Genomic DNA, 70,969 nt, shown 5'->3' on the forward strand with positions numbered 1-70,969 from the left:
TGAAATTTAAATGTTCTTACGTCTCGTCTTACCTTCAAGTAATGTCTGTCTGTCGTCCATTTTCTGGCAGGGTTGTGTGAAGGCTTTAAGGGTGTTAGGTTCATTGTTTCAAAATGAGAGATTTAGAGAGTGTGGCCCCACACTAAGATACTTTTAAGATACAATAAAACAGAGAAAAAAACACTGCGGATGTCCTGCACACAGCAGTGAAGAATGTTTTAGAAGCAGTTCCATAAATCAATTTTTAAATGGTTTTTAAATGCCTAGATTTCACTTCATGAACTGTGAGGCGTCTTGCACTGTCCATCATATGTTGTAGGTTTTCTCTTTTAAGTGAAAAGACAGACAAATACATCAAAAGCAGTAGCTAAAAATAATCACTGTATGACATGCAGGCATATGAGTAATTCTTTTTCACTGCCAGTATAATACAAAGCATCCATTGTCATCACAAATCCAACTTTGCCTCACAAACCACAACACGCCCCCCCATTACAACACGACACAACAGCTGTAAAGCACTCACTGTATCCACCCATCTACCAACAAACAAGTCCAGTTTGCACGCATTCTGCATTTTGTCACTGTCGAGCTGTTAGCATTCTTTAAGGTCTATCAGTCAATCCAAGCACTATTCCAGGCCTCTGTAACCCTGTTCTGTCAATCAGACACTTCATGACCAATCACACTCAGCAGGAGCCATTCTCTCAATGCGGGAGTGACGAGGGGGCTGAGACTCATGCTGGGAAGATTTTGTTGACTCGCTTGGGGCAAGGTCAAAGGTCAAGGCTTGGGGGGAGAAAGGGGAGTTGTGGGCCAGCAATGGGCCGTAACAAAGGGGGCTAATTAGCGTGTGTGCAAGGGAGAGAGTGAGAGTGGCCAAGTGTTTCCCTGTTAATTCAGCCATTGTGTGTGAAGTCATGTTGTGGACTGCTACGACCTGAACCAGAATCCTGAATAACTCTGTGATTTCGGATTTCCACATCTTCCTCATCTCTCATTCACTCTCATCATCACTGGAGTGAGTTTAAGCTGTAGAAGTAAATAAGGCTGGTTTCATAATTTGTCAAAGTAGAGTCAAGGTAGAGCCAAAGTGACCCACTGTTCCTATATGGAGAAAAAAACACATGTACAGTATATTTATCAAAAAAAAAAAAAATGTAAATGTATAAAAATAGCCAAAAATGTATTTTTGTTGGTATTACATTACAAAAAGACTGCCCTTATAAAATGGTTTAAAGTTACTTTATCAGTTGTTGTTAGTTCAGCTATAAACACAAATTATTTATCAATAAATTATTAATAAGCAGTTATAAATAAAAAAAAAACAGTAAAGTAACCTGTTGCTTATCAGATAGTAAATATCTATAATGTTAAACCTCAGATCTTGCTGGTCACTTACTTTGTCTTTACCATCAGTCAACATTATACCTGTCATCTCCATCAGATATTGCTATTCATCAGACATAACAACTCACTGTTGTCCTTTTTATTTCTGCTGTAACGGCTTATTAATGATTTTTAAGGTATTTATGATCTAATGAATGAATGAAATGTATTTATTTATAAAACATATTTGATGAAATAAAATGTGTATGACTTGCCTGTGTATTTTTTCACTGTGGATTTTTGCTCACTTTTCAGATGCTGTGTCCAGACTAGTACAGTAAACGTCAGGTCAACTTTAAATGGACAGCAGCCCATTCTGTCTTAGTTTTTTCATTTGTTGTATTTTATGTTTGCTTTATTTTTTTTGTTTATTATTGTTTGGGGGGAGGGGGTTCACATACTCATTTTAAGGTCTTCCACGAAACCCAGAATCATTCATTCTTGCAATCATTTCCCCACCATTAAACAGAGGTATGCAGTAACTAGTTACATTTACTCAGTTACATGTACTTGAGAACATTTTGATGGATTTGCACCTTCCTAAGTATTTTCAAATGACATTACTTTTACTTTACTCAAGTATATTGGTAAGAAAAGGAATCAGCTTTTTAAGTGGTTAAATTCTAGTCATTAACATGTAATTAATAATTCCTTATTTATGTTTCATTTTATTTTTACGTTGATGACAACACCTGTACTACTCTGTGATTAACACATCTGACTGATTTATTTACAACAAACTTCAGTTCCTATAAGCAGTTCCACTCAGAAGTTGCTTGGTACTTAAGCAGTTTTTACAGCTGCTACTTTCCTTTTACTTGAGTCATTATTTCACCTGTATGTGCTTAGGCTGCTCTACTGACCTCTGCCATTAAACTACTGTTTTTGAGCATAGGTTGCTTTCTACTTCTGATTCAGCATCTCAACATATTTTATTTCTGTTCATTTGCTAAAACGAGGCCAACAATATCTGTGCTGATTTCTCTTGATACTCCTCATCATGAGAACTGATCTGATTCTGTGAGAACAAGCATTTGTCTGCCCTCCACTGGACAAAGGGGACCATTACAACCTGCACACATCGCCATTTAAGGCCTAGTTCACTCATGTTTATATATGCTCCTCTAGCTGCTCCTCTGAGATCAGTTATACATTTTCTCTTGTTTTTGTGCTGGAGATGCATGCTGGTCAATGATGCTGTTTTTACTTAGCAACAATCTATAGTTACTATGGAAGATAGACTGTTATTATTTATCCTTGAGGCAAAATTAATCTGTAATAATCTGTAATTATTATTGCATTAAATATTTTTTATCCATCAGACTAAACCTGAATTGCTTAGATATGGAAATACATACATACATACATACATACATCATCTAAACCGCTTATCCTTCTGGGTCGCGGTGGGGTGCTGGAGCCTATCCCAGCTGTCATTGGGCGGAAGGCAGGATACACCCTGGACAGGTCGCCAGTCCATCGCAGGGCAGACAGACAGACATACACAATCACACACTCACTCACACCTAGGGGCAATTTTAGCACGTCCAATCAGCCTGACTGCATGTTTTTGGACTGTGGGAGGAAACCGGAGTACCCGGAGGAAACCCACGCAGACACGGGGAGAACAGGCAAACTCCTAGATATGGAAATATAATTTTTAATTCAAGTACAATAGGTTGTAGAACAGATTTTACTAATACAAAGCAATGATCTATAGAAACTATTTTATTTAGAGAGATTATTTATGAAGGTATGTTTTTTATGGTTCAGTTTAGTGGGGGAAAAGATTACTTTGTGCTTGACTTAGACAGTGTGCGTAAAAGGGTAGTCTGAGCATGTTGTTTCAGGAGAGTCATGTGGTTAATCCATTGGGAGGGTATAACCTGCAAACTGTTTTTGCTGCACTGATGATAGTCTTGTGACCGAAACATTTTCTGCTACCTAACATTTATGTGCGGGGACATTTTTTTTTTGCGTGTAGTTCCCTTTATGTGCATTTGTTTATAAAAAGCATGCAAATAGGAGACCTCCGAAGGGCAGAGTTCTTAATACTAAACTCAGAATATGTTTGTTGTAGTTAAATGTCATGTATGTGGTATGTGGTTTTATGTTGTTGTTATTATTATTATGATTATACCTTTTTGGCCTTTTATGCGTTAAAAACTACTTTTAAAGACAGGTTTACTGTATTCTGGGTTTCTTAACACCTTTGCTACTTTTTGTAAGCTAGGCTACTTGTTTACATCTGTGCTTGTGTGTGTGTGTGTGTGTGTGTGTGTGTGCGTGTGTGTGAATGTGTGTAAGTGTGTGTATATGAGTCAGACCTCCATAATTGGTTCTCGTTACTGAGTGTCATGTGAGTTTGAAGTGTCCTGTGTTTAGCCTGAACATTCAAAACTTTCTGCTTGCTTTGGCCTTTCCACTGTGAGACAGAAGGCGCCCTTTCATATTCTTTCCTCAAACTTTTATCCTCCCACCTCTGCTGCTCTTATAGCACAAACTATTTTTCCTTCATGACCAAGAAGTCTTTGTCACTTCATTTTCAGCTGTGTGCTTTAACACCTCAGTGTTGCACTATGAGCAATAAACCAATTTTGTATGAATAAACCAATTTTCAGGTTCCTCTTTTACTTTCATTTTCACTTTTGTCAACTTCCCTGCAAATCAAATCAGCACTTTTGGCCTCTGATCAAACCACATTATTAAATTTTCTATTACACTTTTAGTGATAATGAGACCAACTTCACATGTAGTATTGGGCAACAATCAGAGACCACGCTTCATTTAATTAATTTGCAGTAATCATTTTTCAAGGGATATTTGTGAGGAGATTAGACTTAAGACAATCCACTTGCAATAAAGAAGGATAAAATCAAAGGAAAATTTATGGAAAAACAGGACTTTCCAAAACTGTAGTTTTACAAACGGTATAGAGAAAATGGGACTCCTAACAACTGAGGAAACCTGGTAGACCAGCAAAACTGTCACCATAGATAAACAGTACTTAAAGCTTTTATCTTTGAGAGACAGAAGAAAGTCAGGCTCCACTCTTGCTTCAGATCTGAAAAAATCCACAAGTATTTCTGTCCATCCTTCCACTGTGAGAAGACAACACTATGCTGCTATGTTTCTAGTCCAGACTTCAACATCACTGAATGTTTTTGGGTTTACTTTAATTGTGAGAAGCACAAAATGAAACTTCTAAAAGTGAACTTTGTAGGTATGGAAAAATATCCCTGCAGATTTTTTTTTTTACAAGACTAAAGTTTCCCGAAAAGAACAGAAGCTGTAATAAATGCAAAGGGTAGGCACACTAAATACTGAAAAAATACTAAAAAAAATATTAGTTGAGGAAGCTTCTTTTAAACATGCACTCACCAAGCACTTTATTAGAAGCACAATTCTTCATGGCATGGATTCCACATAATGTTGGAAACGTTCCCTTTAAGATTCTGCTCCATGTTGACATGATTTTTCAGGTGCACTTTCATGTGCTATGCCACATCCCAAAGGTGTTCTGTTGGATTCAGATCCGGTGATTAGAAAGGCCACTGAAGAACATTGAACTCATTGTCATTCAGGAAACCAGTTTGTGACACGGTGCATTATCATGCTGGAAGTAGTCATTAAAAGATGGGTAAATTGCAGCCATGAAGACGTGCACATGGTCAGCAACAGTACGTAAAAAGGCAGTGGCATTCAAGAAATGATTGATTTGTATTAACAGGGCCAAAGTGTGCCAAGAAAACATTCCCCACACCATTACACCACCTCCACCAACATGGACTGTTGACAAGACAGGTGGGCTCCATGGATTCTTGCTGTTGGTGCCAAACTCTGTGCCTCAGCAGAAATTGAGATTCATCAGGCCAGGCTACATTTTTCTAGTCTTCCACTGTCCAGTTTTGGTGAGCCTTTGCCCACTGCCACCTCAGCTTTCTGTTCCTAGCTGGCAGAAGTTGAACCCAACATAATCCTCTGCTGTTGTCGCCTGTCCACCTCAAGGTTTAATGTGTTATGCATGCTGAGATGCTTTTCTGCTCACCACAATTGTACAGAGGGGTTATTTGTGTAACCATAGCATTTCTGTCAGCTCAGACCAGTCTGGCCATTCTCTGATGTCTTGATGTCTCTCATCAACAAGGCATTTCTGTCCGCAGAACTGCTGCTTACTGGATGTTTTTTTTTTTTTTTACTGCATCATTCTGAGTAAACTCTAGAGGCTCTTGGAGATCAGCAGTTATAGAAATACTCAAACCAGCCCATCTGGCACCACAATCATGTGACAATCAAAATCACTGGAATCACATTATGTCCCCATTTTGTTGGTTGATGTGACCATTACCAAAAGCTGCTGGTTTGTATCTGCATTATTTTATGCACTGTGCTGCTGCCACACCATTGGCTGGTTAGATAATTGCATGAATGAGAAGGTGTATAAGTGTTCCTAATGGCGCTCTGTGAGTGCATGTGTCCTATATATTTTCCTGAAGCTAATAAATGACTGAATTGTATATAATGTCTGTTCTGACTGGAAATAAAATAAATGCAATGTGTCTCTGACTTTCGCACAGTACATGAAGTATGTGTGTGACATGAAGTAAAATAAAACACTTTTGCGAAATGTATTTTTAAAATGTTGCAAGCTGAATATTCATACCCTGCAATCACTTTACAATTTGCAATTGCATATATGTCATTATTCATGTAGTTCTCACCTCCACTGGGTGTTGAAGGATTGTGACCAAAATAAGGCAGGCGAAGGCAGCAATGTATGCTTATGCCAGGGCGTGGTGCATACACACAGATCTCTTTCTATGGCTGTGTGTGTGCGTGTGTGCATCAGTTATGTAACCTTCCAATGCATGTAATAACCGCACACGGTATGCAGCTGAGATGTGACATATACACACTGATTATCGCCATCACGCGCTAGCACACAGTTATCTTGCCACAAACATTTTCCATCTCTTACATATACTATGTACGTACACGACACATATCCACCCCTCCCACACATACTCTAACATTCATTCAATTGCATGCTCAGTCAGCCTCGAATAAGCATGTAATGCACGATGGAAGAAAAATGGGCCAAAGTACTAAGTGAACTGCAGTGTAGGGGATGTATATGGGTCACACTCTGAGGTACTAAACTGTAATCCCTGCTTTAGACTAATTTACTCGCACTCTCAGCCCTTCCCGTTTGGTCTCGGTGATGGCAACAAGCATAATGAGCTCGTCGTAGTGGCCGCTCATTGGCCTGCTGACTCCCTGTCAGTGGACCAATCCCGGATCGTCTTGGTGACGTTAGCGCTCCTTCTCCACTCAGGTTGGACGGGGGGTGGGATTTACGGGGCGTAGACGTCAGACGACTCTCTGTGATTGGCTAGATTCGTTACGGTAGATGCAGTCATGGGAAGTTGAGTCAAAAAGAAAGCTAGCGTCTTCCTGCTAGCTACTATTTCATACACACGCCTGTGTAAGAAAGTTTGTAGCATATGTACAGCCTGAAAATGATAATGACTCATGATAATGTATACTTCATGTCCGGTGCCATATTAAAGAATATCGGAATAGCTTCCTTTAAGCAAAACATCTTTAACAGATAAAGTGGAGTTTCCCCAACAGGTGTTTGGACATAACGCCTTAAAAATACTGAGCCGCAAAACCATCTTTTTTCAACGGGCACCGTATTATAAGTATCTGCACGGCGTCAGCATTCGACGTGTGCAGCCGTAGATTGGTGAATAGTGTTATTTTTCTTCATTTCACCCTCCCACTCCCTCTCACTAGACGCTCCCTGCGTCCCCATTGGATGGTACAGTTTCAGGTCTGACCAGCTGTTTCTTGTTTTCCCACAACCTGATTGGCCCGAGCGCGCTGTCTATTAGCCGGTCTTTGACAGCTCGCTCCGCCTTCTCTAATATTACTCGCCTTCTCATTGGCTACTGTAAGCCACTTTGCGCGCTGATTGGCGGAGCTGAGTAGTTGTCAAGGCTTTGGGCTTCATTCACCATTTTGCGACTGTAGTGTAGCCCGAAACATAAGCGGCTATACTTTTCCTCATTCGGGCGGCTTTGCGGAAGAAAAACATTTGGTAAACCTGCCTGCTCGCAGCCGCGAAGGTTCTGTTCTTGTATCCATTAGTATTTTTGTTCAGTATCATTTGGTCGTCATTGTAAATATTCCGAGGGTGAGTTGAAAGCTTGCTACAAATCTTTCTTCTGCAGCACTGCAGTGATCTGCCCGTTTTGCCGTGTTGAGCTTTACGCCGATGGGTGTTTTTTGAAACAGTTGCTAGCGACTAAGCTTCAATATTATCTGTTTCGCAAATGATTATCTTTTTTTTAGGGCAGTGAGACGAGGGAGGGAGGGCAATAAGCATTTCAGCAGGCACACATAGAAAGGGAGGGGTGGGGGTGCACAGTCAGCCTAAAACTTTTTCCAGAAAATATTCGAACGACACAACAGCGACTATTTGGACAAACTTGGACGTAACTCTTTATGTGGCTTTCAGTACTCGCACATTGTAGGTCTGTGGTGATTCTGGCAAGTCCAGGACCATTTTCTCATCTTTTAAACTTCGATATTTCCATAATACGGCGTAACTGTGACACAGTTTCGCCCTCCCACTCGGTCCTCTTACTTGCGGCCCTCGTCTCTTTCTTTTGACGGACGAGAGCCATACATCGTTCAGTCACCACACATATCTGTTGATCAGTTTTTGCGCGCTGGATTACCCTTACGATTACTGCCGACCGCTGTCTCACGCAACGGTTCCGTGCAAAGCTTTCAGAAACGTATTTTAATTTAGGGGTTTATTCTGTTATTTTCCCGGCTAAAATATACGCAGGGTTTCGAGTGATACACCTCAGGTTTCCACGCAGTGGTGTTGTGGACCGTGTTGGCCGTTATTTATTCGCTTTTTGAAAGAGCTGAACTGCTCTGCGGCCTTGTGTTGTGGAGAGAGGCCTGCGTCACTCGACTTCACTCTTTGTGTAGTAGGTGGTTGTAAGCGCAGAGTAGGGCACTACGGCCAATAAAAGTGCTTGACACACATACAGGCGGTCCACTACTCAGCAAAACTTTCCTCGGCCTTGCCTTTGTTTGGTTGTTCAACAATGGTTTCTGTAATTTTTCAGTCGAAGCTAGGGTACTTTGCACTTGTTTATCTTTGTTCGTCTTGTTGCGTGGGAACGTTTCAAGTGATTCTTGCATGCGAAGGTGTATTTGGCTTTGTAAGATGTACGGACTCTTGTTTGTCGTACGTTATTGATTCGTAGTACAAGAAGGGGAGTTTGGGTGAATGGACGGTGCATTGCAGTGTACGGGAAATAACAAATTACATGTGTAAAACATTGCCTAAATATCTGTCTTGATTCTATGCATGACTAGTACTAGTGTATTTTATTTCCCAGGTTATTCAGTATATATAAACTCTCCTTTTCACTCCTTTTTTGTTTTGTAATCTCCAGTTCTTATTATATTACTTTATGGTAGGCTTTTATTAGTAGTGCCAGTTTACATCCTATCTTTTATTTGCATAAGCTCTGGCAACTGATGTTACAGTGCAAAGGGACATGAACAGGGTGGTTATTGTGGTTTTCTCAACAGAATAAGGCAGCTCTGTAGCACAGCCGTACACAGGAAAATAATGTTTAAACAGTTCGTTCAATAAGGTCAATGACATTCTGACATTATTACAATGTCTTACATCATTTGTAATATCATTGTTATATATACGTTCTTGCAATACAAAATACATTCTGTATGTCACTTATGTTAGTAAAACTTGTATTCAGCGCCATTCTTGTGCATTCTAGCTTTGAACTTAATTACATTCAGTTAATTTTGATTGGAATACTTTATTTTGTGGTTATTTATGGCTCTACAAGGTCAACAAAACAAGCTAGAGTAGTGGTGCTGACCATGTATGTGAGTACATATAATATTGATTTTATGCATCTGCTTTTCTAAGTTTAGAGAGCTGTTGTTAGCTTTCGGAAATGGCGTGTAGTAGCGTTCAAAGGCTTAAAGAGAGAAGTAGTAAGTAGTAAGAAGGGCCAAGAGGGAGAAATGATGTAGCCTGAGATATAGTAATGGTGTGACAGGAAGTGAGGATTGTAGGGGTGGAATGTCTCAGTAAGAAATGCATAAAGGTCACTTGGGTGAACAAGTGAGCTAGAGAAAGAGAGAGAGATGGGGAGAGAAGACTAAAATACCAGTGAACAAGGAATTCCCCCGCCTCCTCTGTTCCAGCCAAGAAACTAAAAAGAGTGTGTGACTTGTCTGGGCAAGCACTTTTCTTTGTGTTTAGTTGGTCTTTGTTATGGCATGTGATACTACATTTCATTAAGTTACGTTAGGTTCTACAGTATATCATAATGAATGTTATATTACATAGTAACATATTCTGAAAAACAGTTTGGGCTAATGAGGCATCATATGTATGCCACCTAGGCCTAAAATACGCAGTAGCGTATGTGTTCTTCTGTTATGTGTGTGTTTATGTATGTGTAGAATTGTTCTAGTGTTCAACCTAAAAGTAATTTGTCTTGCATTCTGTGTTTCACTGCAGGGTCTGAATTAAGAGCAAACAGACAGAGCAAACAGGAAGAGGCAGGGATAAGAAGAGAAAAGAGAGAAAGGGCGGGATGAAAGAGGGAAACAGAGTGGAAGATATTGATAGGCTGGGACACGTAGGGAATCTTGAGGACTAAAAACTCTCTTCAAGCTGTTTAAGATGAAACCCATTAAAAAACAAGGCAGACGGTCACCTCCTTCCACACGAGCAAAGGGGGGGAAGAGGAGGGGGCCACCCGATGCAAGCCCAGAGGAAGAGAAAAGAGACGCAGAGGAAAAGACCAAACTTTCGCCCTCCTCTCCCAAGAGACAGATCTCCTCAAATTCAGACTCTTCACAGGAGGAACCAGTGAGAAGCAGTAGGACTCCAGAGAGGGAGGGCCAAAGAGAGGGAATACTGGATGTTTCAGGGGACTGTGGGAAAACAGAAGAGCACTCTGGGAGCTCCAGGGCAGGTGGAGCACAGAGTGACAGCAACAGCAGCACAGCCAGCGCCAATAGCAGCCCCAATCCGTCATCCAGCCGCAAGACAGCCACCTTTAAGGCCCGCGTGCCCAAGAAGAAGTATACCTCTGAGCACTGTGCTGGAAACCATGGCAACGCCAGCACTCCCAGTACTCCCCCACAAAGCAACAGCAGCACAGCTCACAATGGCTCTGGTGCTAGTCAGGGCTCCACTACTGTTGCTGCACACACAGACACAAGCAGCCAAAGCAACCGGCTGGCTGAGGAGAGCACCACAGGGGTCATACAAAACAGTGTGGCAGTGCCTGTGGGCAGAACAGGAGACGAGGGGGGCGAGAGAGACAAGGCGAGCACATCTAGTCCTCAGCGCTGCTCTTCCACAGACACAGCCAGTGAACACTCAGCTGAGCTTGAGGTGACAGTACGGCGTTCGGAGTCCCGCTCAAACTCACAAGGAGCACAAGCACACGCTAGTCCTCCACCTCTACAAGAAAGCTTGCCAGCTGGGCTGTCCGAAGCACTGGCCAAGGGCTTAAAGAACCAGAGAGTCCTGGCCAGGGTAGGTGCTAGAATGGGGGAAGGATGGCCAACTGATAGAGGGAGAGAATCATCAGGAGTTTTCCGTGCTGGCGTCGTCCGGGAAGTTAGCAGGGAGCATGGGAGTGTGGAAGTGCAGCTGAATGGGGAAAAAACTTTATGCAAATACCCATTCCGAGGAGCTACTGAAACAGTGGACCTGATTCTAGATGCACCCCCTCCGGGGCAGGCACCTGTGGCCATAGGAACACATGTGTGTGTGCCTTTTGGAGGTAGCAGTGAGGGTAGCGAAGGTGCACAACAATGGTACAGAGAAGGCCTGGTCACCCAGGTGGACCCCCACCCTGCTGTTTCTTCTCCATATCGTGTCCAGCTACAGGAGGATCCAGCAGGTGAGAAGGAGAGAAGAAGAGTGGAGGAGGAAGGGAGGGCTACTGCTGCTCATGCAGTGTGGGTCTCACGGCAGAGCCTTCGCCTCCTGGTTCCACCTTGGGACTTGGAGCTGCCACTATCTGCTGAGCAAGAGAATGATGGTCGAAGAGTGAGGGGAAGAGAGAGAGATTGGGAGGACAGAGATGAGATGGAAGTGGAACGGGAGCTGTGTCGTCTCAGCATGGTGCATGGCGTAACTGGACCAGTGTTAGTTAGAGGGATGTTACACCCTGGATCTGCACCTTCTTCATTACCACCCTCTTCCTCTTCTGCTGTTAGCTCTGCTATCACTTCTGTTCTCAACATAGCTCCCAATCGGGACTGGGACTGTAGCCGAGAAAAGGAGCTGGAGAAGGAGCGAGAAATGCAGAGGCAATTAGAAAAAGAGAGAGAAAGGGAAAGGGTTGCTCTACAACCACCAGCCCCAGAAGAGGACATGGAGGTCAGCCATTTCAGCATGGCTCAACTCAGGGAGGGTGGCCTCCCCTCAGCCATGGGCAGCAAACCTCTGGGTATGCCCTCCCAGCATCGGCCCATTCTCTCGAAACCTACAGACTACCTCAGCTCTCATCTGTCAGTGGTGAGAGGCATTGGCACCACGTTACCACCCCACTTGTCTCTTGTCCCTCACCCCACCCCCTCCCCTGTGCTCCTGGGACTGGACCCAGCAGCAGGGGCAGCAGTCATCTCCTCCACCCCACAGTTACCTCCCTTGCCCCCCTCCTCTTCCCGCAGTTCCTTGGAGAAGACCTCTACTTCCAGCTCCCACGGTGCATCGGGGGGTGGCTCAGGCTCCTCATCTTCATCATCACGTTCCCGCACTCCACTCACAGCTGCCCAGCAGAAGTACAAGAAGGGTGACGTGGTGTGTACTCCCACAGGTATCCGCAAAAAGTTCAATGGAAAGCAGTGGCGTCGACTGTGCTCTCGAGAGGGCTGCTCCAAGGAGTCCCAGCGTCGTGGCTACTGCTCCCGCCACCTCTCCATGCGAACTAAGGAGATGGAGGCAGGAGGTGGAGTGGGCCGAGACCGGAGTGGTGCCAGCAGCACAGGCACCCTCACACCTGATCTCCGCTTAGGAGGTCGCACCAGCAGCGAGTTTGACTGGGATGAGACATCACGGGACAGTAGTGAAGCCAGCAGCCGTGGGGGAGACTCACGGCCTCGTTTAGTCCTACCTTCTCTCCTACCACAAGAGCTGCCACGTGACCTGTCACGCTTTGACTTTGACGAGTGTGAGGCTGCGAACATGCTGGTGTCTCTGGGCAGCTCACGTTCAGGCACGCCCTCATTCTCCCCAGTTTCCAATCAGTCTCCATTCTCTCCAGCCCCCTCTCCTTCACCATCTCCGCTATTTGGATTCCGCCCAGCTAATTTCAGCCCCATCACTGCTCCTTCAACTCTCACCCCTCGCCGCCCACGCCATCTGAGCGGCACCAAGCTGGGCACCCCTGGCTCAGAACGAGAACGCCACTTATCTGGCATTATTCCCACCTTCCAGACCAACCTGACCTTCACTGTGCCCATGAGTCCCAGCAAGCGCAAGTTAGATGCTCCACCTCCCCCACTTCCCAATGCTCCTGACTATGTTAAGTCTGATCCCCAGCTGAGTGACCTGGGACTGGGCTTAAACACTGCAGCCTTCAGGTCAGTATCTCCTCAAAGCCAGCCAACTACCCCCTCCTCTCTTTCTTTTCCTCGTCCAAGGAGTGCGACCAGCCGCCCCTCATCTTCTGCTGCATCCACCCCTCCACCTATGTTGGTTTCCCCCACACCCCCTTCACCCCTGCCTCAGGACCCCAGCCCACGTCGTATTGTTCCCCTACGTGATTCACCTGTCATCGTCCGCAACCCTGATGTGCCACTGGCTAAGTTCAGCGACGGACCCTTGAACCGGAGAGCGAGTTCTCGTTCCAGAGAGCACAGTCAGCCACCTCACCTTGCTGTGGGCCTCCAAGCTCCAGTGCCCATTAACAGAGCTGCCACAAATGGTGCAGTATTGCTGCGCAACCCCGCCCCCACCTTGGTGCTGGTGACCTCTGCCCAATCACTGACCACTGTGGCTGCCGGACGTCCAGCCCATTCAAGCCCCACCCCCAGCAGTGTGTCTGCCTCCAATGCAGCCACTGGTCCTGCTTCAGCCAGTTCAGGCTCTGGAGGGAGAGAGCGAGAGAGAAAGCCAGGTGATCATGCAGATGCATTAGGAGGCATGTTGCCACAGCCTGTGGCCTGTCATCCATCTCCCACTGCCCTTCTTCCCCTTATCCTACCAGCAGAGTCACCACATCCTGCCCCCCGCAAGGACATCATCATGGGACGACCTGGCACAGGTAAGACTTTTGGAATATCAAGTACTTCTGTGTATATGAATGAATACTTGACTTTGATGCAAAGTTATGCCTCTAAATGCAGTACTTGCTATAGTAGGTTAACTGATTACAGAGGCCAAAATTGCTATGTTAACAAATAGGTCTACATGAATAATCCTGCAAGTCAGGAAATGCGTGGGGGTAACCTGATTTACAAAAATGCAATTTCAGGGCACAAGAAGAGTTTCAAAAGTTAAAATGTTACTTATTTTATGTAGTTTCTATATAAAACATTACTATGTATACAAGGCTCTGTGTAAAGTGGTAATCTGTGATGAATTAGAGTTTTGATATTAATAGATGACTAGCACGCTTCACGTTGTGAAGATTAAGCGTCAATATAAATGTACTTTGCTGCACGTCGCAAACCTAATTGGCCAGCGCTCCTCTGTCACCACTTGCTTGCAGGGCCAAGGGAGATTTAATTTGATTTGATAAGGAAATCCTGGAAATGTATAGATTTATAGCTTTCTAATCATAGAAAATGACTGTAAAATAAGAAAATTATGGAGATTGCATATTTTAGCATATTTATAGCTGCAAATTCCCAGTTTGGGTGTCCATTCATACCTGCAGTAGTCTCTAACATCACATGTGGACAGATGCATGGAAGCCTGATGCAGTGAGGCTATATTAACAAATACCAGCTTCTTGCAGCATATAGTATTATAATGTTAAGTGGTGGACAAAATACTCCTGTGCTTTGATAAAAGTAGAAATCCCCTTTGTAGGATATTACTTAAGGAAAAGTAGAAGACCTCTATTTATATTTCAACGTGCGTTAAAGTACAACAGTATTTGCTTTGAAATGTGCTTAAATATAAAAAATGTTCTATGAGTAGTTCCTGCTATTACAGAACAACTGTATAATTGAATAATTTCTGTTAAGACTGCGTGGCTGCAGATGTGATAAACTAAAATGATAAAAATATGTAAATGTAACAAGTTACATGTTTAGTATCACAGAACGCCATGATGCTGCTTCTGTTTCTCTTGCATGCTGTTCAAGTCCAGTTCACCCCACTGCTCTTTCCCAGCAACATAACTCAAACACAGCACAACAGAAAACAGCCTCAACTTACACAGTGAAATTTTTCTGACATACTTCTTATCTCATAGCTTTCTTAGTAATCATTGGATCAATACATCAAAAATGTAGTAGACATAAATAGTATGAATTTGAAGGCTACATACAGCAGTTTAGTAGAGCTGCAAGGATAAATGCTAAAACCTACAGATCGGTCAAAAATGAAAAAAAAGACTAATAGCAATCACTGTAGATGAAATGGAAATAAAAAAGCAGTATTATTATTGTACTGCAGGGAAGGTAAATGTATGATAATATTCCTTTGTGATTTTGGATGTTTTGGTAGAACTTTGTGTGTGTGTCATTTCAAGATGAACTTTTGTGAGCAACACTTGTCATGTATTAAGTCATGGCAGTAATTTGTCCTGGAAAATGACTGGGAACCCTGTATTAATGATTGATGCTTCCTGCATTTTCTATCTCACAGCTCTTTCACACAGATTTTCATATCTAGTTGACATTGCTAATAGAAATGAAAAGTTGACTGATCTCAAAAGTTGCTTTAAAGATAAGTAATTTCAAAAGTAGTTGAGTGATTAGAGTGGTGTGTAGGCTGACTGTTATTATGGATACATGTAACTATGTTTTTACTTCCCTGGTTCTAGCCCTCAGCTAATCAAGGTTATTGACATTTAATTTGATTTGATAAAAATTATATTGATTTGATTAGTACATCTCAGTCAGTTAGATGGAACATCAGTAAGTTCACCGCATCTGTTTGGTAGCTCAAATCAAATTCCAGCTGTGCAACATGCTTTGAATTGTTGGATGTTGGGTTGGATAGTAGAGGTGACTTTCTCACCTTCATAGTTTGATAAAAAGGACAGACTAACAGCTTGGTGTGGTTACTTTGATCTGGATACTGGATACATTTATCTGGATACTGTTTGGGACAGCAATTGGTAATGCTAATTAAATACCAATAGTAGTAAATGAGTAGTAAAAATGATGAAATCTCAGACATTTACTTTTTAACATGTGGATTATTTGAGGGGGGAAAAGCACTTTAATGGAAATGCATGCTTCTTTTATAATGTTTAAAGTCAATTGACAAGAATTTCTCAAATTTATCGCTTATTATAGTCCCTATTTTGGATTACACTAATCATTATAAACATTGTTGCTGACAGACCTTGGTTTGGAAGTCCAAGCCAAAAAAGTTTATTTCACTTATGAGCAATAGTGACACTAAAAGCATAAAAATACAGGTGGGCAGTATAATGATACATTATTGTCATTGTGATAAATCACACCACAAAATGCTATACTGAGCATCATCAGTATTTCTAGAACACTAAACAACTGAATGGAAAATAAAAAGACAGATTTAGACCAGTTATAGATGGCCTCTAAACAACAATAATAAGTATATAGTAGCTACATAAACGGCACATAACAAAAAGATAAATGCTTATTATTTTATTATCTTATTATATTATTTCTGATAAATGCTGCGATTACTTCATAAAATGTTAATTTCTGCAAATCTTGAATAAAAATAATTCCTGTATGCACCGGTTTTCATAGCATTTTTAAACCTTAGAAAAAATAAATATTGTGATACAGTGATATTGTGAATTTCTACTGTACCAGCAGTAAAAAATTGCCTACAATTTTGAAATGTGTGTTTACTTTGAGAAACGTACTCTAGATGGTGATGTTTCGAGGATAGAAATGCTGAGTAACACTGCCCATGTGTGTGCCTGTGGGGGATGTTTGGTATGCTGGTCAGCAGCAGGTGTATGTTTGGGTGTGTAGTGGAGAATGTTATTTGCTTCCAGGGTCAGTGTGTCTTTAGACATTTAAGTGTGCCTGAAATGGAAAATTGCAACTTGTCCAGACATGTAGTGGTGGAGACTTCTAGGATGACATACATGTGTATGCACACTTCCACACCCATATGCAAGCACGCGCACACCCACACACACACACACACACACACACACTGAATACATACTGAATCAAGAACTTTGGTAAAGGTTAACTATGGCACATACAAAAGGAATAATTTTTAGTGAATGGCTTTTTGTGAAATAATTTTGCATTTCACTCCCTCTTCCTCACCATCTCCGTGTAGTCTGGACCAATGTGGAGCCTCGGTCTGTGCCAGTGTTCCCCTGGCATTCATTGGTTCCTTTTCTGGAGACCAGCCAATCAAATGTATCCTCCCAGCCTGCTGATGGTCAAGCACTTGTAAACCAGAGCAAAGGTGAGCATTAAAGCAGTGGTTGTACACACACTGGAAGTTCAACCTCTATTATATTTTCACAATTATGAAACAACTGAATTGCCTGAACATTTCTGTATTCTATCAACCCCAGAACCACGATGTGGAGTAGCTCTTGTGACAGAAGGGCGTGGTGGTCAGTCAGGTGCAGAGACAGGGTCACCATCTCGCCCCCCAGCCTCTGTAGAGGATCATCCAGCAGAGAGGGAAGGAGGAGACAGTGAAACGGAGAGTGATGCTGATGATCTGTAAATACCTGTGTTCTACATTCCACATTTGTCCATTTTTGGGTGTAATTTAACAAAACAGTCAACCATTTAGGATGCTGAAATGACCTTTCATTTTATTTATTAATTAGATTTTACTCAGGTGGAGCCCAAGACCCTGCGCCCTCCACTGGTCCAGTGAAGAGACGAACCCAGTCACTTAGCGCTTTACCCAAAGACAGTGACAAGAAGGTGGGGCACATATGTATTTACATTAGATTTTAAATCTGCTTTTACTCATTCTTTACCACATGGACTGCACCAGGAGGCTTGGCCACAGTAAAACAAAGGAGAGATCCTCCTAATCAGCTAGCTAACGTCACACTGTTATAAAATATAGAAAATATAGCAGCTACTCTTACCTTCACAGATACAGAGTACTCTTATTTGTTGCTTAAGACCCCTCATCGCACAGGGCTCCTGAGTGGCGCAACCATTTAGGCGTTGGCTCTTGCTCTTCCAAGGTGGGAGGAAAAACAAACCTTAGCACAAAACACCTTCCCACATGCCTAAATTTAACAGTGTTTTGACAAAAGGTTGCAGTTTAAGCACTGACACTGCAAGTATTACAAGGGGCTGGACTGTTTTCATTTTCATTTGCTTTAAAATTGTTCCACGGTCAAAAAAAATTTAGATTGCTTGTTAACTTATGAAAATGAGCAGCACAACAGTAAGTCGATAAGTGGAAGATGTCTGTTTATATCATCTCTACAACTGTGGTTGTAAATGGAGTGCAAAGGGGTAACATAGCCTTAAAAAAGGATCATAGTTGAGTCAGGTGTAATATAGCCATACTGATCAATTACAGATTTGCCCCTTATAAGCTCCAATACCATTTCAGATTGATATCAGATTGGCATCCTTACAGCATACTACTTTTCTTTCTTAGCAATCACCTCAGAGAGGTGGGCCATTCACAGTATTTTTAAAATACTACCTGCCTTTTCACCCATCCGACAGAGGGAGAAGGACCACATTCGTCGACCGATGAATGCATTCATGATCTTCAGCAAACGTCACCGTGCCCTCGTGCACCAGAGGCACCCAAACCAGGACAATCGCACAGTCAGTAAGATCCTAGGAGAGTGGTGGTACGCGCTGGGCCCCAAAGAGAAGCAGAAGTACCATGACCTCGCCTTCCAGGTATCGTCAGGAGATCTCCATGGTTATCACCATATTTACCTGCTGGAGGAGCAATCATGAGAACACCCATCCATCTATCTATACACCCACCCAACCACCCATACGCCCGCCCATCTGTCTTTCTGGCTGTCTGTCTGTCTTTCTGTCTAACTATCTGTCTTTCTGTTTCTTTCAATTTATTTGTGTCTTAGGTGAAGGAGGCTCACTTCAGGGCTCACCCTGACTGGAAGTGGTGTAATAAGGACAGGAGGAAGTCTCTGTCTGAAGGCCGGGGGACTCCAGGGACCAAAGAGACTCGAGAGCGGAGTGTTTCTGAAAGCACAGGTGTGTTGGCCTGGGTATCCATACATGCAGAAGTTGTTTTATTCAAACCACTATGAGGGGGAATAGATTCTGATTCAAACTGTTCTTTCAAACTGAACATGCCACAGAGAGAGCAGTGGAAGTCTAATGAATGATCAGAATTAGAGTTATTGGCATTACATGAGAACAGATTATAGGGCATCGCCTTTTCTCATAAAAAAATGTTAAAGTTTCTAGTTTCATTTCTGCATTTTCAGAAATGCTGTCAAAATTAGCAACCACAAACCTGATAGTTTAGTTAAAAGCATCTGATATGTTAGAAATCTCCTGCCTCACCCAGGCCAAATAACTGATTACTGACCCACAAACCTCATCACTGCATGTACAGTCCTTCTGGACTAAAAGACAAGAGCAGATTGTATCTCTGTATACATCTTGATGAGCTTGTTAGTACATAAGACACTGAGGGAGGCTTGATGATGTAAGTTCTTCTGCTGGTTCCACTCATTCTAGATGCTCAGTCAGTGTCTCAGGTGGTGGAGCAGAAGGAAGCAGGAACCACCTGGGCATCACCAGGGTCTGAGCGGCGTGGAGGGCCGATAGGAGGCCAGCTCCCACGCCCTCGCGCATTTTCCCAGAGTGCTGTGCACAGCCTGGAGAAGAGAGAGCGAGAAAGGGATCTAGAGAAGGTATGAATATATCTGCTACACATTTTATCACTCACATGTTTGACACTCAACATTTCAGGCCACACATACTTTCAACCTGAACAGACATTAATGCATTAGGCAATTCAAAGATCAGAGTCTTATTCAAAGAAGTCCTCATCCTGTCTCTCTGTAGCAATTTACCTATCTCTATTCTGTCTCTCTCTCTTTATTTTGTCAGGATGGAACAGGTTCGTTTCAGACTCATCCCACTCCTCTCTCGCAGCGCAGGGCAAGCGAGGATGTGACCAGTGATGAAGAGCGAATGGTCATTTGTGAGGAAGATGGAGATGATGATGTCATGGGTAAGCCTATTTATGGCCAAACTTTTTCCTGAATTTTATGCACATTGGTGATCAATGTCCCATTTAAAGAAGTTCAACATTTATTTTCCCTAAATCTATAAAACTGCTAAGTACAATTGTATAACTTCACTCTATAACACTCTAAAAGAGAAAAGGGGACCTAAAATTCAATTGCAATGCATAATGCATAACTGCCCATGAATGATCATAAGAGCCTGTTTTACTTTTTTTTCTAGCACTTTAACTAGAGACGGCCTATTGGTATAGATATATAGTATTTGTATTGGCCAATATCAGTAGAAAATGCTAAAATGAATCGGAAATTAAAGGAAAAAATATGAATCCAATCGTATAACAAATCGATCCCAAAATAGCACTCACTCATTGTGTGATGTCTTGTTGTTAGCTGTTTATTTATTCCTGTGGGGTAGTAGAGTGTTTGCATAGTTTACGCATAATAGCCTACTATTAGATGCTCATCTTAAATACTTTAAATAAATCTTAGTAGTCTTCGAAGAACTATTGGATTGGTATCAGCCAATACTCAAGGTTTCAGTATTGGTATCAGTGTTGGGTTTCAGAAAAGTGGTATTGTGCCATCTCTAGTTTTAACCTATTCTATGTTTATATGTCTTGCCATTCAGGATTGTACGTTAGAAAGTGTTTTCTTTCCCTACAATAATGATGAGGTTAAATTGTGCTGTCAATTTTAATTTAAAGGTATTCTCAGATAAAACTACTTTAGAAATTATAGCACTTTTGCACATGTTTTAGGGCACCATAAATGGATAATTTTGACATTATGTAGAGTAAAATAAAAAAAATATTAAAAATGATCAAATGATGATGCTGACTGACTATATAATTACTTCATTGGCCTTTCTTAGACCTAGTGCTCTATAGTTTCAGCCCCAGAGCTAAGTGCAACCCTTAGTGTGAACTGTGAAGGTGTTGAAATCAAGCAATAGAACATAAGAGTTGTTCACGAATAACATCAGAGCACTGATTTGGTTTTACTTCATATGTTGCAGTTTTACAGTGAATATTTTAGTAATCTTAAAGTGTAACTCTGCATTTTATTGGAGAAGCCTAATCTATGTGTCCAGCTTATCAGCTGAGACCTCATTGTTAAACAAAACAGTGTTATGTATGGTGTGTTTAGTGAGGTTTCTGACCTTTTGTTTCAAATATATGCAATTTGTGACTGCTAACATGTATGCATTTGTGAGATCTTGCTTTCCTTCCTCCAAGCTGAGCAGCACATAAGCTTGTCCAGGGGGGCTACCCGCTAGAAGAAACATAATGTGTCAGCAGCCTATGAACATAAGTAAGCTGTCTTAACTAGTGGTTCTCAAACTAATCCTCAGAACAAAAAAAACTCCAGATTTTTGCTCTGTCCCTATGTGTTGGCAGAAATTTAGCCCAATGTGTGGTTCCCGAGAACGGGTTGGAGAACCACTGATCTAAACATGTTTGAAGTCTGTGCTCTCTACTTATAATACCAACATATTTAAACTTACAAAATGGATATATCTAAATAGATATACTTAAGTTTCTACAAATAGAACATTGGAATGCAAGAATATTTCATGCTGAGATGCTGACAGAATAGTTTGTTAACATGTAATGTGTTGCACCATCAAAGCAAAGGTAACTGAGCTCTTTTCTCAGACTCTGAAAACTTACTGTGCTTATAAAACATACAGTTTTTCTTTCATTTTTGGTCTCTAAAGAAGGGCTGCTTAGTAGGTGTTCGTGTAAGTTTCAGTCTAATGTCTCCCTGTATCTCATTTGCAGATGATTCTTTCCCTGAAGGCTCTATAGACCTAAAGTGTAAAGAGAGAGTGACAGACAGCGATGAAGAGAATGACCCTGCAGATGAAACTGATGGCAAGGTAAAGTTCCAAAGAAGGATAAATTATGGCTTTTTGCAGTGTTTGAAGTGCAAAACTGTACATTTTTGCTTTGGTCACTGTAAATTGCTTGGGCTATCATTTATTTTATTGACACCATGACACCAGTCAAGGAAATATCACTTCTGTAAATGCATAGCAAAGGAACTGTGGTTCAAAGTCTGCTATGGCTATATGCAAATTATAGGCAGATTATAGCAATCCTAAGGCTGGCTTTACATGGTGAAACTTTCATGCAGCGTGTTGTGAGTTTCATACAGTGTAATTTACGTGCAACTTGACAGTTACACAAAGCAATTCAAAACCATCAAAGTTGCATGCAGCACATTCCATTACTAGTTAGCCACCTGTCATTGCTGTTTCTTTTCTCTATATCTATATATTTATCTTTTTATCTATCTAACTGTGGTTCTTTACTATACGTAAATTGAGTTTTAATCTGTTCTGCAAATGTCAAGTTTTTAAAAAAAATAAATGCACTTTATGCCTTGCTTATCCTGTCCTAGAAACATTTCATTCTCCTGTTCTGAATTTCTGAATGCTGTTGTTGCATTTATTTTAATATGTAAAGAATGTGATCTAACAAAGCTGAATATTCATAGATTTTTATTTAGTGTCACAAAGTTAGCTTTTTGAACAAGCAGATGTTTGAATAGGAATGCTAGTCACACATCAGTTGTATAGTTACTCTAATTCAACAAATCAGTAATCAGTGCTTACTGAACCAAAAAGCTTGTGCGCTGGCTTTAAAAAAAACATAGTGAACCAAAAAAAAAAAACTTGTACATCTTTTATGCAGCGATAGAAAACACAAGTGCCAATTCTACACAGTGACATAAAACACTAGGGCCATTTTTCACTCTTTCGTTTTCTTCCACTTCCACTTCCAGCCAGTGATCCGTCCCCTTTCATTCACATCTGGAGGCATACTGTCTAACAACAAAGACACAGAAAGCAAGAGAAAGCAAGAGACAGAAGGTGGAGAGCAGAAAGGAGGACCTAAAGATGGGAAAGGAGAAGGTGGAGGAACAGGAGGAGGAGGAAGAGGAGGAGGGCAGGTCCCTTCTCAGTCACTCCCGTTATCCATCACTAGTCTGAATGTAACCCCTTCAATTGAACCAGCAGTGTCACAGGTGCTGGGGGCTGTCCGGATGGCCCCCACAGTGGTGACCAATGTGGTTCGGCCTGTGACCAGCACACCAGTTCCCATTGCCAGCAAACCTGTTGAAGGTGGAGTAGCTCTTGGGGCCCTGCCCCCTGACGGGAAGGCCAAGCTGCAAATTGGTGCAGTAGGAGCAGCAGGGAGTGGGGCTGTTACAGGGGGTGGGTACTTTCCATCCTCCTCACCCAAACCTGTTGGTCAAGGAGGCCTAGTCACAGGTTTAGTTCTTGGAGGAGCCTTTTCAAACCAACCCACTGTTCAGCTCATTACCCCATCCCAACCCTTGTCAGGCCCCACCCCTAGTAACGGAGTAGCTAGCAACAATGCTGTGCCCATTCCCTTGCTTCAACCTCAGTTCCTCCCAGCAGCCTCTCTCACTCCACCTAGTGGTGAAAAACCAGTCACTCAGTTGCAGTACATCCTTCCGACTCTACCTGCCACAGCCAACCCAAACAGCCCGTCCTCCCAGCAGGCACAGCAGCCAACCAGTGTCCTTGCTCTGCCCACCGCCCCACCCACACATGTATCCCTGGCCAATGGAGTGCATTCAGGGGCTGGCTCAGGGATGAGATATGCCTCAGTGGGAGGGGTCAGCCCAGGAGGAAGAGGTGAGATGGACTTAAGCATTGGCTTGGTAGGACATAAAGGGTAATTCCAATGATTTTTTTAAAATCTGTGTATAATTAAATTGTTAAGATGTTAACAGTGTCATTCAGTATCATCAGAGTTTGATGTGAAATGCTCTGTTTTAGACAAACTTACCAAGTCAAAATTGTTCACAGCGGTGGTGATAGACATCTGAAGAGTTTAATGTCTCCAAAAGTTAACCTCACTAAAAGTCATTATATTACATGGTTATAAATATGCTGCCTATTGTCTGAGACATTGTTTTACAATTTTTTTGAGAGAAGGTTTTGGCCTAAAACATATATTTTTAATACATTTCTAGAGGTACACACAGGAATATTATGAAGCAAAATAGTCCCCAAATAGAGCATATTTTTTCAGATTTACTGCTTTTTAACCATCATCAGCATTACATGTGAAAAAACTCAAAAGACGTGTATGTTCAATGATGATTATAGATAAATAAATAAATTAATTTAAATAAATAAAATAGCTGTATTTGCATTGTAGACATCATGACCCCTGGTTCCTATCACGACCATTGTACAGAAATGTGAGTTGGTAAGTTTCTCTGCAATGAACCATTGCACATCAGAATATTACTTTGTTTACATCTCAAAGATTCAATTATGCAGCAATTTTGAAAAATAGTTGGAATTACCCTTTAAGGAAATCCACAGAATGAGGTAAATAATTGCAAAATCTCAACGAATGTACAGCTGGCCTTAGTTTGGGATACATATAAATATATATATATATATATTAGTAGCTGTACAGACATAATTATACAGTCTTACTCAATTAGAGACATTATTCTCTTTCTCTCTTTCTTCTTCTTTCTTTGTAGTTCAAGCACAATCTCCAGTCTTACAGAACAAGATGTTGGTTCCCATGGCAACAATGAGAACTGGATCTACACCTCCACAGCCTATTTCCCTTGTGGCCCCACCTCTTCCTGTACAAAATGGGGCTCAACCAGGAAGTAAGGTAGAGTTGATGTTGGCATTAGCACTCACCACAACAAGTACACAAATTTAGGCTTTACTGAGTGTCCAGCTAATATGCAAGTCAAGGCCTTGTTACTGTAGGTTTTTTTTTTGCAGGTCTAATTTTTCAGAGCTGTATGGACCCACAAATCTCACCTCTTCAAATTATATCTGCAAAACTTTCATATGTAGTATTAGATCATACACATATTCAATTTATGGCCATGCGACCTTAATGAGAATCCTCAGATTATGTGTTTCAGTTTATGTGTTTTTTTCATTGCACATGCGCCATCATTCAGTATTACCGTGGCAGCAGCTCCTAACCTGACGTTAGTGACAGTAAACGGTGCCAAAGCAAAGTGTCTGATCCTTTTTCACCTTCATCTTGCTAATGAACAGCTGAGAGCTGTTCAGATCAAATTATGTTCGTGATGAAGGCTTGTTCTGCTGGTTAGTTTGTTTGCTGTTCATGATGCATGTGGTTTAATCACATGACATTATTGATTAGGACGTGCGCATGTGGGTCGATAAAGGACGCAGGTTCATTCACAGTAATGACTGATTTGAGTCACTATACGAATGTGAACCATCAAGTTAGAAAGATCAGATCTAAGCAAAAAAAAATGTGAACAGTGCCAAAAAGGGCTGTAATGCTTTTACTTGCTTTTTAATCTTTCTCTCTCTTTTTGTTTGTCTCTCTCACTGTCTCTTCCAAACTTTCCAAAAAACTTCAAAATTGTCTCAGCCCTTTGGCGATTATACACAATAAAAAAGACACATCAGTATAATTGTATGCATAAGCAACAGAGGTGTGAGTCATTCTGATTGGAACGAGCTGAATCCAGTTCATGATGATGTAGAGAATATGTGTTTCAAACAGAAGAGTTCCAAAAAAATTGATTGTGTCTGCTGTCTCTAACTGTAGGCTCACTTGAATTATCACAGATTATTCAGATTGCACCAATGCCAGTGGTCCAAACTAACGTCCAGCCTGGGGGAACAGTTCATCCGGGGGGCTCCTTCCCTGTCTCTGTCGCAGCGGCAACTGTCATGGCTTCAGGCACCACCCCTCCTCAGACAGTGCTTTTGACTCCATCTCCTACAAGGTATATTACTCTATGCTGTGAGCATATAGCTTTGGTTAGTAGGCAAATTAGGGATACATTGATCCCATGCGCATTTACTTGTACTCAACCTTATAAAAAGGCACCAATACCAACATCCAATACCACCATGTGATGTACACTGCTGCGCTGATGAACACGTGCCTCAAGCTGGCACTCTACAAGGGTCTGCTCACACAAAGAAGAGTTACTGATGCCATGGCAGTCGGACACAAAGCTATCAGTTACAATATGGGTGGACACGTAAGGTTTTAAAACGAAGGCGAAAAAAAGTCAATAAGTTGCGTTACTAACGTCCATATATGCTCAATTTGTTCACATTCAACTGTGGCTCAAACAGCCAAAAAGACTTAACATAAAACATGAGCTCCTCGGATTTAGCCTCAGATGTGATTCCTGCTGTGCTACAGAGACTGTTGTTGAAAGAGATCAAAACTGTGAAATTTACTTACAGCTGTACAGAAGCGTTTTTCTGACGTGAAACAAAACCTGCTCTTCTCTGCAGCAGCACTACTTGATGCAAGCTAACTGGTGCAGTGTAGCTAGGTAGTGCTCTCATTTTCATTAACGACCGCTTAATTATAAATAGGTTACTCACAAAGGTATTGGAATCGGTAGGGGCAAGTCCTAAAACGTACTTGTGCTTGGTTTGAAAAAAATGGTACCACTGCATCCCTAATCCGAATGGTACAATTCGGAAGATAGCATTGTATATGAATGTTGTATATGTTGTATATATTTCATTTGCATTTAGGACCCCCAAAACTGCCAACAACTCTGGCTTCCTTTTGAAGACTTGAATCCAGCTCTCAGTATTTCTGGAACCAAAGCGATCACATTCTGGCATAAAATAGAATGTAGTACAATCCAGTTGTTGTTGTTGTGCCAACAGAAGTAGTAGGAAATGTTTGAGTACAGCACAGTAGTCTTTGAAGTGCACCTCAGGGAAAAAGCTAACTTTGTGTTTGAAATATTGTCCCAAGGTGGAAGTTGTCACGATTGGTGTTGCTGTGAGATGAGCCATTAATCAGCTTTTAATCAAGGTTGCAACATACTTGCAGTTTCAGCTGTTACTAATTTTCTGTTGTAAATATTCCTCTCAGGATTACTTATGTTCAGTCAACCCCTGGTATCGCTGCTCCTTTGCCACTGGGCTCCACAACAGCTGTCTCCTCCCCACAGCAAGCCCCTGCCCCTCCAGGACCAGCATTTTTACCGTCTCCCATGGCAACTCTTGGCTTCACTGCCATCGCTCCTGCTGGTCACACATTAGTGCATCCAATAGTGGCAGGTGAGTGGAATGATTGACAGAAGTTCCGAAGTGTATGTAGTAGGACTGCAGCTAATCGATAGTTGTTGACAAGTGTACCTTCTTTAGTTCCTTTCTCTTTTCTGCCGTCATCATTCAAGGCCCTATCTGGGCAAAAATTTATTTTTCCTTCTTTGGTGCAACAAAACAATAGAAGTACAGTGGCATAGTATTACCTATAGTGTATTGCAATCTGTAGAAAGTACACATCCTGTACAGACAACATACTTCTGAACATTTTAATGCATAATTACTAATAATTTAAAATATTGAAAAAAAAACTCAGCAAATGAGAAAGTAGAAATTAAGCACTAAAAATTGCAGAAAAAGTGCCATATTTAAGTTTCTTCCCTGTGGAGGATGTGTTAACTTATTTTAACATAGAAAATCAACAAAACATGTAGTTTGACTGGGGGTGATCAATTCCGCATACAGCTGAATCTTCTGGGTTGCAAGCTTTATTTAAGCGCATCACTGTCCTGGGTATTCTGTTCGACACAGAATTTGCTTTATGCTTTTATAAAACATAAAAAGTGTTTTTCATTGTAATACTATTTAGTTTTTTGTTCTAGTTGCAGTGGCTGTAATAGTTTGGTTTTTATTTTTATACAATACATTTTTTCACTGGTATTTTTGGTTTTTGTTAGCAATAATAATCTTGTCATACAGCTGCCAAAGCTGATGGGCAGAAATATGCCTGAGGTCTTCACCAGCTGATCTCTCCCTTAGGCCAGCCTCCGCTTCTAGCTCCAGTTCCACACCCCAGCTGTTCATCACAGCCTGCCTCGGCCTCAGGGCCCACTCGCCAACTAGTGACCACCATTTACCCTGCCCCCAGCGTCACCTTGGCGACAGGAGTGGTTTCCATGACTACCATGCCACAAAGTGTGGCCAGTTCCACATCAACTCCTACATGCCCATCACCTCGTACGAAGATATCCGTACCATCAGCCGTGCACTCACAGCCTCAGACTCACACAGAGTCACAGTCAAAGCAGGAATACATTCCTATGAAGATGGAACAGAAAGAGACAGAAATACAGAAAGAAGCAGCGCTGTCCAGCACAGCTAGTCAGGTACCACCTAGTGGTATGGCAGAATCATTGCGGCCCACTAGTCCGACCTCGCATTCACATACAGGTAAATAGTAGGTGAATCTGCAGCAACATATTGATGCACACTGTACATACACACACAATCTGGTGCTATATATTTGACTAATTATGTTGAGTGAGGGGTAGTAATTTTACAATAATTTTTAAGACTGATATTACTGATTCCTGAGTACTTGACTCACATAAGAATGGGGTGTAACTGCATAGAGAACCTAGGCACCTCACAACGTTAAAAAAATTGGAAAATAAATGCAATTTTTTGAAAAGTTTTACTGACAGATTTTTCTGACTCCAAGTAAAGTCTCCTTCAGTTGGAAAGCAGAAAGTTTGATTACTCTCTTAATATGTGTTTTACAGTGCAACTATGCTATAAACTGTTCTTATTATGTGCAGTTGTAAGCAAAAGGTTGGTCAAATTACATGTTTTGTTGATTTTCTAAGTGAAAAAAGTGAACACATCATTACAAAGAACTCACTTCTGCAGATTTTAATGTATAATTACTATTACTATATTTTCTGAATTTAACATACAGAGGAAAAAATAAAACATAAAAGGTGGCCAATTTAAAAGTCATTTTTTCCAAAAAACTCGGGAAATAAGCAGAACTATGCACTTAGATCAGCAGAAAAACGCCATATTTAAGTTTGTTAACTGTTGAGGATGTGTTATCTTATTTTCATTTTGAAAATCAACAAACATGTAATTTGACCAGGGGTATTCAAACTGTAGCATGCAATTGGACTATGCTACATACAAGCTTTTGATATAAAAGTTTTATGTATTTGCTGTTTATAATCAAACAACGTGTTGCCCCTTATAGGAAATGGACCAGGAGCCTCCAAATTACCCTTGGTCCCTCAGAAGGTCAAAAGTCAAATGAAGCATGTCCCCTCAGGTTTACACGGGGAAGAGAAAGATGGAAAAAAAGAGAGCAGGATGGAGCGTGACAGTGATGTAGATGGTGGAGGTGGGGGTTCTTCTCGATTAGAACGAGCAGGAAGAGAGAGAGGAACAGATGGAGCCTCCAAGGGCCAGCTTACTGAAAACGACTGCAAGGAGGAACATGGCAGAGAGGTGAGCAGAAGTATGCATTAAATGTATTGGAATCATAATTCTGCACAATGTTTTTTATAGGAACAATACAATAGCCTAAATTATGAAGTGTATGATGTTGTTTTTTAAATTGCATTCCAAAATACAATAATACCATACTCAATTCTAACTTAACCCAACCATTTGATTAAAGCACTTTAAAGTCATTGTCAAATAGGGCTGCAACAAATGACTGATTTGATAGTCATGTTAATGTAGTGATTCATAATCTGAATAATCGATTATTCGTTTCAGTAATCGATCGATTATTCGGATTATGAATCACTACAATACCAAACAACTTTTATGTAGCTATTAGCTTTTAAATTTAGCTTGAGATTGTTTTATGCATTTGCTAACCAACAATGAAGACAAAGATGAATTACAATTAAGAATTCACTGTTTTAATGAACGTTCCTGCTAATACAAAAGATAAAAAAAAAACTTCAATGTATTTTTCCTGTCAAAATTTATGACCAAGGATGTGCAAAGTATATAACAAGTATATAACAAAGTATATAACAAAGTATAGTATATAACAAAACTGAATTCGTTTTCCTTTAATCAAGTAAATAAAATAAATAAATAAATCTAAATTTAAATGTTAAATTTTAACAGTGCAGTCTGTGCTCTGTGCATTCTGCTGTCTGTCTACACTCGGCTAAAACTACATTCTACAATCACTGGAAAGTGAACAGGGTCGCTGTGAATAATAGTTACTTGCTTCTCTGTTCCAACTCCATTAACAATTCCAGAAAACCTGCGCTTTGAAATAGAAAATGTTACAGCTCGTAAAGACGCCACCAACTAATCGACTACTAAATTAGTTGCCAACTAATTTGATCATCGATTTTAGTCGACTAAGTCGAATAATCGTTGCACCCCTATTGTCAAATTGTGTTATTTGTAATATAACAAGTGTGATGATTCACTGTCATCGTATATAATAGAATATTGTATTGAGTAAATCATAGAGTTAGTCTAAAATAAAATGTTGTTTTCCATATCTTAATAAATGCATTTAAATGGACTGGAGAGAGCTGATCATAGTTCAGCATTATTATTATGTAACAACTAGGGACCAAACATCAGATGTAAAACCAAAAGCAAGCGTCAAATTAATGAGTTCTATAAATGGAGCCATGCATAAGTCATCGCGCATCCTCCTAAAATTGCAAGCGTAAACGATTTTACCATGAGTTAAATGTTCTGATATGGCTCTGTGTGCTCTGTATATGATGGCATGTCCTTTAATAATGTACACAACACAATTTTAGCTTTACACTCCCATTAAATGCAATTGAGTTCATATAAAATCTATACAACTCCAAATGTATAGAAAAAAATAATAGAAAAAACACCAGATTTCTACAATAAAAATGTATAATGCTCGACAGTCTGTATCCAATTTTGAGAAATTCTATGTTCTTGTATTTCTAGTTGCTGGATTATGCACAGAATATTTTGCAGTGGCACCCAGCAAACATTCTGTCTTTCTGGCCTTCAGAATAAATTTGGCCATGAGAATGCAAGAAATACAAAGATAGCACTATCATCATCTGAAGTTTCCAAATAGGATCCAAGACACCATTCCCCATCATACCGATATGCAGTGCACTTCCCTGGGATATACTGGCTCTGTTGATATTTACCTGAATTCTCATTTACTGCTGCTTGTCACTGACATTTTGACCTGCAAGACAGGATGTATTTTTACATGTTTTTTTTTTGTGTAAATTGATTAGATAATCTGTGAATAATAGATCCCCCCAACAATTTGAAGAAAATAGGATTAGTCCATTTTGAAAAAATACAGGGTCAAAAGACCTACAAAATGAATTTTTAGTTGTGAAGCCGTTTTGAATTAATGCATAGTTTCATATACTGCATGCAGAAATTAATTTATGAATTCTTGAAGACATTTTCACAATACATGACGGTCTGTCATTTCTTTTCTGAGGTTTATGAACAAATTGAAAAAGACACAATGCACCAGCAAAACAAAGTTATGAAAGACTGATCTTATTAAAGCTGCACTATGTATGAAATTTTTTTTGTTGTAGTCAGGAGGAAAAGAACATGCTAACACATGGTGTCTGTGTGCTGCTGCAAGTCGCACTGTAAAGGCTCATATCCTACATATTTCTGGTACCTTATTTTTTGGTCCACTTATAATATTTGTGTGGTTATATGTATCAAAAATGGTCATAATTCATTTTACAAGACCATTTTACAATCTCTCTTTATTCCTTAAACAGCCTGTTTTTGTTACTGTGTCTTTAAGACTGATATTTGAGAACTGAGTTTTGTTATGATTGGCTGCCCTGTACTGTGCCTCATTTAAAAAGCACTCAGAGCTAAAACACTTCAAAGAACTTCAGTGTGAATGGGCAGATACTAAACTGCTGTAGTTTGTGGATATGTCTAAGTGAGTTTTCATGACATCACAGATAGAAACAATTAATTCAAAACTTATTTTTGCAGCTTAGTTTTCATATATGGACAGTGGACTGGAGAGTGAATGATACATTTTAAAACTTTAACAATGTTTACATATTACTTCAAACTTCTTTTTTCCAAAAAAAGGGAAATTCAGTTTTTCATGATACTGGCCCTTTAAAAGTTAAAAAAAGAGGTGTCGAGTTGGATTTTGCATGAGATTTTGGACCACGTCATGCATCTTTACATATTGACATCACAGGCACAGACTCAAAAAGAAGGTCTAGCTTGATGTTTAGACCTCAATTGCAAAATGAACATTATACTGATGAAGATATGATAATAGTAGAAAATTCACTTACATCCTCAGAAGATATAGCATTCACCAAGTCTTGACTGAGTTCTCTTTGAATACTACTTTGCAGTTATCAGATTCAGTTAATCTTTCTTTTTTTATGATACCTGCAGTTGTTCAGTGTTCTTAAAGCACTGACAACACCCATGATGTAGGCTGAAAACATCATTTATCATGATTACAAAAACATTTTCATATTGCCAACCCCTGCTCGCTCCTGTTCTTTTCTTTCTTTGTTTCTCCACTCTCTCTCTCTCTCTCACTCTCAGGCTGATCAGAGGGATGCATCTGGGTTGGATCCACCTCCACCACCACCACAAAGTGATACTCCTGTAACCAAGAAGACCAAATCCCGGCCCCCGCCACTCAAGAGCACTACGGACCCTGTGGACAAGTGAGTAACAACCCAGTAAACATTCTGTGCCATGACATTGTTAAGTTTACATGCAAACATATGTAGGGGAGACTCTTTTTTTAAAGCTGTTACTATCTACAAAAATATAGATAAAAAACAAAAGTTAGGTTCCTGGCTTCTCTGTGTACTCCAGTATGGATTTGCTCAAGTAGAGAGATTTGGAAAGGGTTAAGCTAACACACTCACTCATATAAAATCACAATGTATTGGTTAACTGTTTATTTGTAAGCTTTGTGTTTTTTATTAAACAAATGCTTACTCCCTATATAAATTAAGACTCCCCATATAATTAAGGCTTAAGACTTTTGCACAGTATTTCGAGTGGGCTGTATAAAATGAAAACTTTTTCATACTTTGTCCTATTTTGGTGGCCAATAGTAATTGAACAAAGGTAAAGTGTAATATATGTTGATAAAATATTATTATGTATAATAAACAAATAAATCTGCTCTGGAAAATGCTTAATTTACCCTAGTTGTAACTCAATAAAGTAGTTATGAGCAGCCAGTTAATTAGCAGCTGCTGGCTTAATATGGCTTAATAAGAGCACTTATAATTTCCCATTAATGCTGAAGTGTTACCAAATATTTACAGTGAACCATTTTTGTCTCTCAGTGTTTTGTGTATTTGGAATGTTTTAAAATCTGAAACACTTCTGAATTCTCTGTCTTTCTGTAAAGAGTGCTATCAGGCACATATTTTGAGGAGCGTCTAGCAGAGCTGCCAGAGTTTAAGCCAGAGGATGTGCTGCCCTCACCCAACTTGCAGAGTCTGGCCACGTCCCCTAGAGCCATACTGGGCAGCTACCGCAAGAAGAGGAGGAACTCCACAGGTGTGTGTGTGTGTGTGTGCACGAATTGAAGGAAGAGCAACAGACAGCAGCGAGAGGAGCAGAGTGATTTGAGATTTTAGGTCAGCTCTTAGTGTGGTTCTGTGTTAGAATGTGCAAGAAGCGCAGAGCAGATTATCAGATGCGAGCGCAGTGGGGGTGGCTTCTTTTTAGATTTCAGGGTTCCAGCACCAATAAACAAAGGCCTGTCAAGTTGTACAGTTGTACATATATTAGGGAGTTTTTCTTTGCCATTGGGGCTTGGACGCACATTTTCTGCAAAGCTGCTTTATGACAATGCTAGTTGTTAAAAGTGATATATGTGTACATTTTGAATTGATCTGAATATTAGGGAAAACTGGAATTTACAGAATGTCCTCTTTCTCCCAGATCTGGACTCTGTTGATGACCCCAGTTCTCCAAGGAGGAAGAGTCGTCGTTTGTCCAGCTGCAGCTCAGAACCCAACACACCCAAAAGTGCTGCCAAGTGTGAAGGAGACATATTCACCTTCGACAGAACCGGTGTGAACTCTCTCTTATTTTCTCTCTCATTGGTTACGTAATATCCACAAATGATGTTTAGCTCTCATCCTTGCATCTCAACTGATATCCTACTTGAAGAGCAATGTAACAGAGATTTTTGTGGTCAAATTAAATGTTGTTGATTTTCTAAGTGAAAATAAATATACATCCTCTCCACACTTTTGCACACTTTAATGTATAATAACTGTTTATTTGCTGAATTTAACATATTGGAATAAGCCAAAATATAAAATGTGGCCTGTACAAAAGTAGTGGAATATTTTAGATTTAATGTTTTTTTAAGTATGTTAAAATCAGAAAATAAACAGAAATTGTGCACTAAAGTTAGCAGAAAATGCCATATATACGTTTGTTTTCTGTAGATGATGTGCTAACTTATTTTCACTTGCATATGACTGTAGTTTTTATATGTTTGTATATTGGTCAGAACAAATTAGCTCCTTCAAGCTGCTGTTCCTAAGCTCTTCTTAAGCACCTGATAATGTGTAACAGGCTAGCATTTTGTTTTTAGCTCCTATATCAGTGTATTATACACCATGCTGCAGTTTCTCTGGCTGAGTAGGAGGTGTAAAGCACCAATACATATTCCGATTTTGTAGTTTTGCATATGTATCGTCCCGTATTGTAGGTGTGGCATTTTGGTAATGGGTGTGTCTTGGACATTGCTCTGTTGGAAGTTTCTAACAGAGGAAATACTATAGCCCATGAAAAAATTTATTATTAATCTGCAGAGTTGTTGCAGGCATGAACAAATAAAATGAAAGAAATTCTTATGTAAAAGTGGTCACGTAAGCAGCGAAGGCCAAATGTGTGTACAGCACACATATGAACAGTGCAGAACAAGCATGTACAGAATCTGTGCTAATAGGGGTGGGAATCTCTAGGCACCTCACGATTCGATTCGATTACGATTCAGAGGGCTGCGATGCGATCATAAAACGATTATCGATGCATCTCGATGCATCTTTTTTTTCTATATAGCATATATATTTTCTCACTGTGTGAGCTCAAGTTTCGAGTTCAAGTTTCAAGTTTATTTGTCATTTGCACAACATGTCAGGACATTTATGCATTGAAATGCTTGTGGTGAGGCTCAGCTAATCACCCTACAGAAAGTAAATAAGTAAAAATAAAAATACAAGAAAAACCAACTGTATATTGTATATATTAAATATACACAAAATATATACAGAATGTAGAGACAATATACATTTTAAAGTGACTAAGTAACTCGGTGTTATTGTTATTTAAAGTGACTTGGTACTTTTAAAGCAAAGTATTTGTAATGATCCATAATGAATTTACTTCCAATATCTTTTTTTAATAAATCAAATGAAAGTGATGTGGCAAGTGAATTAGACGGCTCTCATTCAGTGCTCTTGTTTGGAGCACGAGAAGCTGCTGCTACTCATCTCATAAAATGCGCAGTTACGGTGAAATAAGATCCTGTGGCAGTGGATGTCCATGCAGCACGTTACAGCTATTCTACCCGTTTTCTTTAGTGATTTTATCATTTTGGGTTTGGTCTCGTTGTAGAGACGGGGGGGATCGCTGTGTCAGTAAAATATGTTTGAGACGGACGTGTGCAACATAGTGCGAAAGCCCTGTTTCGCAATGACTGAGAACCAGCGTGCAAACTGCAGGTCACATAGCAGCGATGCGTTATTCGCATTTATAAGCAGCGCATTTGGTTTCCTGATACGTTAAATCTGCAACGAGAGACTGTCAAACACTAAAAAGTGGCGAAGCTGAAGTCAGCTTCTCTTTCGTATTCTCCCGTTCCACCTTAAATGGTGCTGCATTTACATTCAAGAAACAAGAAACTGATCTGCTTCTGAGGAAAAGTTTTCGGGCGGAGATGGGAGGAAAGCGGCTATAGCTAAAGCTTAAAGCAGAGCAAAGTAAATCTGCGTTTTCGTTTATATTGTTTAGCCTATACTAAGACATTATCACGTACTGAGACATACTGGACGTTAAATGTTGCGGCTCCCAAGGTGGATTGATTTTTGTTGAAAGGACAAAATGTTAACATTTGGGTTGTGACTCCTGACCTGACCTGGTTTTTAATGCAGAGGGAGCCGGTCGGATTTCTCGCTCATCCAGTTGTGTTTTTGTTATGTGCCGCCACAGACTGTCCGGGCGCTGCCCTTACCCACTTCCAAGTTCTGCCTTTTGCGTTCCGTCAACATTATGTTATAAATTAAATATTTAGAAAATCGATTTTTGACATTTGTGAATCAATTCAGAATCGTTCACGTCCGCATCGCGATGCATCTAAGAATCGTTTTTTTCCCGCACCCCTATGTGCTAATAGCTCACTTCACAGACTCAAATCAAAACACTTAATAAGATCTCAGTTGATCCTAATAAATCTCTCAGTCTCCTACACAGCCTGCTTCATTATTCTGCTTCAGTTTTTTATGATGCATAAATCTTCATTAAGCTCGTGCTCTTATTTATTTTGTATGAAAGGCAGTGCCGTAGATGAAGATAGGCTGAAATTCTGGGCTTATGCCAGCGTTTATATTTCTCTGCCTACAGTTTCCAAATCCAATACTGATGCCAGTATTGCAAATTTCTTACATTTAAATGTAAATATGGATAATGATAAATGAAGCTGTTTCATCAGCTTTGCTATGCAAATGCTCATTATGTCTTTTCTCCACATCTCACATAGAACTAGTGGTTCAAATACATTTTTTGCTTAACCATGCTTTCCTGGTGATTTAGAACAAAGATGTATTAATGGTTTATCATTGCAGAAAATTTTAGTCAGTAAAATGTAAGTGACATGGAGATATTATCGTCCCTGGCAGAGAAAGGGACTCCAGTTAGCAACTCAGACTCAAATCACTCTTTGCATGTTACATGTTGCGTGTTGACTGACTCAGAACTCCACTTGGGCTTGGCCTGAACTGACTCGCAATTTGAGCCCAGTCCCAAATGCCACACTAAGCCCTGCAGTCCTCATAAAAAGTATACACTATGTTGACATAAACAAACTTAAGACCTCGAAAGCTCTATCTATCGCATCGATCAGATTTAATATTTTGAAGAGATTATTTGCTTATGTACAGAGACCCAATTAAGAGTACAAGCATAATGCAGCTTATTGGCATTTAAATTGATTAACAAATGTAAATGCAAGTAAAATGAATAAACAAAGGCATTTTTACTCACATCTGAATGTCGTCATAGCCACAAAGTTGGTCGGATAGCTGTAAACAATACCTTTCACTCTGATTGGTCCTCACCTGCATCTCATGGAATTTTGGGGAACAGGTAATTTGGTCTTTGTGGTCTTTACCGAAGGCTGCAGTAAAGGTCCATAGAAAGGTCAAAATGACAAACGGGACACCCTAGGGCAGGGGTGCTCAAATCCTGGTCTTTGAGAGAGATCCAACACACCTGCCTGTAATATTCAGATGTCACTAGAGGCTTTGATTACCTATATCAGGTGTGTTACATTTGGGTTAGGTCTAAACTCTGCAGGGTGGTAGATCTCCAGGACCAGCACTGGGCACCCCTGCCCTACAGCCTCACTGTCCTCGTGTGCATGCGCAATTGTGGTTTGCAGGACTGTGAGTGTCTTTTATCATAAACTGGTTTGAAAAAATTCCAATCTGATGGACATAACTACAGTGCTATATGCAGTACATTCAGTGTTTAAAGTAACTGCCAGAACACGACATATTAAAATATAACTAAAAAACACCCACAAAAGGCTGGTTACTGTAATTTGGATAGCATGTTAGGTAGCCTAATGTCTAATAAAGAAAAAAGGACCAGGCTTTTTTTTTTAAATTATGTTTATTACATTTTTCTCAACATAAGCATACGAACAGACTTTTTTTATTGGTTTTATATAAAAACTTTTCAGATTGCAACAACTGAATTTTAATTATATCGTACATTATTTATTGTTGTCTTAAAAAGTTTTAGGCCCGAAACGCAGACGTTCATAACGTGATGCAAGCACGAGCTGCATTCTGAGCGTTACGGCAAGGGGCGCTATAACGACAGCCAAGTCTGACCAAGCGGTCTTGTACCGCCAGCGTGCTTTCTCAACTGCCATAGCAGACGACCGCTTAAGTCTCATGCAAAGATGGCATAAAATATGATTAATTATCGCATTTCCAATCCAAGAGAAGATGTAAAGCAGCTCACTCTCCTCTACTGTCCACGTTTAGCTGTTGAGGCTGAAATAACAGTAGATCGCTCTCTGATTTGTACTCTATCGCCCCCTTCAGTACTGAATGTTTTAACCTCCACAGCAACGTTAGAACGCGCGGTGAGTTTGTACTGAAGAACCGAACGTTTGCAGTGCATTGACCGAGCGCTGTCATTTGCGTTCAAGTCCTTGCATGAAATATGTTTCAGGCCTTAGGATGGGAAATTTCACCTAATAACACAGGGCTTATGAATTGGCAGTCTGACACCCTACGTTGCCCATTTAAGCCTCAAGTCTGAAAAAAATGGTGCGCTGGTCTTTATGAGACCTGGAGCTTCGTTTATAGAAAATAATTGCATTTAAATCACATACACAATATTAGTTATAAAAATTGCAATTTGATGTTTTCCATAAATCGTTCAGCCCTAATAATTATACAACCAGGGCTATTTCACTCTAAATGCTGCAACTGAACATACATGGCTGTAGCCTGTACAGTGTGCATTGCAGTCCATTCTGAATAAAACATATAATAACATATAATTGTTACTTATAATTTGAGAAATAACTAAAGTCCCCCACTAAAGACACAGAGACTTGCATAAAGTAACTTTGTTAACATTGGTATGTTTCTTGGCATGTAATATAGACTGCAAAATCTTAAATTTATCATCATAAAGGAAGGACATGTCTAAACTACAATAGTTTAACGTTTTGCTCATCCTCTGTTCCTCCCACCTATGTATTTGTGTAAAAAGCTTCCTTAGCCATTCTTCCATGCAAAGTATGTATTTATAGACTTGGTGTTGACGTATGTGGATGAGAACAGACAGGCATTCAGTATTAAAGCTTAAATTGATCAACATTGAGATATCACATGCAATCCACACCCACACATGCAAAAAAGTACATCTATACACAAACATACTTTTCATGCTTTAAATTCAGATTGACACAGATATAGCCTTTACTAACAGCCCAATCTCCTCTCCCAGCAGGAGAGACAGAGGATATTTTAGGGGAACTGGACCGTGTGCCATATTCCTCTCTGCGTCGCACTCTAGATCAGCGGCGGGCCCTCGTCATGCAGCTCTTTCAGGAGCACGGGTCCTTCTTCCCTTCAGGTAACCAATCACAGCTGATTTCTGTCTGATATAGGCAATCAAGGCTACCTCTTAAGCTAGAGTTTGAACAAAAATATTGGTCCAAACCTGACCAGACCCGACTATTCATGTTGGTCATGTTTGAACATCATTTCTCAAATATTTTTCAAGATTCAGGCTGGGTTCAAATTCACATCTGAGTCTCTCATAGTCTGTCTCTCACATTTAAAAGGATTTTAGTCTCCATTTACCCCTGCTTAAATTTTTTCTCACTGCTTTATTATTCCTCCCTACTTTAATTATCTTAACCTGTTAACCTTCTGGCTTATGATTCAGCATTTCTTCATCTGTGTATAACTCATTTACTGTCTTCTCCCTTCTTCTCCTGTGTCTTAGCCCAGGCCACGGCTGCTTTCCAGGCACGCTACTCTGACACTTTCCCCACCAAAGTGTGTCTGCAGCTAAAGATTCGTGAAGTGAGGCAGAAGATCATGCAGACAGCCACGCCTGGCGGTTCAGAGGCCACGGGGCCAGGAGGAGTTACCGGGGGATCAGACTCTGCCTCTGCCCCTGGACCATCCAATCCTGCAGCCAGGGAGGAAGGTGGAGAAGAACTGGACGAAAAGGGCAGAGAGTCTAAATGCGGAATGAGCGAATCGCAGGAGCTGAGATGAGGAATGATGGGTGAAGACAGACAGAATGGAAATGGGATGTGGAATGGGTGTAGTAGGCGAGTTTAACAAACTTCAGCGACAATATAGAGCACTTATGTGGATTTTGTTGCATTTCTAACCAACTGTGTGGATTTTGTTCCGTTTGGTTCACTTTGTTATTTTCCTTTTGTTGGACCCAGTCTCTCTGTGGCAAGGTGTCAGTTAGACACACTCACCAACACACCTATATTTTATGCAAGTACACAAAATAAAAATTTTCACAACTGGCACAAGAACCTTTTCCATTAAACATCTGGTGGCACCTGTTTGTATGTGCCTCTCAATGCCGGACAGTCTTTGGTTCACCACCGCGCTACGGCGCGACTTCACTTCCTATCTGAGTTTCACAGCCCTTCAATGCTGCACTCCAGGCAGCACCCGACTAGCCTGTCTGCACAATGTTTCCTTGCCTGGTATAGAAACGAGACTGTTTGGAGGGAAATGGCAGGACGTATGCGCTTGCACTTTCATTTTGTGAGAGACTGAGACAGAAAGCAATAGCTAGAGAGGAGGAGGGTCTTCACACGAATGTGACACACCCATTTCAACTTGCTTCAGCTGATACCTGTTCTTGGATGCAGGCTTACAACCAAACTTTCCAAAAGCAACAAACCCAAGACTTGCTCTCTTGCAGCCAAGCAGAAAACCAGAGGTTTCAGCGACCGCCAACACAGCACACTCAAACCAAGAGTGTAGTGTCGTTCTTCTCAAATGGAACCAAGAAAAATAAAAAAAAACAAAAAAAGACACTACGCTCTTTGAATCAACTCATAGTTATGCTTTGTCACTTGTAGTTGTTGTGTCGTACTGGTGGAACTGACTGATATATTTTTTCCGTAAAAGCTTGCTCCTATCTTCTTCTTACTCTGGTGACATTTCCAGCATGGACTAATCAAGCTATCCAAATGTTGGGGCAAAAAAGAAGAAAAAAAAGGACTCTCTCTGTTTTAGCCTCTTAGCTGAAGCACCTCTTCTCAGGCCTCCATCTTAGGCCTTCCCTCCCCCACCGCCCCTTCACCTATCACTGTACATAACCGTGACGGCTCGGGGGCACGAGGCTCTTTGCTTTTTTCTCCCCTTTTTTGAGATGTTTTAATCAGGTGTTTGCACAATATGTGGTCCTGGACCGCGATTTAAATCAGGAAAGTGTTTGCTTTTAGAGATATTTAAAAACTAACCAACAACTTTGTACCATTTCATTTTGATTCCTTCCCTTCCTTTTCATAGGCGTTGCCCTAAAAAAAGAAAATAGACCTTTTTTTTTTAGTTTTCCTCTTTTTATTGTTTTTTTTTCTTTCTTCTCAAACTTTTTACCTGAAGTGTTGTTGGAAAGCGCCTGTAAAGCACTGGTCCAGAGTCAGAATGAGCTCTGTAGTCTGGATGATTTTGCATCAGGATTGTGCAAGGGAAAGCTGATCTGAGACCAGTGCTGAGGTGGCATTTCTCAGGATCTTCTCTCCCTTCTTCTGCCACTTTACTTCTTTCATTGGTGCAATACGACAGTGTGGATGGGGAAAATTCCTTTGGTTTAGATGAGTGACCGGTTTGTGCCATAGATATTCACTGTACAGGCTGACAAAGCTGTCACAATATGATATATATATTGAAAAAGAGTTAATATGAGAATTATCATAACATTCATAAATGAGTGTTGAGGAAGTAGTCCAAACAGAACAAACAACAAGCTAAAAAATTAACCTAGCACTTTTTTGCGTCTTGTTTTGCTGAGAGAAGGAGTAATGAGTATATCGATACTTCTCAGTCTTCACTTGAATGTGTGACTATATAAATATACATATATATATTTCTATATGTCCGTAATATACAGGTGTTTTGTGTGTGTGTGTGTGTGTGTGCATGTGTGTGTGTGTGTGTGTGTGAGCGTATATGCTGATACTTAATATGCACCTTGGCAGACCAGACTTGCCCCCATGCAAATACCATCCTATACTAGAAGACTGTTATCATATGCCTGTAAGCAGATTATTATTGTAGAGATACAGGAATACTCAAGCATATGAAGCCACATAACTTGGTGTTAACTTGACTTTTTGGCACTTCATTCAACCATTCATTTTGTTTCTTTCCCCCGCAACAGAGCAACGCTTACACACACACACGTATACCTGCACATGTATGCGTGTTACACCTTCTGATTGTGTATCCAATAAAAACTGTCCTTACTTTGGACTGGAGAAGGAATTTTTGAATGAGAAAGATGAGCGTGAGCTCATGAGCAGGCATGTTGACCATGTGCAATATTTCTAAACAAAAGAATATTGAAAATATTAAAGACCTAACACAACATTTTGTTGTTGTCTTGTTCATCAAACAGTGGTTTGTTTTTATTTTATTATTTTAGACTACAATCATTTGCAAAAGTTTGAACACCCTCAAATTGCAAATTAAGTAAAAGTAAGTTAGCATGTCCTCTACAGAGAACAAACTTTAATGTGGTGTTTTTCTGCACAATTTAGTACACAATTTCAAGTGGCAAAATAACATAAAATATAAATGCTTCATAACTTTTGCACTGGTCATGTTTTATGTTTTTTCCAACATGTTAAATTCAGCATATAAGCATTAACTGCATTAAAGTGTGCAGAAGTGTTCTAACTTATTTTCACTTCAACAAAACATGTCATTTGATCAGGGGAGCCCAGACTTTTGCATATGGCTGTAGCAAATTACAAAGATGTCTGGCCCACTGACCAGTCAAGGTTTTAATTTGCTAGTTCCAACCAGCTCCCTCACAGAAAGTAATTACATGAAATGGTTATGAATACACAGCCTGAGGTATTGTTTTATGATAGCTCCAAGTTGAGATTTTGGCCTTAAACTTTGTTTATTTGTTAAAATCCATTCATTGAGGGGAGGTACATGCAGATAAAATAAGTATACAAAATAATGCTAAACTAAAAAGAAAAAATAATATAATAGTAAACTAGAGATGGACAAAATAATAACTCAGTTTAAAAACAGTTACAAACTGTATGTGACTAGTGAAAATGACTGTAAATTAAAGGTTTAAAATGACTAAGAGAGACTGTGCTACTTTGCAAATCACTGGTGCACTGAAGTTTTTCCAAACTTGGTAAAAACACAGCACCTGGAGTACAAGTTTCTTGAATGAGTGAGGTAAGAGCCATCAGACAATAAATTTGAGACATATGGAGGCAGCTGACCAATAAGGGCTTAATAAATAAATGGAAAACAATTTAATCTAATTGTTAAATAAGGCAATGAGTACTGTACTTTCCCCCAGTGAAAAGAGAAATAGTCCAGTCATCAAAGGTACTGACTGCAGCATGGCAAGTCCAACAGAGACATGAATGTAGCCTCCACAATCATCTTTCTACAGTTCATTGGGAAACAGTATTTCTATAAAGAAAGCTAAGCCTTTTTTAAGAGACATTTTCTTACTCTGTTGGCAGCTAATTTTACTGGTTTCAAGAAATTATGCTCAAAACAAGCAAAGATATCTGCCAAGACACCAGATAAAATGGTACCTGATAAAATGACTTAAGTAAAGAGGTCTCCAAAAGAGTTAAATAATCTTATAGCAGTATTTTCTAACCTTGGTCTTGGGATCCCACTGCTCTGCACATTTTAGGATGTGTTCCCTGCTCCCAACACATCTTTTCCAGCTAATCATACCTTGCAGAAAGTTGTTAAATGAAATGGTTGCCTGATGCGTTAGTCAGTTTTCATTGTTGATAGTTTTGAGATAAGATTTTAGCCTAAAACATATTTTTTAAATCCACTCATGGCAAGAGGTACCTGCAGGATGTTGTGAGGCAAAATAGTCCCTAAAGAAAATCTTATTTTTCTCAGATTTATTTTATTAGTCTTTATTTTCAGACTATCAGCATTACTTGTTACTTTTTATTACATAAAAAACGTGGAAGATACGTGTAGGTTCACTGATGGTTTTGGGTAGTAAAAATGACTATATTTGTGTTGTACACATTGTGAACCCAGAAATCTTTTTAATGTTTTTTTCTTTTCTATAAGCTCACATGCCAAAATATAATTTTTACAGTGTGAAGAACAAAGAGGAGATGAAGTGGTGTAGGGGGCTGAAAACTCTGTCATAGTAAAGAGAAGGAAAACGGAAATTTACAAATCAATTACAAACCAGGGGTTCTCCAGGGACGCAGTCCATCACAGTTTAGTAACTTCCCTGCTGTAACACACCTAGTTAACATTTACAATTAACAAATGAGTTGAATCTCGTCTGTTTGACCAAGGAAAGCAACAAACTGTACAGTGGACAGGAGTTGGATTCCCCTGATATGGACGTACAGAATAAGTAACCGAAGTTTAGGAGAGGACCATTCATGACGCTCCTTCCAATCTAACATCCAAGACCAGATATTAACATAATACACATACACTACATTATTGAAAACATTAATATTGTTGCTGAGCTATCTTGACATGCTATTGAGCAGGTTTTGATTCAGGTTCAATTTCCTGTAATAAAGTTTTCGCATCCCACGACCACCCCATCTCCTCTCTGTTCCCGTTCTGTTCATGAAAGGGGTGGTCCAGCTTTCTGGCTCAAGCAGGAGCCACCCAGAGCTCCAGCTCTTCTACCCCTACAGTCATACAGTCTCTTCCCATACATATTAGTGTTTCATGCCTCGAAAGGATTGCTTGCATCTGGAATGCCAAGATGTCACTTACCACACTGTCACCACATAATCTTTATTTAGGTATTTAGTTCATTATTATTATTATTATTATTATTATTATTATTATTATTATTATTATTATTTTAAACAACAGTAGGGCCTATCAACTAACTATGAGCTAGAAGACGTCAGAAGGTTAGGTTTAATTGAGGAACTACACATCCCAGAATTCTCACCAACATGATGTTGCTTATGTATGTCAAAATATAATGACTTCTTTCCGAAAAAAATGACATTTTAGCCTAAAGCCTAGAACAATTTACAGTACGAACATACTAAGGAACTACAATGAGCTTTCAAAAAAACAGAATTGTAAGATTTTCTAAGAGGAATACGATATCCTCTGAGAGGGCTTTAAAGTGCTGGGCGGATGAAGTCCGGCCTTTCTAATGCCCGTAAGCGGAGCGCCATCTCCGGCTGTGATGCGCCTACTTCAACCCTCGTAGTTGTTTTGAGTCCTGTGTTCCATCAAGTCTTCCCAAGGCACAGCCAGCCAGAACTTCATTTCCCAGGTGGCAGCGTGATTTGACGGTCCAAGTGACCGGAGGGAGCCGCGGCTGGAGGGTGGCAAAATTCTTGAATCCTTTTTTTTTTAGCTCGTTGTTTAAGTCACAGTAAGCCACTGTCTCGTTTTTTGTCAGTGAAAAGTCCACTCAGCCGTGATCTCCTGCCCCACCACAAGCTTTTAAACAGATATGAGCGGCAGCGGGCGGCCCAGGACGAGCTCGTTTGCTGACCCTCCCGGCGCCGCTTCATCATCCGCGGGATCAGCCGCTGTCGTGGGGAGTAACACGGGAAAGTCCGGGGTCTCTCAGGCCTCGGGGGGAAGCTCATCTAATCTGAAGTTGGGGAGTGAGTATTCAAACGATTTTTTTGGCCCTTAATAAGCAGGCAAGCGGTCATTTTAAACTCAACAGGAGCTAATGCTTACATTAATGCAGCGCTCAGTCACTTCTTCGGCACAACGGCTAGTTTGTTGTCTCGGTCGGTAAGCTAACTTTGGCTTTGAACTTGTTCACAGCAAAAGCTTTGCCCAGACAAGTTAGATAACTTGGATAACTAGTTATTGTTTCCGTCATTTTGCCCATTTTTCATGCTTGGAGACGGCATTGTAATAATTATTGGTTGACTTAGCACACGTTCCCTAGAGTGTATTTAGTCAAATAAGTGTTACGGTTTCATTGTTGCCAGGCTCATAGGTGGTAGCGTTAGCTAGGTTAGCTTGTCGGCAGCATCTTTGATTTATAGTGAGCTAGCTAGGTTAGCTAGCATAGCTTACTAGCTAAGTTATGCGAACAGCTTAAATTGCAATGGATCTCACTTTTGACACACAGCTAGGTATTGTTTCAGAGTGTTTGTAGGGCACATCAGTTAGCCAGCTAGCTAGTTGGTCGACCAGTTCCCCTAATGTCTGTTGTTTTAATGAGAGCAAACTACCGATTATTGTCTAACATATTAACTTAGCTAGCTAGCTAGTTAGCTAGTTAACCTATGTTTTCTGATCCGTACCAGTGCTAACTAGATTAGCTAATCTATCTTGCCAAAACTGGCCTGCCAGCCACAGTTAACTGAGTGCCTGGCTTGAAAGACGTTTTATTTAAAGTACACTATAGGTGTGCTTGACCAGCGGAACTAACCAGCTTGATGAGCTGTAAAGCAATATCACCGTTTTGCTTGCAGCGGTTCATAGTGCCCAGTCGAGACTCGGTGGTATAAAATGTCAGCCTAGATATGTAACGCTAACTAGACCACTACAAAATCTGCACCCCATAAGCATCGATGTTTTGATTTTTCTTCATGGCAGTAAGCTAGTAACTTGGCAACGGTTTACTTTGGTACTAGTTTTTGAGGTGAAACGTCCACCTAGATTTAGCTACTGCTGCTGAGTATATGTAGTATTAAAATTAAGTGAAAAGGTTTTGTCTAGTACCCAGTCAAAGGGCTACATCTGGGGAAGATGCTACTAGTTTTTATATTTAAGCGAATGACTCATTTTACTTTAGATGTGCAAAAGTACTGTGATCTGTGTAACTGAGAAAAACATGTCTGTGTACCACTCTTTCTGGGATCTTGTTGGTTATTACAAGGAGAAAGGGGGGAAGTTAGTCATAGATGAGCACTGTAGCCCTTTATTGTATTTATTTTAAATAAGTCTGTGTGTAATATATATATATATATATATATATATATATATATATATATATATATATATATATATATGTGTGTGTGTATATATGTGTATATATATATATATATATATATATATATATATATATATATATATATATATACACACACACATATATATATATATATATATATATATATATATATATATATATATACATATACATATATGTATATATATATGTGTGTATATATATATACACACACACACACATATATATATATATATATATATATATATATATATATATATATATATATATATATATATGTATATACATATATGTATATATATATGTATGTATGTATGTGTGTGTATACACACACACACACACACACACACATACATACGTACATAAATACTTTGAAGGAGCTGGAGGTGAGGTGACGACGGTGGTCGCCACCCCTGGTCAAGGTCCAGACCGTCCCCAGGAGGTGTCCTATACAGACATCAAGGTGATTGGCAATGGCTCCTTCGGTGTGGTTTATCAAGCACGCCTCATTGACACCCAGGAGTTGGTGGCCATCAAAAAAGTTCTTCAAGATAAAAGATTTAAGGTGTGTTAATTTTAACACATACACTTGCACACACTTTGTCATAGTTTTATTGCACCTGTTGAAATGTTTCATTTCACTGAGAGAGGATCCAAGTGAGAAATCATTGTGTAACGTAACCTTTCCCTTACCCATCTGTGCTTTTAGAATCGAGAGCTTCAGATCATGAGGAAGCTGGACCACTGTAATATAGTTAGGCTACGGTACTTCTTCTACTCCAGTGGTGAGAAGGTAAGAACGAAAACCATGTTTTTTCTGCTTCTTTTGTTTAAGGCATTCACATTTCTAGACTGAAGTAGTACAAATCAGTTTTTTTTTTTTTGCCTTATTGTGTGGAGGCCCAAATCTGATTGTTTCAAATCAGATCTGAGTCATGTGTGGTCCTAGATCAGATACATATCTGATTCATTGCCATCAGTGGCTTCTCTTCCACTGTCGTGCCAAATGGTTCTCAGGGCTGTACTGTGCCGTTCCACAAGGTGCGGACTTGTGAAACCAGTTAAAGTTTCTTTTTCCGTTTTGCCATTTAATCAGAACCAAGAAATACTGAAGACTACTTAACGAAAGATTGGCTAACTATTAAGTGGCAAATAGCTACACACCTACCACAACACACCTTTGATTCTATCTGTCTTTCCAACAACAGCTTTATCCTCTAAATAGTTGTTTTTTGAGCATCATTTACTGTAACTGAGCCTGTCTTGCGGTAGGTTGCTTGAAGCTGGCTAACTACACTAGCATTAGCTTTGCCCAGCAGGATGCATCTCAGAGCACCACAGAACATTTAAAAATAGGTGTTAGACTGACACTTTGATGTTTATTGAGTAGTGGATTTAATATAGTGCACTGCTTTCATTTATTTGGCATGCATGTGAGTGATCTGAACTTACTTGATTGTTTTCGGGTTTGAAAAAGCACAATACTGGCATAAATGATTCTGTGGCCCTGAACACAGTTAGCTGACCATGCTGGAAAAACAACGTGCTGAGCCACGTTTTAAGCATTCTGTGTCGAACCATGTTTATGTGGAAATGCCACTGAAACAAGCTTAGAACTGTACCGGCAGTAGAAAAAAGGCCACTGAGAATGGTTTGATTGGAATTCGTGTTTCTTTTAGGTTTTTTTTTTTGTTTTTTCACTGCGTGTGCGTCATCATGCTGTTATTGTGTTATACATCACATGATGTTATTGATTAGAGTGTGTGTGCGCAGGTTGTTTTAGGAGACACATTTACTCACAGTAATGGCAGATTTGAGTCACTTAGCTACATGAATATAAACTTACAAGTTAGAAAGATCGGATCTCAGCAAAAATTCATAAACGAGCAATGAGGCTCGTAACCCATTTACGTGTGGCCCAGATCAGCTACATGTCCGATTTATGGCCATGCGACCTCAACGTGAATGACCAAATCAGAAATCATGTTTTTTTGTTTTTTTGTTTTTTTTTTAATTTTTTAAATTTCACTTCAAATACATCATTCAATGTGGCAGCAGCGGATTATCACAAGTTAGTTCTAGTAAACACTACAAAAGCAATGCTTTTGACCCTTTTTTTGTCTTCATCCCTTTCTAATAATGAACATCTGAGAGCTGAAGTGTTGTTTTGCTGGTTAGTTTCTTCATGACGCAAGTGGTTCGTTCAAGTGACGTTATTAATTAGGGTGTGTGCATGCCGGTTGCTTCAGGACATGGGTTTGTTTATATTAATGACATATATGTCAATCACATGTGAAACATCAAGTTAGAAAGATCAGATCTGAACAAAAAATTGGAATTGAGCAAGGAGGCCTGTAATATGAATGTAGCTAAAAATAATCCTCTGCAGAAGCATGTCTTTCAATCCTTTTCTAAAAAAAATTGGCTTGGACTATTGGGCCATGATATGTTCATTGTGGGGATACATGCTGATTTACTTGTACTCATACTCTTAAATTCACTGACACACACAAACACAACTGCTTCCCCAGTACGGGTGGAGACATGTAGGCCAGCTAAACGGAGGAGAAAAAAGTCGACATTTGCTGTCAAAGTTCATATATGCTGCCTTTAGCGAGGTATAAACGTTAATATATATGTATATGTGTGTGTGTGTGTTTGTATGTATATATATATATATATATATATATATATATATATATGTATATATATATATATATATATATATATATATATATATATATATATATGTATATGTATATGTATATATATATATATGTATATGTATATGTATTCTTTTGTCCTAGCGTGTACATCACTGCTTAATTTTAGCTTCAGTGCACAGTGTTAGCAGCCCTGCTAAGTTTCTTAGTGCGTTGCTCAGTATTCGGTGTGCAGTATGTTATTTTGAATGAAACCGTTTTATTTGAAATTGTTCATGAACTGAGCTGTATGTAGAGGTTGTGTTTCACATAACATGGATGGAGCGTTTTTATACAGATGTGCTTTTCTGACATGGAAAACGCTCTCCATTGCAATGCTGCTCAATCCGAGGTAGCATTAAATAGTAATATAGTTAGCTAATGCATTAATTTAAAGTCAGCTAGATCTTAATGATTGAACTGTTAAGATACATTGCATGTATTGCACACTAACAACTACTTAATTTTAAGAATATTACTTGGTATGATATCAGACTGAATTGGCGAGTACACAAAAAATGTACTCGGTCTGGGAAAAAGAATGGTATCAATGCATCTCTAGTCCAGTGTATAGCAGAAAACGTTAATCAGATCATCATTGCTCTGCATATACATGAGAAAGAGCGAGAGTGTATTACTATTCAAGAGGTTCTAAGGACTTTAGCACATTAGGACTGTCTAACTTACTGTTTACATAATTTATATAAATGCATTTTAGTCTAGTGAACATATAGTTGTTCGTATCCATTCCCACAGTTTGAAATCTGGTAATTATATACTGAACTGTTTCTGAAAGCTAAGGTATTTTTGTTCAAACAATGTAAATGCACCCTCAAAGGTACAACAGTGGTTTTAAGGTCCAACTGTGTACCTTAAATACATTTTTCCCAGTGGTAAAGTACATGTTTGTACCTTTTCATAACCTAATGTTTAAAAAACAGTGCAACAAAATAAAAAGCCTAGAAACGAGATGGGGTGTGGAGTTAATACAACAAATACAAAATTTCAATGAATTATGGTACAGTTATGTTCCATGACTAAGGGTACTGAGATGTACCCTTGAGGGTACCACCCCGGTGGCAAGAGGGGTACTGCCCCAGTGACAGTTTCATACCTTTTTTTCGGAGAGTGTACTTAGATGTAGGGGTGATAAAGAAATCGTATCGGTAGGTAATAATGCTTATAAAAATTATTGCTGATGAACATGTATTATGACTTGAGTAATTTGAGTATTTGACTTGCATTTATTGTATCTAGAAGAGCAGAATGTTTAGGCATATGCTGGGCTGCTATGCTAAAATCTGCATTTAATTCATTTTCCTGCATTTGTAACCTGACAAACACATACATTTCAACATAAATGTTTATTCATCAGCAAATACATACATGAGAATATTGGATGTCTGCTTTGGCCTATAATTCTCAAATCAGTGCATCACAACTTGCATGTTGGTTGGAGTTTTCTGGCAGAGCCCCACTGCCTTTCAAGCTAGGTTACCTCAGTAGTGCTACATAATGCATCTGTGTTTGTGTTCTTTATGTGCGTACTTGTACTGACTAGGTTATTGTAGTATTCTAGTAATTCATCTAAAGGATCTTATACACTATTGGACTGTTTGTTTTGAATGCTACTAAATTTGAACATTGTGGGTAAAATGAGCGTGATTTAATTTTACATGGTATTGCTGTGAAGAGGCAGTGAGGTATAGAGGTCAGTACGAATGCTGTCTGGTCATCGGCTTTGAGCATGCTGGAAAAGCTCTTGCAATTATTAAGGACTTTTGAAAGGATAGTATGATGTCTGTGTAGGCAAGTGTAATCATGCTCTGCTGTCTGCACTGCCTGACAGTATGAATGTTGAAAAGCTCTGTGCAGGTGGTGGATATTTGGCACTCAATAGATACAGTGTTCTAACTTCTAACTGTGTAACTTCTTCTCTGTAATATGTTTTATTACATCATGTGTTTGTTTGTCTGTGGGTGTCTTCATGATGTTCTAAGAATAAGTAGTGATCTAAGGTCAGCTTGCTGTCCGTGTACTTGTGCTCTTTAGGATATGCATATAGTGTCTCAAAACCTAGTGAGCTCTCTACATAGACAGCATTTTACGTCACAATATGCGCGCTCCCGACAAGAAGGCTGTCCCAATTCTTAGATATCTCAAATATGCTGCCTACTGAGGTACCTCATTTTGGTCCAATATCGGGAGAGCATCGGATGTTTCCTCAGCCGCTGAGGCAATCCCACGATGCAGTGCGGCGCAACTTTTGTTTGAAGATAGCGGGAAGAAGCGCTTCACCGAGCAGCGACGTCATCTTCAAATGCAAGTTATTCTGATTTTCTGGGGTATTTATCTGTTTTCTAGTCATAAAGGTGCACGAATAGCCTATACTTTCCGCGTTTGACCACAACTATTGTCTATTTTGCTGTTTCATTCAGAGCAAATACAATTAAAATTGCTATATAAACTGCCAGAGCAGGATCCATGTTGGCTAGTGGGCGGGAACAAGCGGCGACGTCACTGCTGTCTAACTAGAGCGTCTCATTTGTCTATCTTATAAGGATAGATGACGGTTGGAACGCTGCCTACTTAGACAGCTGCCTATGTAGACAGCGGCTGCTTAGAGAGCTCACTAGGTTTTGAGACACACCCATAGAATGCGTTTAACAATGTAATCATAAAGTTCAGTTTGTCTTTGTCCTTTTTGTCCTTGTAATTTAACTGAGCCTGATTAGTTAATTAATTGAAAGATGTGTCTCCCTACAGAAAGATGAGGTGTATCTGAATCTGGTGCTGGACTTTGTGCCAGAAACAGTATACAGGGTGGCGCGGCATTTCAACAAGGCCAAGACCATCATTCCTATCATTTATGTGAAGGTAAGAACGATTTCAGAGTCAACGTTTCAGTTAGTGAGTAGCTTACCTGACTTATGAGTCAGCATAGAAAAAAAAGATTTTGACAGTTGTTGATTTCTCTCTTTCTCTCTTCCATTGTCTTTCTCTTTCTTTTTCCTCTCTCTTTTTCTCTCTTTTACTCTCACTCTCTCTTACTCTATTTCTTTCTTTTTTGTCTTTCACTGTCACTCTCTCTCTCTCGCGTGCTCGCTCGCTCTTTTCTCTTCTCCCCCCCACCCCAGGTCTACATGTACCAGCTGTTCCGCAGTCTGGCCTATATTCATTCCCAGGGTGTTTGTCACAGAGACATTAAACCCCAGAACCTGCTGGTGGACCCGGAGACAGCCGTGCTCAAGCTGTGTGACTTTGGCAGGTGGGTTATTTCTCCATGGTAGACCTGTCAGTCTAGAGGCATTTACAAGACCACACTAGGACATTTTGTGAAAGGTTCAGTTACATTTAAGCCTGTTCCTGCCTCAAACTCATGACTAATAGGAGGAGACAAGTGAGAGAGACAGGATGGGAATGGTCTTCTTTGCTTACCTCCAAAATAGGACATAGCACGTATGAATTGAGATACATCTTATAGAGATCACTGCTTTCTATTGGCGTTGGTAGTTTTACGTATTGATTTAAGGGGCACACACGATATAATGCTGGTCTTTTATTGTAGATAAACAATAAATTTCTAGACTGAATGTGAGCAGAATATTAGAACTTGGATACTCTAGGCACCATTCAGTCCCTATAGTGATGTCATTATTGATGGAACCAAACATGCAATTTAAATTTTTTGAGTTTTGTGTCACGAAAGTTTTGCCATCTTACATTTAAATCATAGAGTATGACTGTGTATAATAATCATCTGGTGTATGTTAAGCATCTGCCTTCTTTTTTAGCTTGAATAAAATATAAAGAACTTAAGAGCAGTTTGTTTTACCAGTTTTTACTTTGTACACTTAGCCTTCATACCAGTTGCATAGCACAGATTCTCCTTGGGTGGCTAGTCTGTCATACTGTTAACCTGGAATAGTGGGATATTTCTCATGCATTTCTGTCAGGAGTCACGACTGTCTTTTGGCTGACTGGTATGGACTGTCTTAATGCAGTACATTAACAAAGGCAGTGCAGAGCTTGTGTTTACATGTTGTCGTAATTATGTGTGTTAAGAGGTTGATCTCAGACAAGTTTTGAAATTCTGCCACACTGTCATCAGTTTTATTTGTCATGTACAATAAACCAAGGACATCCCATGCAAAACAGTATCTACAGAGGGGAAAACAAATAAATAAAACTATATCGACAAAAATATGCTTAAAATACTATATGTTTGGATAATAAACAATATTTGCAGTTCGGTGTGAATATTATGTAATATGAACAAAAATGCATGTGTGCAGGGACAAATATATACAACTGGTGTTAACATTTACTATTTTAGTGCAAGGAGAGAGGCTACAACCAAATAACAGTAATGTAGTATGATATTATGGAATTAAATTAATATGCATAAATACAGTCGTATGCACAAGTTTGGGTGCCCTGATCAAAATGTGTAAATAAGTACACATCCTCTACAAATTGCCAACTTAGAACTAAAAACTGACCATAAATTGGAAAGTGAAAATCCAATCCAGATCTGATTTCTGCAGTTATCTGGTTATTCAGGTGATCTTTAGACAGCATACTCTGATTTCTTCGTTCGGAAAAAGGCCTCAATCTATTTAAGGAATGCAGTAAAAAGCACTGGATTTTAGCTCAGTAATTGGGTTTTTCAGAGCAAGTATGTGGTTTCTTTTGTTTTTCTGAGTCTACGCATGTGTGAAAATAGGCTGAGGTACTGCCTCCCCATAGTTTCCTATGATCTGTTTGCTTAAATGCATGTAAATGCAATAAACAACTTATTGACAGTGGTGACAGAGTAAAAAAGAATGATTATTTTCTTGTATTGTCTGAAGCCTGCTGATAATTTTGTAGTAAATTTTGTCATTCGTTTTTCTGACACCTGTGACAGAGGCCCTTGAGTGTGAACAGTGAAGCAGCAGTGTGAAATGATATGGTTTCTCACAAGAGTGTAGTCGAGTGTTGGATGATATCTTGGAAGGAGATTAGATGTTACAGTTGTTGTAATTGAACAGCGGATATGGAAGGTTACAAGGTGACATGACTGTAAAATCTTGAAGCTGAATGCCTTATTTACATGCGATTCTGGTAAGGCATGTGAACCAGTTTTATGTGACCTAGAAGCCAAGTATCACATTATTTTAAAATAACCAAGCTTATAAATATTGTTTTTAGTATGTGCATCATGTATTATACCTGTACAATCTGTAGCTCTTGAAGATGAAGACGTTTTGTCTGGAATAATGGATTAAATCAAACAATATCTTGTTCCCACTCTCACAGTGCAAAGCAGTTGGTAAGAGGTGAGCCCAACGTCTCCTATATCTGCTCACGTTATTACCGCGCCCCTGAGCTCATCTTTGGGGCTACCGACTACACGTCCAACATTGACATCTGGTCGGCTGGCTGTGTGCTGGCTGAGCTGCTGTTGGGCCAGCCCATTTTCCCCGGAGACAGCGGCGTAGACCAGCTTGTGGAAATCATCAAGGTAAGAGGCTTTGCTTTCTTCTGAAGTGAAGAAAGAGAGGAATTTAATTTACATCCCTATTTTTAACTATGCACAGATGCATAGTTAAAAATAGGAATGTAAATGATTAACAAATTAACTATTATCCAAACAATAGCTTGACCAATGCAGTTGGTTTAAAAAAAAAAAGTATTTACAGTACATAGCAGTTCCTATTTGAATAGACAGGCTTATCTTTGAAGTTGATAAATGTTTTCGAATTGTATGCATGAAAGTACAATAAGCAATTGGTCCTTCTAGATAGGCCACAGCTAAAAATATTGGTGTTTGGGACCACTTTCAGACAGGATAATTGCAAAACTATAGTGATATACCACATAGAATACCAGCATCTGTAAGGGGTAAGAAAGTGTGATGCATGGCAGTGTGAGGAAGTCACACATGGGTGCAAAAGGGTGTGGTGGATGGCGATGGCTTTCAAGAGCCACTGCGGTACACTCAGCCAAAGCTGACATTTATGAAGTGGAGTAGTGAGTGGTAAAGATTTAGAACTTTACAGTATAGAACTTTCAGTAGCCCATCATTATGTATTCTTGTCATTTTGTCTTCTTTTTAGTCTATGGTCATGTAACTGTGAACATCTTAAAGCTCTCAGCCTCTCAGTTTAAACAAAACTGGGTTCTTATGTAGGGTATATTTAATATGTTTTCGGGCCGTGTGCCTCATAGACACGCTAATGCCTGGCCCACCCATCAGTACTAAGTTCCACAGTCCATAAAAGAAATAGTGGTTTAATATCGAATTCATTTGACGTGCATATATCAAATGTTTCACAGTGGCTTTGAACGTGGCTCAGCCCAATAGTTTTTAGATCTGGAACTATCCGGTAAATAATTCTTGTCATTCATTGCCTTCTAGATTTTAGGCTTGCTGGTTAACAACTAATGACAATCTTTTATTGCTTACAAGAATTTGCCAAAATTTGCATCCATATTTAGACATACAAGCTGCGTTCCAAAGCCTAGGCTGCAGCCGAGGTAGGCTGCATTTCTCGGCTGCTGTGTCATAGCAGGTCGTTCCAAAGTGAAGCATCCTTCATATACAGCCTAGAAATCCAGCCTGCGTTTTGGAGTGATTTCAAGGATGCATCAGATGTATCCTTCCAGGCCTTCGGTTACCCACAGTTCTCTGAGCAAAAACAATGCGAAGGAAAGAAAAAAAAACGCACCACAAAAATGGCGGAAAACAAAGTCATCGTAGCAGGGTTCGTTTAAATTGTTCATGTACTTGAATTTGTCTTCGTTACCTTATAAAGTGTAAAAATCACTGATTTAATTCAAGCATTCGTTCATATATCATTTTATTTAGAAGTATTTGTATATATGTAGTTTATCGTACTACATAAGAACATCTCCATTTCTGTGAAGAAATGTAAAAGCAACGAACACAATGCAACAGTTTCGCACTGCTCTGGTGATGTCACCACACAACGTTATTAAGACTGTTCCATTTTTGTGATCAATAGGCTACTAAGGAGGAGTCTTCATGGGACAGTCCTACCGAGGACCCACACTACCTCTGCTGCAGCCTAGGCTTTGGAACGCAGCTACAGTTTTAAATCCAATCTGTTCTATTTACTAGGCGTGTTGTTTTGTTTGTTTAATCTCAATTTTAAAAGCTTAATCTGTAGCTACAGCTGCAAATTAGTTTTTGTCCTAAAGCCCTGTATTCATTATCTGTTGCATCTTCATGTAACAATATTTATCTGTATTGTCCCCATCAGAGTAAATATTATAAATTACCTTACCAGATTTGATAAGGATTTGGAATTGAGGCAAAAATAGGTAGAACATTGGTTCATTTAGCGAACATTTTATTCAGAGCAGCACATAGACCAAATATTAAGTATTTGGCCCTGGGACATGTAAGGGTGTAGAAAACCTACATAAACTTTGAGTCAGGTCTTTGTGAAGATCTGAGGAATTTCTGAGTTCTGAATTCTCTAAGGCTATCTGGAAATAGTGGGGTGAAGTACATTGAGAGTTGGACCGCAAGGACCAGAAGAATGGTTCTGACCAAGTGATCAAAGTAGGGAAGGACGTAAAGGAATTGTTGGAGGTTGGGGGTCATCCAATAATTCTGAAAGCTTTTAGGTCAGGAAGACGAGCAAGGAGGGCATTGCAGTAGTCCATCAATTTGAGCCCGGAATTCATTGATGGACAGGAGTCTTGTCCTTATTTGTAGAGGTAGAGTCGGCATGAGAGTTTGATTACTCAGAGATGTGCTGGTTATCAGAAACAACGCCAAGGTTCTTGAAAGCTTTTAGGTATGAATATTGAGGCTATCACTAATTAAAGAACGGTCATCCTTGTCAAAATTCTTCATTAGGTGGTTGGCCAGGATATATTATAACATACAGACAGGCCAAATTCTTTTGAAACACTGGAAAAAAGAATGAGAGATAGTTGTGTTGCCATCAGCGATGTATAAAACAGTGATGCAAACTGCTCTCTGAACCAGTTTGATAGAAATATCAATTAAGTGAACCAAGAACATAGATCTCTGGATACCGGGTGGGTTTAATTGGTCCTAGGCCATTATGCTACACTTTTTTGTATGCCCCCAAACTTACAGCGTAGTGTAACGTGACAGTCAATAAAGGTAAAGCAAATCTGAACACACAGCAATTAAAATACTTACCAAAATACACTTTCAGTTTACATCAAACACTTTCACAACACAATGCTGTCTACTGCTAAGCCGCCAATATCAAATAACCATTATGTTGAATAACCCTCCTCCCACGACTAAACACTGCTAGTCAGTGTGCGAAATAACAGCTGATTTTTGAGGAGGTCTCATGTTGGTTTGCTAATCTAGCGTTGGCAGGCTGCCCACTTGCCATAATGGTGCTAATGCTAGCTTCAATGGCAACAAATGTTCTTCTGGAAATGCTCTTTTCTAGTTTGGTAATGCGGTCTTCCACACATTAAGATCTTATTCATCTCCTCTTTTGTCTTTGGTTTAATAAAAAATGAGTTACAGTTCGCTCTTTCCACCAGTCTCTTGAGAAAATTGGACAAGTTTTCAGATTTACAAATGTGTCTCCGTGTATTGTAAAGTTTTTCAGAGGAATCCCAGCGTAGTCACATTTGCTAGGCTATGAGGGACCAACTGGGCGAACCAGTTCACTGCAGCTCCACCCTGAGGCAGATCAGTGCTGAAACTGTAGTTAGTCAAGAATACCCAAGACAGACATTTGCTGATTGTGGGTGAAATAGGCAAAAGAATTACATATGTTATTGCATAACACATAGTAAGGTTATATTCAGGGAACCCTCAGAATTAAAATTTTGAGACAGTCAAGGGGGGATCCTGTTTCTGGGTCCACCCCTAAATCTTTTGTGACTTGAAATTTTAAATGTTATATATAAATATGCTCATGTATAAGCTGGAGCTATTTAAAGCAGAATGAGCTAGAATGAGACTATACACAACTGTAGAGGTCTGCACCTTTAAAAAAAAATAAAATAAATATATATATATATATATATATATATATATATATATATATATATATATATATATATAAAGCACATTGAAAGGTATCTAAATGAAGTGTAGCAATGTAATTGTCACATGCATTGCTGGCATGATTTTACTCTGGCTCTCTACTGTCTGAACACAAGCAGCCTCACGCTACTGTCTTTAGCTGCAGCTACCATTGCCCCCCTGTTGAGCAGTAGTCATTAGCATACAAAATAAACACCCAAAAAATTATTTTGTTTATAGAGACCATGATCGGTAAAAAGAATGAAAAAGAGAAAAAAAAGTAAATAATGACCAGCCACACTTAAGAGTTTTCGCCTGGTCCATTTGTGGAAATATATCCAAATGCCATGGTAAATTTGCCAAAAGCCAAACAGGCGGCACCAAAACTTGACTTTTTTTTTTCCCCCCCTGTCTTTTCTCAGGTGCTAGGCACTCCAACAAGGGAACAGATTCGAGAAATGAACCCAAACTACACAGAGTTCAAATTCCCACAGATCAAAGCGCATCCTTGGACAAAGGTAAAAGATGTAGAATGTCCAGATATTTTCTAAAGGGGGAAAAGTGACCCACACCTTAACCATAATCTCTCGAAATCTGTTGTGTTTTGTTTTTCTACAGGTGTTTAAGCCACGGACCCCTCCCGAGGCAATCGCTCTGTGCTCACGGCTTCTGGAGTACACGCCAGTGACTCGCCTCTCTCCACTTCAGGCTTGCGCTCACGCCTTTTTTGATGAGTTGCGTCAGCCAGGCACACGCTTGCCCAGCGGGCGCGAGCTCCCCCAGCTCTTCAACTTCTCCACAGCTGGTTAGTTTCTTCCCTGTCACTGTGCTCTAGTGCGAAGGTGCCAGAGGTTTAGGTTTCCATTGATGCTCCAGTTTTGTCTTGTGGAAAATAGATTTTTTGTTTGTTTGATTTTCTTTATCTGTTTCTTATTTTTCTGTTATTACAGAGCTGTCTATTCAACCTCAACTAAACTCCACCCTCATTCCACCTCATGCCCGTGCACAGACCACGTCCTCTTCCCACGGTAATGATGCCATCCGCCATCCTGCTCCAGATAGGCTTTAAGAGTGGCTGAGGTTAAAGCAGTGAGTGATGGTCATTGATATGCGTGTCTTTATATTTGTTTATTAAGGGTGTAATGATTTTGAAACTTAAAATTGTATTGTTAAAACATCCCTCAGTCTATTCTCTCATTTATCATCTTTCATGGAAAGCACTGTTAAAGGCATCTGCATACATTCGGACACATCCTATCAGAGTAAAGTGTGCAGGGTTGAGGAGGGGCTTTTGTTATGCACACTAAAGACTGGGCTTCTTATAAATCTATTGTAAATTCAAGTGGCTGTAATTTTTGGGGTCTGTTTTGTAAGAGGGTGGTGTGACAAGCATCTGAGGCAAGCCAGTCTGTGTAACATAATTAGAACTTTGTAGAATCATTTAAAGCTGCACAACGCAATAACTTTTGTTAAAATTGAAAGAAGCAACAATGCTGAATTAGCATAAAAACACTCTAAATGATTTCTGTGCACTGCTGCAAGTTACCCTGTAAAACCTAAAGTAATAAGATGCGTTGGCCAGATTTCTCATTTTTTTCGCATCATGCATCTGTATGTATTATGCGCGCAGAGGGTCTGACTTAATGTTTAGGCTTCAATTCCAAATAAACATTATTATAGTAAAGATTTAATGACAATGATGTGATAGTGATAGTTCACTTTCCTTGGAAGACATGTTTTTCTTTTCAACGTACTTATAATCATCAAATTCCACTTGGGGGGCTCCGAAGCACAACCGATGTTACACACAATGTTCTTCTGCACATTGCATGCAATTACACATTTCCACCAGAGAGGTCTCCAAATCTCAAACTTACTAATGTAGCTTTAGCATTGTTAACACAGAATATTGAACATCAAATTGAAACCTGACCTCATCATTGAACCTCACCTCAAATCTGAAAATATATGCATCTTTATGCCTCTAGGGCACATGCAAGCTGCTTTATACATGTGAAAATTAAAATTAATATGTAAACACAAGGCATACATTCTAATCGAGTTTTGAATTTTTTGTATCGTTACACCCCTAAAAACTGTTTATGTACTTTGCCGACTGAACTCTCAACATGCAGTTTCCCACTTTTCAGTGATCTATCTCTTTCTCTTATCTTTCTCTCCCTCAGATGGCTCAGACGGTTCTGTACAGCCCAACTCGACACTGACCAACAGCGCCTGAAGCACTGACTCAAGCAGACACACAGTATCTGAGCCACCTCCTCAGTACACCCTCACACGAACGTACTCCTGCACACTTACCTCATACATGGTTCTTCTTCCCTATTAGCTCCGAACTTACAAAACAAACAAAGTTAATGCTCATACACTCATTTAGTCATTCAGGTTTTTCTGACATGTCAGTGTCTTCAGTGACTGTGTACTATTTTAATAAATAGTGGTTAGGGAAGTCTACAACTACTACTGATCCAGTTGTCTAAGCTGCATACTCATTCACGTGCACAACACACAAAAACACACACTGATTTTCCTGCAAAAATTTGTTCTCGTAAGTCTGTTGTTTTAGAGTGAGTGTCCTGACCAGCTACATCTGTTAATGGTGCCTGTGACACAGGTTATGGCCATTTCCAACAGTCATACTCCTGGTTACAGGGATTTAAAATAATTGGTTCAAGTGGCGGGAGGGGCAGGTCCTCTAAGAATTTCTTCTTTAAATAATATATCTTAATTTATTTGACTGCACATTTACTAAGGAAGGATGCGTCAGCCACCAAAGTAATTCCCCCAAATCCTCTCTTCAATTAGAAGTTTGTCACTGATCTGATTTTAAAGACAACTGAAATAGTAGTGATGTAAAAAGCAATGTTTTACTATTATTAAATTATACTTTTAAACATTTTAAAATGTATATCCTTCTCTCTTACTTTCTTGTACATAATTTTAACATCTAGAATTAGTGCATTTGAGTTGGGATGACAGTCCGCTGGCGTGGGTCTGATATTTACAGCAGTCTTAAAGGCCAGAACCGTAGCAGGTGTCCTGTTGAATCCCACACACATGGCGAACAACATGGGCAAACTTGTGAAGAAGCCTTTTGAGCTTTCCATTTGTTCTTAAAGAAGGGAAAAGTATACGGTAAACGTGTGTCTGCTTCTTTAGGGTCATGTAAAGTGATACATTTGGATATCAGGCTAATATAAGGTATTGTACTATAGCAGTCAGTTCCTGTTGAAGCTTGAGGGATCCGAAGTGCGTGTGTGCATGCGTGTTTGAGTGCAAGAGTTACAATGGAAAGAAAAGTGTCTTGTCCTGCCAGTTCTGCAAGAGTTTTTAAAAATGTGACTGGAATGTTTTCTTTTTTGTTTTTCCTTTTTTTAGCTTGGCTTAGGAAAAGGGACAGTTTAGATTTTTTTTTTTTTGGTCTAATAAGCTAATCTGGTTATTCCTTGTTCTATTGGTCCCACTGGATTTTTTTGGAAATTATTGCACTGTCTTTAGGGTTTATTTATTTATTTTTTTTTGGCCCAACATTTCTTTTAAACTTGAGATTATTTATGTTTCTGTGAGACAGCAGCACAGCATGTATATTCACAAAGCTTCTCAGAGTGGGAGGGCTGATCTAGGCTCAGATTTACTATGACTTTACTAATACTATGACAGATCCTAAATCAGCAGTCGTAGAGCCTGTTTCAGTATTTTTATTTCTCATTATTTTTTTAAATAAACATGTCCTCGCCAACTTTGCCTCACCAAAGTTGCCTCCCCCAAAGGAAGGCAAGTGAGAATTGTATTATTCATTTGTGCACTCGCCTTCAGCTATGTTAGCCTCAGTAAACTATCGAACTAGACATGCAGATTTCATAAAGCAAAGGGTATTTATTTATTTATTTTTTCAATGTAATGCACATGAAGTGAATTATAGCTTTAGTTTAGAACTGTGGTGTTTTGCCTCTTTTGTTGTTGCTAGCTGTCTAGCCTTTAGCTTTGTCATTTGCAGGTTTGCAGAGTAATGAAGTGGCATCATATATGTATATCAGAGTAGTTTGCTACCGTAAACCCAGTATGAGCAGAGGAAATCAGTTGTTATGGTTTTAAAATATGAAGCATTTTAAAGTACTTCATTGCTGTTTTATGAATAGCCTTGTAGGCCATTTGAGGGGCGGAGAGGTTGAAAAGGGAAAATGGCAGTTTGCAATGATTTCTGCTCAAGTTCTGCTGATGAAGTCGATTCATCAAGGGCTCATCAAACACACTTCACTTGAGCTAATAAAGTAATGAAATTTCTCTTAAAATATCTTTAGGCATTCCCCCCAAGGGGGAATGGTGAGGCCAAGTAGACGAGGGCTTGTTAAAACCAATACTGAAAGGGGTGGCTACTCTAGGAAGCTTCATGAATACAGGTCCTGGTCCGGTCTCTGTCGGTATTGGTCAGTAGAGAGACTATAGTGAAACTGTGATGTCTGAACATCTGACTGCATGTTTCTCCTTTTAAAAGGAGCTGTTCTACTCAAGAAACATATCTCAGACTTTGTTGGTGTAGCCATCTTCTGTCACTAAAGAGTTTCATCTTGATCTGTGAAGCTCTCATGATAATCTTCAATTTTATTTTATTTGGTTGTCTTTTATTTCAAGTTGTGGAGTGGGTATGACTGTGACAAGGTTGGATCCTCCCATCCTTTTGTAAATATATTTTGTTTTTAAGCAGTTTTTATGTAAATATTGAAATTGTACCACTTTTCTTTTTGCCTCCCCAACGCGAACGTCTTTCTTTCCTTCCATCTCTCTTGGGTCATCATCAACTTCTACTTTGTAGCTTTGATTTGTTTACTCCATTGTGTGCTATGTAATCCTGTTTCGACATGTACTGTATTCGGGTCCATATCTTTGGGACCTGAAATCGACTCATGATTTCTAACAAGGAGAACTGTTTGAAGAATGATAAAGTTTGGACAGCTGTGTTGTATTGCATATATGTAACTTGTTGCTATGAGGTACATGTCCAACTGGTTTTCTGTGACCTTGTTTGTCTTGTCTTCAAGGATGGACATTTGAACATGAACACTGAGATGTGCTTTGAAAAAAAGTGGTCTGACATTCTTTGTCATGAAGGGACAGTCTATGAGACGGAGCCAGCTGCTTGAAATGTTTACACCAGATTGAAATGGTGTAATTGGTCAACTTTGAGCCATGAAGGAGATGCTTTGATGACAGCGGATCATAGATGTCTGTGTTTTTTTTTGTTTTGTTTTGTTTTTTGTTTTTTTTTGGTACATCTGTGAAAACTGCTGTTTAGCATTCTCCCACATATGTATGTTCGAAGCTTGTATTCATAACACTTCCTTCTGATCAGAGATCAATGGTTGTATGTATCAAACTCTGGGTTGATTGACATGCTTGATACATACAGTGTTGGACTCTTCTATGTGAATGTGAATGCATGGGTTAAAATTGTATTTATTTTTTAAAACATTTTCAGTATGTGTACGATTGTGCAGTTTGCATCAAGACGGAGAGATGTTAGATGATGCAATGTCCTTTCCTCTTTCATTCTCTTCTATACTGTCTTTCACTGCATCAGGAGCCCAAGGTGAATGAGCGGCTTGAATGTTGACACAGAGAGATGGATGGAGACAATCTGTTTGTCCGTATGAACTGAACTAATTTAATAAAGTGAAAGTGAAGCTGAGGATTTTCACGGAAGCTAGTGTGAATGTTATATTTTTCTTGACGCTTTTATGAAATGCTTCGTTACAGTCATTATTGAGCGGTGGAAAATACTTTAGTAATCATACTTTATTATCCCTAAGTATTATTTTGGAAGATTTGTCCTTGAGTATTATTGTAATTGGTTACTTGTACTTTTTTCTTAATTACATTTCCAAGAAAAAAAACATACTTTTTTACTCCTTACATTTCCATTAGATCTTCGAAGTGCTCAATACAAATCACAAAGGCCAGGAGATGTGTTTCTTTTTCGATCCGTCGGTTCCCAAGCATTTAAATGTATTGTTTTAATTTAAACAACTAGCCAAATTCATATAAAACTGTGCTAATTCGTTTAATTGATGTTATGTTTTGACGTTCACTCAAGTGTATTTTTGGCTCTGTACTTGCACGTTTAATTGAGTAAGACTATCTCCTTTCACTGAAGACCATGGTAAAGTTAGTTTTATTTTTGATATTCGTCTTTTCGGCACTAATAACGTGATTGGACTACGGTAGTCAGTAAAGACTTACATATTCATGACAGTACGACCACAGAGAGTGAGGCACACCTGTTCTATTGCAGTTTGGGTGACATTTAACGTACCGCTATTTTGTGTTAATACCATAGAACTGAGACAAGTTTTTCAGTCGGAAGGAAAATCATGCACTTCTAGACCACACCTACATCCATGCACACGCCTCTGTTTTCCTCCAAAGCGTTTCAGTGCATTTAAATACATATTTTAATTGTTCATGCTAACAATAGACACCACCAGACAAAACGTCAATAGCTCCATAAACACTGTCCATGCACATCTGATCAATTGTGTTATTTGCTCTAAATTATGGTTAGAAATACACACCACTTTAATTTAGAAAAAGGACTTTGAATTAACCTGTAACTAAAATGTACTTGCCAATACTTGTCCTAACAGTACTGAGCGTACCTTACCTGTAAAAACTGATATTACCTGTATACTGATATAGCTAGTTAGCTTGATGATGGAGGTTCAGTAATCGATTAGCAGTCTTGAAGGTTCAATAGATCCTTAACCATCTAAAATATTAGTTTAAAAAATGAGTGTAGAAAAGAAAACGTCTTATTTAAGTGGATCAAATTGCAAATCAAAAGTTTTTTAAATCCATCAAACACTAAGTGAGTCAGATGTAAGTTTTAAATCTTGTACATTTTTTTCATTTTGAATTTTCGATAACATTTTAGACATTGAACATTCAAATCAGCAGTGTTTGGTGCAGATAAGTTTCAGTAATGACACACAAACTTTGAATTTTACTTGAGGATATAATGTAGCTAAAATACTGCTTAGATTCAAAATGCAGCATTCACTGCAATTAATGCAGCTGAAATGCTTTTGAAGGTTAGAATACAAATATTTATATAAAGTAATTATTGCAGTACATTCAAAACTCAAAAGTTGTGTATGATTGCTGTAACTTACCTGCACCATACACAATTGTCTGCAGTGTTGGGTGTAATACAGCTGAAATGCTACTGAAATTGAAAATTGATAAAAGTTAAATCAATATATCCAAAATATAAAGGTGGTGCATCATTGCTGACACCTTGCTGCACCATAGACAGCTGTTTATAATGTTGTATATAATTTAGCTGAAATATTATTGAAATTCAAAATACATAAAAATTAATAAAAAGTAGTCACAGCAATATATCAAGAATCCAAGGCTGTGCATCACTGCTGACATCTTGGTGCACCATACACAACTGTTTTTAATGTTGTAAATAATGCAGCTGGAATATTATTGAAATTCAAAATACACAGAAATTAATAAAAAGTAGTTACAACAATATATCAAAAATCCAAAGGCTGTGCATTATTGCTGACACCTCACTGCACCATACACAACTGTTTTTTAATGTTGTAAATAATGCAGCTGAAATATTATTGAAATTCAAAATACATAAAAATTAATAAAACGTAGTTACAGCAATATATCAAAAATCCAAAAGCTGTGCATCATGGTTGACACTGCACTGCACCATACACAGTTATTTTTAGTGTTGTATGTAAGATGGCCAAAATATTATTGAAGTTCAAAATAAATTAAAATTAATATAAAGTAGTTATTGCATTATATCCAAAATCCAAAGGCTGTGCATCATTGCTGACACTGCACTGCACCATACACAGTAGTTTTTAGTGTTGGATGTAAGATGGGCAAAATACTATTGAAGTTCAAATTAAATAATAAAAAAAAAAATAACGTATTTATTGCATTATATCCAAAATCCAAAAGGTGTGTATGACTGCTGACACTTCACTGCACTGTGCACAATTCTTTGTAGTGCTGTATGTAATGTTACTGGAATATAATTGAAATTCAAAATATATAAAAAATTATTTAAATGAGATATTGCATTAGATCCAAAATCCAAAAAATGTGTATGATTGGTGATACCTAGCTGCACCATACACAGTTATTTTTGGTGTTGTATGTAATGTGGCTGAAATATTATTGAAGTTCAAAATAAATAAAAATTTATATAAAGCAGTTATATATAGTTATATATAAAAAAAAAATTAAATGAGATATTGCATTACATCCAAAATCCAAAACTTGTGTATGATTGCTGACATCTTGCTGAACCATATACAATGGTCTTAGTGATGTATGTAATGTGGTTGAAATTCTATTCAAATTCAAAATACATAAACATTAATATAAAGTATAAAGCTATTTCAGCTAAATTATATACAACATTAAAAACAGCTGTGTATGGTGCAGTGCAGTGTCAGCAATGATGCACAGCCTTTAAATTTTGGATATATTGCTATAACTAATTTTTATTAATTTTTATGTATTTTGAATTTTAATAATATTTCCGCTGCATTATTTACAACATTAAAAACAGTTGAGTATGGTGCAGTGAGGTGTCAACAATGATGCACAGCCTTTGGATTTTTGATATATTGCTGTAACTACCTTTTATTAATTGTTATGTATTTTGAATTTCAATAATATTTCAGCTGCATTATTTACAACGTTAAAAACAGTAGTGTATGGTGTAGTGAGGTGTCAGCAATGATGCACAGCTTTTGGATTTTGGATATGTTGCTGTGACTACTTTTTATTAATTTTTATATATTTTGAATTTTAATAATATTTCAGCTGTATTACACCCGACACTACAAACAATTGTATATGGTGCAGTTAGGTTTCAGCAATCATACACAACTTTTGAATTTTGAATGTACTGCAATAATTACTTTATATTAATATTTGTATTTTAACCTTCAAAAGCATTTCAGCTGTATTAATTGCAGTGAATGCTGCACTTTGAATCTAAGCAGTATTTTAAATGTTCAATATCTAAAATGTTGAAATTGAAAAAAAAGGTCTGACTCACTGAGTTTTTGATGGATTTAAAAAAGTTTTGAGTTGCAATTTGATCCACTTAAATAAGACGTTTTCTTTTCTACACTCATTTTTTAAACTAATATTTTAGATGGTTAAGGATCTATTGAACCTTCAAGACTGCTAATCGATTACTGAACCTCCATCATCAAGCTAACTAGCTATATCAGTATACAGGTAATATCAGTTTTTACAGGTAAGGTACGCTCAGTACTGTTAGGACAAGTATTGGCAAGTACATTTTAGTTACAGGTTAATTCAAAGTCCTTTTTCTAAATTAAAGTGGTGTGTATTTCTAACCATAATTTAGAGCAAATAACACAGTTAATCAGATGTGCATGGACACAGTGTTTATGGAGCTATTGACGTTCTATTGTCTGGCAGTGTCTATTGTTAGCATGAACAATTAAAATATGTATTTAAATGCACTGAAACGCTTTGGAGGAAAACAGAGGCGTGTGCATGGATGTAGGTGTGGTCTAGAAGTTCATGATTTTCCTTCCGACTGAAATACTTGTCTCAGTTCTATGGTATTAACACAAAATAGCGGTCCGTCAAATGTCACCCAAACTGCAAAAGAACAGGTGTGCATCACTCTCTGTGGTCGTACTGTCATGAATATGTAAGTCTTTACTGACTACCGTAGTCCGATCACATGTTATTAGCGCCGAAAAGACGAATATCGAAAATAAAACTAACTTTACTGTGGTTCACTGAACTAGAATTTATCTGTCCTATTTTCACCACTGATTAAAGTCTTAACAATGCATACGTGAGGGCAGCGAGAGCGAGCTGCCCTAGAGAGAGGGACTGAAAATTCGTCATATTTTATAAGAACAGGTTGAAAACCACACTATATGCAATTAAAACAGGAGACTTAGGGTACTAAGTTTTCCCGGATTTGTTATGTGTTTTATTTGTATATTTTAAAACGAATGAATGGTGCACGCCCACTGCGTCTGCAGTTCTCATCATTTTCATATTAGACCACTTCGATCTGCCCTATAAAATTCAATTTTCTTTTCTGTTTTCCTCCTATTACCTGTGCTTTTAAGAGACTTGGATCAGGGCACAACACGATTCCAAACCGTGCGCGCCACTCGTGTGCAGTTGTCGCTGGTTAAATGACGAACGGTGAAACTCCCCTAGTTTTTGAACGCAGCCTCGCTGTGATTGGTGCAAAACCTGCCAATCCGCTTGCGTTTTACTGAAACGTGCACTCCGACTTCTTCCAAGAGTGTGAGATTGGAATATTTACAGTGAGTAAAATTCCATGTTAGATTGTTTGTAAGGCGCAGTATGTCTTAAGTAAATGTTTTGTGAGGGTACCTTTTTGTCATTCGACTGCAAGTAAAGAGTGGGTGGTCGTCGTTGTTTTGGCAAGGAGCATAGATACCAGCACCGCAGAAATGAGCGGCCATTACACCATAGAAAGCTGCATGTCCGCGTCAGATTAAGTCCTCCAAGTCCGAACACACAATGTAGCGAGTTCGAATTGCTGTATATCAGATCGTGAAATTATATTTAATCAGGACATAATGTTTTACACAGCCTACGGATTCCTTGTACTAAATAATTTCCCTAAACTATCGAAACTCCCTTCTAACAAGTGAACTGGATTAGTGGAGTATAAAGTCCCCCAACACTGGGCTGTGGAGCATTGGAGCTTGCATTCACTGGACTGATGGGGCACCATAGAATATTTTTGGTGCTTCCATCATCTAGTATAATACTGCAGTGGTTCAACATCTAGTGTAATACTGCATGCATAGTGTAATGCTGTCAGTCTCTGGATAAGAGCGTCTGCTAAAATGCTGTAAATGTAAATTCACATGTTTGCGGAAGACGGACGGCGGCAAACCGGATATTCTGTTGTTTCCGTAGTACCGCAATGACAAAAAATTCTGTTAGCGGCAGCGCTCCGTAGACCGCAGCGATGAGCGGAACGCTTCGTTAAGAGTTCAGTTTCCCCAACTTCTGCTGGTGCTATTTTTTGGGAGCCAAACGTGTCGTTGTTTAATTCCAGACGAACTCAGTATTATACAACACAAAATAAAAGAGTGCAAAGCGTCATCCGTTTTTCCACCTTAAATAAACAAACACTGCTAAAGCTCTTCTCTGAAAACAACTTTGGCGTGGCTTCCTGCCGCTCTCACACTTTCGAGTAAATAGAAGCATTAAACGGCTTCCGGTCGCGCTATAAACAATGGCTGATACTGCCCGAAATCATCGCTGCGTTCTTAAGTGCACAAATAATTAAACTAAACAGCCTTACCAGTGTTTACACTCGATCTAGTTTAAAAAAGTTCAACTCCAGCTGAAAAGTTAATGTCACTTTTAAAGAGGTAACCAATCAAAAAAGGAAGTAAAACTGAACTGGAGGCTGAACGTGGGCAGAGCAGCAGGACAGAGTTACTCAAATTTGTGATTAAAAATGCTCAGCTCCAAGACAAATATTTATTTACTGGTGTATTCACAATCCTGGAGATTGTCATCGCAGAGTTCTGCTTAAGAAGAGAAATGGACTCCTCATAGGATGCTGTGTCTCTGTCCTTGTTGTAGTGTTCAGGGCACCAGTGCTAATGTTGCTAATGTTTACATGGGCTGAGTAGGAAGAAATAAACCTGGTGGACTTTTTTCTTCTCCAAAATGAAGCGCAGTAAGTGTAAATGTGTTTATCGGATGTGTGATGTGGTGTTAAATGTAAAGATCCACTCTGCTCCTATGCTTTGCAAAACATCTCAGACAAATTCGTCACAGTTCAGATGCGGATTTTTGTGGAATCTGTTCCGTTGTCGAAATGCACCTGCTTTGACACGGAGATGCACTCCAAACGTGTAATGCCTGGCACAGACGTCTGCCGCAGAGTACTCTGTTGACTGGGCTTGCCCCTGAGCTCCGCACAGCGGTGAATACTTTTAGAATACTTACACACTTAGTGTGTGTAATATATATATATATGTACACAGATATATATATACACAGATATATATGTGTATATATTTGTGGACTACATGTTTGTGGACATCCCTTCTTTGATCTGCTTTAAATTGAAAATGGTACAAAAACACAGCTTTTGTTGTTTAACCTTTTGAACATTTTTTGTAAATATACGTTCATTCCAAATATGATATCTGCAGCAAGTTTCAAAAAAGTTGGGGCAGGAGCATGTTTAACACTGTTACATCACCTTTCTTTTTAATGACACTTAATAATCGTTTAGGACTAAAGACACCCATAGATCCAGTTTTAAAAGCAATAGCTTTTGCCATTCTTCTGTTGTACAAGTCTTCATATGTGCAGCCATATAGGGCCTTTGTTGTTGTATATTGAGACACACGTTTTCAAAGGGAGAGAGTTCTGGATTTCAGGAAGGCAAGTCTAGCATACTCCGCACTCTGATTAAACAGCTTTACTGCTCTAACACATGCAGAATGTGGCGTGGTGGTGTCATGTTGAAATAAGCATGGGAATCCTGAAAAAGATGGTGTCTAAAAGGCAGCAGAGGTAGCAG

The 70,969-nt window shown here is 39.3% G+C and overlaps 3 protein-coding genes across 8 annotated transcripts in view; all 3 read left to right on the forward strand.

Annotated features, from left to right (window-relative positions):
- Positions 1-7,386: 7,386 nt before the first annotated feature.
- Positions 7,387-42,024, forward strand: cica (capicua transcriptional repressor a). 4 transcript variants are annotated; one of them, XM_036567110.1, is made up of 21 exons: positions 7,387-7,588; positions 9,974-13,742; positions 16,946-17,077; positions 17,190-17,343; positions 17,454-17,553; positions 18,322-18,504; positions 18,696-18,828; positions 19,321-19,496; positions 19,696-19,819; positions 21,617-21,714; positions 22,623-23,502; positions 24,369-24,508; positions 25,456-25,616; positions 26,738-26,925; positions 27,673-28,083; positions 28,880-29,133; positions 32,215-32,339; positions 33,041-33,192; positions 33,580-33,711; positions 38,899-39,027; positions 39,403-42,024. In XM_036567110.1, exons 2-21 carry the CDS (start codon positions 10,139-10,141, stop codon positions 39,678-39,680), a joined length of 7,554 nt encoding a protein of 2,517 aa, XP_036423003.1. In that variant the 5' UTR covers positions 7,387-7,588; positions 9,974-10,138; the 3' UTR covers positions 39,681-42,024. The 4 variants fall into 4 exon arrangements, with proteins under 4 accessions (XP_036423003.1, XP_036423006.1, XP_036423004.1 ...); XM_036567113.1 differs by having other exon boundaries at positions 38,902-39,027; XM_036567111.1 differs by lacking the exon at positions 7,387-7,588 and adding an exon at positions 7,789-7,928.
- A 2,799-nt stretch (positions 42,025-44,823) lies between these two features.
- Positions 44,824-60,706, forward strand: gsk3aa (glycogen synthase kinase 3 alpha a). Of its 2 annotated transcripts, none has more exons than XM_036567115.1 (10): positions 44,824-45,268; positions 46,974-47,161; positions 47,306-47,389; positions 52,065-52,175; positions 52,436-52,566; positions 54,600-54,804; positions 58,758-58,853; positions 58,954-59,140; positions 59,286-59,424; positions 60,522-60,706. In XM_036567115.1, exons 1-9 carry the CDS (start codon positions 45,112-45,114, stop codon positions 59,402-59,404), a joined length of 1,278 nt encoding a protein of 425 aa, XP_036423008.1. In that variant the 5' UTR covers positions 44,824-45,111; the 3' UTR covers positions 59,405-59,424; positions 60,522-60,706. The 2 variants fall into 2 exon arrangements, with proteins under 2 accessions (XP_036423008.1, XP_036423007.1); XM_036567114.1 differs by having other exon boundaries at positions 44,825-45,268; positions 59,286-59,363.
- Positions 60,707-68,656: 7,950 nt separating this feature from the next.
- LOC118805935 (zinc finger protein 497-like) overlaps positions 68,657-70,969 on the forward strand; it is a 24,023-nt gene continuing 21,710 nt past the window's right edge. For both annotated transcript variants that reach the window (XM_036567117.1, XM_036567118.1), the window contains exon 1: positions 68,657-68,714. The gene's annotated coding sequence lies outside the window, so the exon portion shown is untranslated. The remainder of the gene's footprint in view (positions 68,715-70,969) is intronic.

Source organism: Colossoma macropomum, unplaced genomic scaffold (genome assembly GCF_904425465.1).
Source record: "Colossoma macropomum unplaced genomic scaffold, Colossoma_macropomum, whole genome shotgun sequence".
Lineage (NCBI taxonomy): Eukaryota > Metazoa > Chordata > Actinopteri > Characiformes > Serrasalmidae > Colossoma > Colossoma macropomum.

What these genes read in the sequence shown, in the direction of transcription:
- cica (XM_036567110.1), top strand. Translation starts at nt 10,139, where the DNA reads ATGAAACCCATTAAAAAACAAGGCAGACGGTCACCTCCTTCCACACGA. An exon ending in GAGTGTTTCTGAAAGCACAG is followed by an intron (nt 18,829 to 19,320) that starts GTGTGTTGGCCT and finishes CACTCATTCTAG; the next exon opens with ATGCTCAGTCAGTGTCTCAG. An exon ending in ATTCACCTTCGACAGAACCG is followed by an intron (nt 33,712 to 38,898) that starts GTGTGAACTCTC and finishes CTCCTCTCCCAG; the next exon opens with CAGGAGAGACAGAGGATATT.
- gsk3aa (XM_036567114.1), top strand. Translation starts at nt 45,112, where the DNA reads ATGAGCGGCAGCGGGCGGCCCAGGACGAGCTCGTTTGCTGACCCTCCC. An exon ending in AAGCTGTGTGACTTTGGCAG is followed by an intron (nt 52,567 to 54,599) that starts GTGGGTTATTTC and finishes CCACTCTCACAG; the next exon opens with TGCAAAGCAGTTGGTAAGAG. An exon ending in AGCTTGTGGAAATCATCAAG is followed by an intron (nt 54,805 to 58,757) that starts GTAAGAGGCTTT and finishes GTCTTTTCTCAG; the next exon opens with GTGCTAGGCACTCCAACAAG.